Source organism: Zingiber officinale, chromosome 1B (assembly GCF_018446385.1).
Source record: "Zingiber officinale cultivar Zhangliang chromosome 1B, Zo_v1.1, whole genome shotgun sequence".
Classification (NCBI taxonomy): Eukaryota; Viridiplantae; Streptophyta; class Magnoliopsida; order Zingiberales; family Zingiberaceae; genus Zingiber; species Zingiber officinale.
Genome location: NC_055986.1, coordinates 1,036,542 through 1,108,630, shown reverse-complemented (window position 1 = coordinate 1,108,630; position 72,089 = coordinate 1,036,542). Strand labels below are relative to the sequence as shown.

Sequence of the window (72,089 nt, the reverse complement as noted above, 5' to 3'; positions counted from 1 at the left end):
GCAATCAGTATGTATTTGGGGACAAATGTAGTTGGCAGTTGACCGCAAATTAAATAATTAAGATTGCCCTGTTCGAAAATTGAAAAGATGAAAAATTAGGAATGTAGTGTAAATATTGACCTCTTGTAGATTTTACATGGATCTGTAATATAAATTATGTCACTATCGAGTTAAGGAAGGATTTTCGACGTTGATCCTCTGACGTTTAAATTAATTATCGATGATGAAAAATGAAGCAGAGCAATAAGAACTACAGTACAAATAGTAAATATCATATACCTCTGTCGATGTTTGGACCCCCCTTTATATATAGCTCCGGTAGCATACATACATACTTCTCAAGACGAGCATGCTTCTCAAAACTTTCCCTGAAAAGACTTGTCAGTAAAGTGTCCATGACACAGTACCTTAACAAGCCGAGCATATCTATGAAGTGATAGTGGAAGCTTCCGCCGTACAATCTTCTGGCAGCCGATGTCTTGTGTCGACGACACCAACTCCCAAAAGGATATCATTAGATATCGTCAGGAGTGCACTGCTAGGCCGAGCGGGTTGGCCGCTCGATCGGAATTCCACCACCCTAGTACCCCGTCCAGTCAGCCAGGAACTCGTTATTCCGCAGTGTGTGCCTGCTTGACTGAAGGTTCGCTTTGTTATTGTCGAAGCTTGACGATAGGTCGAGCGGGGTCGCCACTCAGTCGAAGTCTATTGCCAAGTCGAGCAGGATAGCCGTTTGGCCGAAGTTGAACTTCTGCATATCGATCTCTATTGTCTGGCCGAGAGAGGTGGCCGCTCGGCTTCTGCACATTGTCTTCCTTGAGTGTCGGTTGTTTGGTTGCTCCATGCATCGAAAGCGACGACAAGTCAAAGCCTTTTCCCCAGTCGAGGCATGGTTCGCTTGACCGACTGATTCCATCTACTCGTTGACCACCTTAACTTTGACCTCCACCGTGGCAGCGGGGTGGTGCCTTTCATCATCACCACATCACAATTCTTCCCCTCAAGTCTGTTGATTGCTACTCGGAAAGCCTAACGGTTCCACTGTACAAAAATTTTGTACAAAGGTCTGAACCTTTTCCTAGCTACCATGTGTTCTTTTAAATTAAACTTGGATCGCCTGCGGAACTTTACACGTTTGATCCTAAGTTTAACTTATTTGTTCTTTTAGGTTTAGACTTGGATCTCCTGCGGAACTTAACACGTTTTATCCAAATCTACCTATGTTATTAATTCCATTAAATATTAATTTCTAAAATAGGCTTCCAGGACTGCATGGCGAGGCACATGACCTTCTTGGATATGGGAACAACCACCACCGCCTAGACAAAGCCTTTTAAGGAAAGCTAATATTTAATTTCCTTAAATAACTCTAGGTTAACCAAAAGGAACAATCGAATCACAAGGAAAAGAAAAATAAAAGAACACAACATCGAAAACTAATTCGAAAAACTAGAATCGCATGCCTCTTGTATTTGGTATTTTTACAAAGAAATAAAACTAGTATGATGCGGAAATTAAATACTAGTATACCTTTTCTTTTGCAAGCAAAAACCTCTAGGTCTTCTACCGTATTCCTCTTCTAACATCGGACGTTGTGTGGACAACGATCTTCCGAGATGAGAAACCACCAAAGCACCTTCTTCTCCTCCTTGCAAGGTTCGGCCACAACAAGAGCACCTCCAAGGATGAAGAGATTCAACCACCACCAATGCTCCAAGGGATGCTAGAAAAGAGACTTCTTTTCTCTCCTTCTTCTCCTTCTTAGATCTGGCCACCAAAGCTATCTCCACCAAGAGAAGGTTTTGGCCACACAAAAGAGAGGAGAGGAAAAGGAGGGGCCGGCCATACCCAAGGAGAAAAGAGAGGAAAAATAGAATAGAGATGTTTGTTATGAAGCCTCCTTTACCCCCTCTTTTATAATCCTTGATCTTGGCAAATAAGGAAAATTTAATAAAAAACTTCCTTAATTCTTTTGCCATTGAAAAGGAAAATTTATTTAATTAAAAATAATTTTCTTCTCGTCAATTATAATGGCCGACCATATTAAAGCTACAAACAAGGTGAGTTTTAATTAATTAAAACTTCTTAATTTGTCTCCGAAAATTTATAAAAAATTCTCCAATAATTTTCATCCCTTCATAATTGGTTAATAAAAAGGAAATTAAAATCTTTCTTTTAAACATGTGGATAAAAAGAAAGTTATCTCTAAAAATTAAAATCTCTTTTAATCTACAAATAAGGAAAGATATCAAATCTTTTCTTAATCTTTTGTAGAAACTTATAAAAAAGAATATTTAATTTTTTAAATTCTCTTTTAAATCATGAACATGGTTAAAAAGGAAAGTTTTCTTAAAATTTAAAATCCACCTTTTAATCAACAAATAAGGAAAGATTTCAAATTTTAAACTCTCTTTTAAACATGTGGATGATTTACTAATAAGGAAAGTTTTTACCAAAAATTAAAACCATCCTTTTATTTTACAAATAAGGAAAGAGATTAATCTCTTCTATTAATCTTTTGTAGAAAATTATAAAAGGAAATTTTTAATTTTTTAAATTTTCTTTTAAAACCATGATATCCACACAAGAAATAATTTTAATACAAATCCTTTTTAATATTCTAGTGGCCGGCCACCTAAGCTTGGGACCCAAGCTTTGGCCAGCCACCAACTTGGCTCATCTACTTGGTCTTGGTCGGCCCTAGCTTGGGTTCCAAGCTAGCTTGGTCGGCCCCATTGGATGGGTAAGAAGGTGGGTATGTGGTGGGTATAAATCTCTATATACAAGAGGCTACGATAGGGACCGAGAGGAGGAATTGGTTTTGGTCTCTCGATAAAATTAAGCATCTCGTGTTCGCCCCGAACACACAACTTAATTTTATCAATAATAATTCATTCCACTAGAGAACTATTATTGAACTACCGCACTAATCCCAAATTACATTTTGGGCTCCTTCTTATTATGAGTGTGTTAGTCTCCCTGTGTTTAAGATAACAAATGTCCACTAATTAAGTAAGTTACTGACAACTCACTTAATTAATATCTAGTTCCAAGAGTAGTACCACTCAACTTCATTGTCATGTCGGACTAAGTCCACCTGCAGGGTTTAACATGACAATCCTTATGAGCTCCTCTTGGGGACATTCTCAACCTAGATCACTAGGACACAGTTTCCTTCTATAATCAACAACACACACTATAAGTGATATCATTTCCCAACTTATCGGGCTTATTGATTTATCGAACTAAATCTCACCCATTGATAAATTAAAGAAATAAATATCAAATATATGTGCTTGTTATTATATTAGGATTAAGAGCATACACTTCCATAATAACTGAGGCCTTTGTTCCTTTATAAAGTCAGTATAAAAAAAATGACGTCTAATGGTCCTACTCAATACACTCTAAGTGTACTAGTGTAATTATATAGTTAGGATAAACTAATACATAATTATACTACGACCTTCCAATGGTTTGTTCCTTTCCATCATGGTCGTGAGCTGCTGTTTATAATTTATAAGGTACTGATAACATGATCCTCTGTGTGTGACACCACACACCATGTTATCTACAATATAAATTAATTGAACAACTACATTTATCATAAATATAGACATTTGACCAATGTGATTCTTATTTCTAAATAAATATTTATACCAAAAGCTAGGCTTTTAGTATATATTCTAACAAAGTCTAGTCGAAGGAGGTTGTAAGTCCGACTGATTAGACAATTGTTTGAGGAGATTTCCTCTCGATAGTCCTTCGACACTATGTGGTTTTTGATCGGGAGGTGATCATTCCCTATTGATCGGCTTGTTGAAGCTTGTTGTTCGACCATATGTATGCTCCCTCAATCCGATCGGTACGACGAAGGTTTTTACTTGTAAAATCTCTTCTTTGGCTGTCTTGGGCGAGTGCAAGCAGGACTTACGTCACCCAGATTTCTAGGAAATTGTGTAAATCTCTGCACATTATGGCTAAGCACGCTCTCACGTCTTCATTAAATGCCGACCCATGGCGATGCGCCACGTGTCACGCCCACTGTCGCCACACGCCTGACGTGATAGGGTATTGATGTAATGTTTGGCGGTTTGAATTCAACGGTCCAATCTTTACTTGGGTTTCTGCGACTTAGATCGGACGGCTCCGATCGGCCAGCCCCCAGGCATATAAGCTCATGAGTGTCGCCGCCTTTGCGCATTTCACCTTCGTGCTCTTTGGTGCTACCTGCTTCGTGCTCCGACAACATTCCCCTACTACTCCTCTAGTGACCTCTCCCTGGCAGTCTTTCTCTATCGATCTTTTGCTTGTAAGCTTCCTCCCTATCGCACTGACCTCCGAGTTTTTTCATGTTCCAGTATCTGTTCTTCCCTTTCTTCCAAGTTTTTTGACGTCTTAAGTGTTTCGATGATAATCCCGCCAGTAGGTTTTCTGTCCTTCGAATCTCCCCCTTGTTTTGCAATGGCAAATTCATCGCAGCCTTCTACCGGCATCTCGGGGCTATGGTGCACTTCTACCAAGTCCCGGTTTGACGCCGGCGATGTTGAGAGTCTGAAGGCCGCTTTTGAGCTTCCTCCCAAGTATGAAGTCATCCTTCCCTCTCCTTCCGATCAGTCGAATTCTCCGCCACCCGGCTGTATCACCTTCTTTCGAGACCATTTCACAGCCCGTCTGCGGTTTCTCATCCACCCCTTCTTTTCTTCCGTGTGTAAATACTTTCGAGTCTCCCTCCATCAGCTAGTGTTGAACTCCTTTCGACTGTTGTGCGGGGTGGTTGTCCTTTTTCGCCTGCACAGCATTCCACTCACTCCCTGACTCTTCCATTACTTTTATTATCCCAAGTCGTCCGAGTTGGGAACCTTTCTTTTCCAAGCCTGAGTGGACTTGGTTTTCTTTGATAAAATGCCAACTTCCAACAAATACTGGAAGGAGTACTTCTTTTTCGTGCGCTTTCCCAAGCGGTCGGATTTCCCAACGCACTAGCAGCTCGACGTGGTGGCCTAACCTCCATTGAAGAAGTATAAGAGCCGATTGGACTACCTCAACACAGTTTCGATGTTGGCCGGTCTAAAATATGACATCTACAAGCTGCTGCTAGAGGGTGTCTTGTATATCTTCTGCTTGAGTCCGATCCGCACCCGACTTTCATTCAGCCTAGGTATGCGATCACTTTACTCCTTTCTTTGATTCTAGCTAATTTTTCTTTCTTGCAGCCAAAGTTATGCTGCATGCGCGTTTGGCTGGCAAGGCGAAGCTCGGAGATGTCGCGATCAATGTGGCCGCTATTGAAGAATTGGGGAGCCAAGGCCTCCAGCCGATCGGCTCGCAAGAGGACCCGCAGGACAAGAGCGAGGTGACTCCTGTTCTGGCAAGTGGTGGAGCGGCCGGTGGCTCCCAACCTTCTGAATGACAACCGGTTATTGAAGTTGAGGGGGCTTCGGGCTCAACCTCCTCAGATGAGCCACTGATCAGGTGCAAGAGGCATCGGGCGGAGCCTTCCTCGCGCTCTGCTACTTCAGGGGTGCGCTCCGCCGAACGGGTGGAGACGTCGACCCCCGCTTCTGTCCAAGAGCCAACTGCCCCCTGAGTCATCAAATCAGACGCCCTCCCTGTCCAGTCTGCCTATGGGGGACGATCTGCGCCAGTGGCCTTCCTGCCACCAAGATCAAAGACCAAGAAGTTGGGCATCCAACCGGCTTCTTCATCACGGCCGCCCGGGCGGGCCACTTCTGCGTAGTCAACCCTGAGCGGCCAACACCACATTACGGTGATTTTGCATCTCCCGACCAAGGAGTAGCACGAGTCCAGCGCCGAGTCCTAAACTCCGGAGCACCAGATCATCATACAAGGGCTACTTGCTAAAATATGGGAAGACGCCCAAGCCCGTGCAGCGGTGATGCCTCCGGGGGCACTCGCAGACAACCACAACCAGATGTCCACTGGGGTAAGTTTTACCTTCATTTGCATAGTTCACTTTCAATCGGTGTTTATATTTGCTTTGCTTGTAGTACTAGGTGGAGAGCTTGGTCATGTGCCAAAGGCTCACTTTTTTGGAGAAGGAAGTGAAGCAATTGAAGGCGTCGAGCGGCCAATCCTCTACCGCTCAAGAACAAACAAACGTCGAGGTGGCCAAACTTTGAGTCGCTCTAAAGAAGAGCAACAAACTGCTCCAGGTCGAACGTGCCAAGAGCGCCAGGCATACCATGATGCTAGAGCAGCTCAATAAACAGGTCACCACTTTTGATAATAAAATCGAGTCGGCCAATGCGCGAAAGAACCAGGCCATCACAGACCTTGAGGAGAAGAATAAGGAGGCTCAGGTCCTCACCTATAAACTTAAGGAAGCTGAGGACTTCCTAATTGCCAAGAGGCACAGTCGGTTGGCCGAAGAAATGACCCTTCGCGGCCAACTCGCCTCCAAGGATACTATGCTGGCCACCGCCAAGGATGAGCTGGAGGCCTCCCGAGCGACCCTGATAACCTACCAAGATGCCGAGCAGAGCCGTTTTGAGACAATGAAGAAAAATTACCTCCGCTCGGATGTTTGCAATGAGAAGGTCGCTGATCGAGCTCTGCGCCTCTTCGATCTGGCCATAGATGGGACGATCAACCAGCTCATGGAGGGTGGTTATCTGTCGATGGCTCTTGTTATAGTGTATACTAAAAGTCTAGCTTTTTGTATAAACAATCATTTTGAAATAAAAATCTCATTGGTCAAATGTCTACATTTATGCTAAGTGTAGTTGTCCATGTAATTTATATTGTAGATAACATGGTGTAAGGAGACACATAGAAGATCATGTTATCAGTTCCTTATAAATTATAAATAGTTGCTCACAACCAAGATGGAATGGGACAAACCATTGGAATGGTTGTAGTGTAATTTGGTATGAGTTTATCTTGACTATAAAATTACACTAGTACACTCTGAGTGAATTGAGCATGACCATTTGAGGTTGTTCTTTTTATACTGACTGTTAAAAAGAACAAGACCTCTGTTATTATGGAAATATGTACTCTTAATCATGATATAATAACAAGCACGTATACTTAATATTTATTTCTTTAATTTATCAAAGGGTGTGATTTAGTTCGTTAAATCAATAGGCCCGATAAGTTGAGAAATGATATTATTTATATGGTGTGTTGTTGATTATAGAATGAAATTGTGTCCTAGTAATCTAGGTTGATAATGTCCCCTTGAGGAGCTCATAAGGATTGTCATGTAAACCCTGCAGGTGGACTTAGTCTGACATGATAATAAGATTGAGTGGTACTACTTTTGGAGCTAGATATTAATTAAGTGAGTTGTCAGTAACTCATTTAATTAGTGGGCATTCGATATCTTAAACACAGGGAGACTAACACACTCATGATAAGAAGGAACCCATATTTTAATATGAGATTGGTGCGGTAGTGCAATAATAACTCTTTAGTAGAATAAGATATTATTGATGAACTTGAGTTGGGTATTCGGGACGAACATAGGAAGCTCAAGCTCATCGGAAGACCAAAACCAATTCCTCCTCTCAGTCCCTATTGTAGTCTCTTATTTATAAAGCCTTATATCCACTTAGAGTCAAGTCTCTTACCCATCTTATGGTGGCCGGCCAAGCCAAGCTTGGAGCCCAAGCTAGGGCTGGTCATGCCAAGAATTGGAGCCATGTTATATGGTCGGCCAAGCTTGGAGCCCAAGCTAGGTGGCCGGCCACATCACATTAAAAGGGTATTTTAATTTTTTAAAATCTTTCCTTTTGAGGAAGTCATGGTTTTAAAAGAGAGTTTTAAATTTTAAATCTTTCCTTCTATAGTTTTCTACAAAGGATTAAGAGAAAGGTTTGATATTTTTCCTTATTTGTAGTTAAAAGAAAGATTTTAATTTTTGATAAAACTTTCCTTTTTGATAACCATTCACATGTTTTAAAAAAGAGATTTTAATTTATAAAATTTTCCTTTTATAACTAACAAGGGATTTAAAAAAGAGAAATTTTTTAATTAAAATTTCTTACCGGGAATAAATAAGGAAGTTTTAATTTTATGTTTAAAATTTTTCTTATTTGGAACACAAGGAGGTGGCCGGCCATGACAAGAAGAAAAGGAAGTTTTAATTTTTTGTTTTAAAACTTTCCTTTTTAGTCATTGGCAAGGAATATAAGGAAGTTTGAATTATGTTTAAAACTTTTTTTTTTTTTGCCAAGACCAAGGATTATAAAAGAGAAGAAGGGGGTGCCTCACCTCATAAGACATCTTCTATTCCTCTCTTCCAAACATTGATGGTCGGCCCTTGTCCTTCTCTCTTCTCCTTTTATTTTCCCTCTTGGTGGCCGACGACATCTTGTGTGAAGATCTCATGGTGGTCGGTTGCTTGAAGGAGAAGAAGAAGAGAAGGAAGCTCTAGTGTCTAGCATCCCTTAGAGGTTAGTTGGTGGCCGGATCTTGGAAGCCTTGGAAGAAGCTTGAGTGGATTTCATCTTGGAAGATAGTCGCCCACACGACATCCAAGAGAAGGAGAGGAATAAAATAGAAGATCAAGAGATCTTGGAAGATCGTCGTCCACACGCATCATGACTAGTTCATCTTTTGTATAGATCTTGAAAAACCAAACACAAGAGGTTAACGGTTTTAAGTTATCGTTTTTGTTATCGATTTTATTGTTTCGATTTCATGTTTTGATATTGTGTTTCTATTGAGGTCTCTATAGTTAAACCTAGTTTACTGTAAGAAGTTAAATATCTGATTTCTTTGTGAGGCTTTGTCTAGGAAGTGGTGGATGATCCCATACCCAAGAAGGCCTAGTGTCTCGCCATGTTTAACTTGGAAGCCGATCTTTGAAATAGATATTTGAAAACTTCTGTAATATAATTTAACTTAGGAAGATCAGATCAGTTAAACTTGGAGTAAAAATGTTAAGTATCGTTTCCAATCAAAGTTTAACTTCTGAAGGACAATTTGGATTAATAATGTTAAGCATCGTTTGTAATCCAAATTTAACTTCAGTAGAGCACATGAGTAGCTAGGATAGTTCTATGCTTGTATAAATTTTTGTACGGGGAACTAGGATTGTATTCCGAGTAGCAACCAGTAGCTCTGACTATCAACGTCATCAGCCAGGACAAATTTATTGTCGCACTGCCTGATGATGTCTTGGACTATTTTGAGTGAGGCTGAGAGTCCCCTACAAAATTTATAAAATTTTCAAGTCTTAATGAATGCTAGCCCATTCAGACGAGTTTTATCCCCTTGCATGTCTTTTCAACTTTCCTTTGAGTATCACATGATCTCGTGGCCTTGTGAATCCGAACGTCTGTAATTAGTCCACCAGCCGACCGATCTCTTTTGAATTCAGTGACATATTGATTCTATGAACTTCTGATTGGTCCTGGGGACGTCTTGAAGAATAGTGTCAAACGATCACTATATTTTGAAGACTTAGGCTTTTGAGTAACCGATGCTTGTCTTCTCACTGTGTCAAGGGTTTAAGGTTGCCGCTCGACCGTTGATGCCGACTCGAGTTTAAGATCGCTGCTCGACCACTGATGGAGACACGCGTTTAAGGTCGCCGCTCGATCGTTGATGACAACTCACATTTAAGGTCGTCTCTCAACTATTGATGGAGACACGCGTTTAAGGTCGCCGCTCAACCGTCAATGGAGACAAGTATTTAAGGTCGCCGCTCGACCATCAATGGAGGAAGCGTTTAAGGTCATCGCTTGACAGTTGGTGGAGACAAGAGTTTAAGGTCGTCGCTCGACCGTTGATGGAGACAAGAGTTTAAGGTCGTCGCTCGACCGTTGGTGGAGACACGCGTTTAAGGTCGTTGTTCAATCGTTGGCGGAGACAAGAGTTTAAGGTCGCTGCTCGACCATTGGTGGAGACAAAAGTTTAAGGTTGCCGCTCGACCATTGGTGGAGACGCGCATTTAAGGTCGTCTCTCGACCGTTGACATTTATCCAGGTTTAAGGTCGCCGCTTGACCGTTGACATGAACTCGGGTTTAAGGTTGCCACCCCGACCGTTGATATGAACTCGGGTTTAAGGTTGCCGCTCGACTGTTGAGGGAGATACACTGCCAAGAGGCCTTCACTTTTTATTCAAATTTTGCCTTGCCTTGTATAGTATTCACTTGCGCACCTCTTATCCAGCCCTATAGGGTTGAAGATGATTCGCGCTCCATGACATCTCGAGCTGCCTCCCCTCTTCATCCTCCAGATTGTAGGCGCTCGAACAGAGTTTCTGCACGACCTTGAAAGGTCCTGCCCATGGGGCCTCGAGCTTGGTGACATCACTAACCGACTTCACTTTCTTCCAGATGAGTTCGTTGACCTGGAAGGACCTCGGGATCACTCGCTGGTTGTAGTTCTGTTTCATTCGTTGCTGATACGCTGTTAGCCGAACTGCTGCTTTCGCCCGCGTTTCGTCCACCAAGTTGAGCTTCATAAGTCTCCGTTTGACATTTCCTTCGTCGTAGTATTGCACTTGATCAGATTCTACTCCGACCTCCACGGGGATAACTGCATCGCCGCCGTACACCAAATGAAAGAGGGTTACGTCGGTCGCCTCCTTTGGGGTCGTGTGAAGATCCCACGACACACTGGGGAGCTTGTCGACCTAGTTGCCTCCAACATGGTCGATCCGAGCATGCAAAACCCGGAGGATCTCTCGATTGGTGACTTTGGCTTACTCGTTGCCCTGAGGGTAGGACACAAAGGTGAAGGTTTGTTGGATGTCATAGCCCTCACACTATTCCCTGAGCCTCTGACCGGCGAACTGTCTTCTATTGTCAGACACGAGTCGGTGTGGGATGTCGAACCGAAAAATAATGTTTTGCCAAACAAATATGATGACCATCCGCTCGGAGATTCTTGCAAGCGGCTCGGCTTCCACCCACTTCGAGAAGTAGTCCACCGTAATGAGCAGAAACTTCCATTAACCGGTCGTTATGGGGAAAGGTCCAACGATATATATGCGCCATTGGTCGAACGAGCATGATACCATGGACGCTTTCATTTCCTCGGTCGGCCGATGTGGTATGTTGTGATACTTCTGGTAGGACAAGCAGGTGGCCACCGTCTGAGCGGCATCCTCTTGGAGAGCCGGCCAAAAATATCCGGCCAGGAGTATCTTTCGGACTAATGCACGGCCGTCCGGATGACCTCCGCAAGAGCTTTGGTGCAGCTTTCGCAGAATGTACTCGACGTCTTCCGATCCAACTCACTTAAGGAGGGGCCTAGAGAATGCTCTTTTGTAAAGCTGGTCTTCGATCAAGGTGAACCGTCCGACCCTCTTCTTCAATAAGCGGGCTTCCTCTGGATCAGCAGGTGTAGCTCCCTACCGCAAGAACTCTGTTAAGACCGTCCTCCAGTCGTTCAAGAAGGTTATTCCCTCCATCTGGTCTATGTGCGCCACTAGTGAGACTTGTTCGATCGGCTAACCTATAACGATCGACGTCAACAAACTGGCTAGTTTCGCTAATTCATCCGCTGCCTGGTTCTCCGATCGGGGGATCTTCTGTATAATGACCTCCTAGAAGTTTGCCTTCAGCTTCTCGAAAGCCTCTACATAGAGCCTTAGCCGAGCGTTGCTTATTTTGAATGTCTCAGATAGCTACTGGGCAGCAAGCTGCGAGTCTGAGTGGATGAGGACTTTACCTGCTCCTACATGTCGAGCTGCCTGCAGATCAACTATCAGCGCCTCATACTCGGCTTCATTATTGGTGGCTCAGTAATTCAGCTGAATGGAGAGTTGTATCCGGTCTTCCCTTGGCGAGATAAGTAGTATGCCAATTCTGTTGCCTTGCCAAGTGGACGAGTTGTCCACATATATCTTCCATGTTGCCGCTGGCTCGTCACTCTGGACTTCTATGATGAAATTCACCAAGGCTTGAGCCTCGATGGCCGCTCGGGTTGATACTAAATATCGAATTCGCTTAGCTCAGTCACCCATTTGATAAGCCTACCTGATTCTTCGGGGTTGAGAAGGACTTATCCCAGGGCGCTGTTAGTTAGCACGATGATTGTGTGCACTAGGAAGTATGGACGAAGCCTCCGAGCGGCAAGAATCAGAGCATACGCTAGTTTTTCGAGACCAGTGTAGCGAGACTCGGCATCCTTCAATATATGGCTCAAAAAATATAAAGGTTGTTACTCTTGGTCGTTCTGCCTAACTAGAGTCGATCAAACCGGAAGCTCGTTGAATGACAAATAGATCCATAGTGGCTCATCAACAATTGACTTGGCTAGTATAGGTAAGGAATTTAGATATTCCTTCTGCTTTTCCAACGTCCGGTCGCAATCAGTGTCCTATTGGAATTTCGTGGCTCGGCGAAGCACCCTGAAGAACGGTAGGCTCCGATTGGACGATTTGGATATGAATCTGGACAACACCGTGATCTGACCGGTCAGCCGTTGAGCTTCCTTCAAGTTCCGAGGCGACGACATGTTTTGCAAAGCTTTGACCTTGCTTGGATTGACTTCAATGCCTCACTCGGTGACGATGTAGTCCAGGAAGCGGCCAATCTTCGCGCCGAATATACACTTGTCGGGTTTAGTTTTATCTCATACGTCCTCAGTGTCTGGCAAGTCTTGTCGATATCTGCGCATTGGTCAGCGGCTCAGAGAGATTTAATTAATATGTCATTGACGTATACCTCCATATTACGATCGATTTACCGTCGAAACACCTTGTTCATCAGCCTCTGATAAGTGGCTCCGGTGTTCTTGAGTCTGAATGACATGACGTTGTAGTAATATGTCCCGTCGGTAGTAATAAAGCTGAGCTTCTCCTGGTCTTCGCAAGTGAGCGACACTTAATGGTAACTTTGATACGTGTCAAGCATGCAGATCAGCTCGTAGTCCGTCATCAAGTCTACCATCTGATCTATCCTGGGCAGCGGATAGAAGTCCTTCGGACAAGCCTTGTTCATATCACGAAAGTCGATACAGACCCACTATTTATTGCCTGGCTTGGAGACTAATACGACGTTGGCCAACCAACTCGGGAATTGAACTTCCTTAATATAGCCGACCTCCAGCAACTTCTCTATCTCCGCTCAGATGATCACATTTTGCTCCGTGTTGAAGTCCCTTTTTTTCTGCTTCATCGGCCGAGTGTCCAATCGGGCATAAAGCTCGTGCTGAGCCACGCTAAGGGAGATACCGAGAAGCTCGTGGGTCGACCGGGCGAACACATCGTGATTTTGTCGAAGGTAGGCGACCAACTCTGCCTTCTTCTCCTCCCCCAGGTCGGTGGTAATAAAGGTTGTTACTTCTGCTCGGTTGGGGTGGATCTGAACCTCATCCTTTTCTTTGTATACCAAGGTAGGGGGTTTCTCAATGATTGCATTTACCTCCAGTTGTGGAGTCTTCCGTGCGCTTCTCACCTTGGACTTGACCATCTCGACGTAGCATCGCCGAGCGGCCAGCTGATCACCCTTGACTTCGCCAATACGGTCATCTACCGGGAACTTGATTTTTTGGCAATAAGTAGATACTACTGCCCGGAACTCGTTGAGGGTCGGTCGGCCCAATATGACATTGTAGGCCGACGGCGCGTCCACCACGCCACCACAATGAAGTTGGTGGTCCTGATTCTCCTCAGCGGCTCTTCTCCGAGCGAGATGGCTAGACGGGCTTGTCCGAGCAGCAGTACTTTATTTCCTGTGAAGTCGTACAATGGGGTCGTCATGGGTAGCAACTCACTTCGATCAATTTGTAACTGATCGAACGCCTTCTTGAAATAATATTCTCCGAACTCCCTGTATCAACAAAAGTACGGTAAATAGTATAATTCACGATTACCGCTTGGATGATCAACGCGCCATCATGGGGGATCTCCACCCCCTCTAAGTTGCTAGGGCTGAAGCTGATCTGGGGGCCTTCGGCCCTCTCCTTGTTGCATCCCATGGTGTGGATCTTCAACCACCGAGCGTATGACTTCTGGCTCAGTTGGAGTCGTCGTCGATCGATCCTCCGGTGATCATACCTATCTCTCCTCGGTAAGCGTTATTCCTGTTTTCTTCTTCCCGAGCGGATAGTCTATCTCGCTCGGCCAGGACTCGGGAGGGATTAGTGTCATCCCTCCGCTGATGTTGGTTGTGTCGCTCGGGCGCCCTTCTGTCGCTCTCTTGCCACTCAACAGATCGGTGCCTTTGTCGGCTGACGATTGGTGTCAGACTGCGACAATCACGAGTGTTGTGGGTCGCTGACTGGTGGAAAGAGCAAAACATCGGTGTCCACAACTTGCCTTTTGCTGTCTTCGGTCGACTGGAGGTCACATGCTGCACGGTATGTGTCTTGATCTCCTAGTGCGGTCGTACTCCTTCGGCCCTTGGCCCCTTGGGCGACTGATGGCTGCTTGATGGGCGGCTGATGGCTGCTTGATTGTCGGCGCTCGGTTGGTGTCGAGGGTTCGATCATCGCTTCTTTTCTTCTGGGCGCTTGGGCTTCTTCCACATTTATATACTCGTTGGCCTTCTTGAGCATGTGATCGAAGTCCCTGGGCAGCTTCCTGATGAGCAATCGAAAAAAATCTTCCTCGGCAAGCCCCAGAGTGAAGGTGTTCATCATTATCTCGGACGAGACAAAGGAGATGTCCATGGCCACTTGGTTGAAGCGCTAGATGTACGCTCGGAGTGCTTCCTTGGGCCCTTGTTTTAGGGCAAAGAGGCTGACGCTCGTCTTCTGATAGCGTTGGCTGTTGGTAAAATTGTGCTGGAACGTAACTCAGAAGTCTTTGAAGTTCCGTATTGAGCCGTTCGACAGTCTTCAGAATCAGCGATATGCCGATCCGGAGAGTGTGGTGAGAAAGACTCTGCACTTCACTCTGTTTGTATACTGGTGCAACGTGACTTCATTGTCAAACCGATCTAGATGATCGTTTGGATTGGTCGATCCGTTGTACGTCCCGATCGCCAACAGAGTATAGTGTCTGGGCAGAGGGTCTTGTAAGATCTCCTCTGAGAACTGCCGATTGATTTGTTCGGACGACACGTTGCTTCGGGGTGCCTTGCCCTTTCATGCGTCCCGAACGGGAGCATCATCCGAAGACGATCCCCGTTCTTAATGTGCCTGGGCTATTTCTGAGGGAGTTTGGAACAAGGCGCGATGGAAGAGGATCGGCGCGGGTGGCGTTTCCCCCTGTATGCCGGTCGGCCTTCTGTTCTACCCCCATATGGAGAGTTGCTCCGCTCGGTCTTCTTGCCCCACTCGCCTGTCGGTCGTCGATGTTGCAAGCTACAGCGCTCACCGATCGGCTAACCCTTGTTGTTATTGTTGCTCGATTATTTTTACTGCTCGGGCTTGAATGAGCATCTCAAGCTCCTCCTGAGTGAGTGCTACGGTGGTAAGTTGTCCAGCGTTCTCCATCTTCTCGGCTCGGATGCAGGCTACATTCCCACAGATGATGCCAAATATGATCCTGTTCAAAAGTCGAAGAGATGGAAAGCAGGGGATGTGGCGCTCACGCTGACCTCCTGTGGACTCCGCGCGGACCTGCAACACAGACTACGTCAGTGCCGAGCCAAGGAATGGGTCTTCGGCGTTGGCCCTCTGACGCTCAAGTCAGTCACCGACGGTGAGGAATAAAGCAGAGCAACAAGAACTGTAGCACAAACAGTGAATATCGCATACCTCCATCAATGCTTGGACCCCCCCTTTATATAGAACTTCGGTAGCGCGCGCACGCTTCTCAAATCTTTCCTTGAAAAGACTTATCTTGTCAGTAAAGTGTCCCTGACACAGTACCTTAACAGGCTGAGCACATCTCGGAAGTGATAGTGGAAGCTTCCGTCGTATAATCTTCTAGCAGCCCATGCTTGGTGTCGGCGACACCAACTCCCAAAAGGATATCACTGGATATCGTCAGGAGTGTACTGCTAGGCCGAGAGGGTTGGCCGCTCGACCGGAATTCCACCACCCTAGTACCCCGTCTAGCCGGCCAGGAACTCGTTATTCCGCAGTGTGTGACTGCTCGGCCGAAGGTTCGCTTTGTTATTGTCGAAGCCTGACGATAGGTTGAGCGGGGTCGCCACTTAGCCGAAGCCTGTTGCCAAGCCGAGCGGGATAGCCGTTCGCCCGAAGTTGAACTTCTGCACATCGATCTCTGTTGTCTAACCGAGCGGGGTGGCCGCTCGGCTTCTGCACATTGTCTCCCTTGAGCGTCAATTGTTTGGTTGCTTCATGCATCGAATGCGACGGTGGGTCGAAGCCTTTTCCCCGGTTGGCGCATGCTTCGCCTGACCGGCCGATTCCATTTATTTATTGACCGCCTTAACTTTGACCTTCTTTAATCTCTATCGTGATAACAAAATAGGATCTTTCATCATCATCACATCAAAGATCTTATCAACTTAAGCATTGATATCTCTATAAAAAAAATTAATTGATTTGCACTTATTCTTTTTAATTTAACGGTTCTGAAATGTTTCTTTTTTCACAAGGTTCCTGGTAAAAAATTCTCTTCTACTCGCAGTCCTCCCAACGCATCGTTTAACCTCCTGACCACATCGCCTATTTGTCTTACCTTTTACAAAATTCATTTTCTTTATTTTTTTTCCTTTCAACAAAGACGAGCAAATGCCTAAATTGGACACATTTCCATTTTAAATTCTTCAACATGGTTCAATTAATATTTTAAGAGTAATAATCGTAATTATTTACAAAAGATATGTTTTACTATTGAAAAATAATTAAAATTGTTAAATTCAAGTTATAGGTATCAATAATAAGGTTTGGCATTAACTTGGGCTTGGGTTTGGGTTAAAAAAACATTTGGGCTGAGTGGGACCACGTTAGGGTTACCCGCCTGCCTTTAAGTTTGGGATAATAATTATAATTAACTTATCCACTAGGACATCTGCAGTGAGAGTTTTATAGCATGTAATTTATACTATAAATTTTTCAATATAAATTCTTCTCCCACTGTATAGGTGGGGTTTATAGTTTTTTTTATAAATCTGTATCAAAATCTTAGGACTAGGTTTATAAAAAAGATAGTAGAGAGAGAATAGAGAAAGAATTTTAAAAGAAATAGAGTTTTTAAAAGAAAGAGGTTTTTTGATAATAGAGAATGATTTTTAAATGAAGTAAGATTTTTAACTTTTAATATGATAATGATGTGACAGAGCATAAATCTCTTTAAGAAGTTTACAACTACAGATCTCCTTATATCTCCCACAAAATTTTCTTATATAGAACATTTTGTCTGTCAACACTATATTTCTTTTGATCAAAAGTTTCATTATTTATGTCCAAGTGTCATAAACTACTTGAAATTGATCCAGACTGATGTTGTCGTTTATGCCCACAAATTTACGTTCTTGCTACAATTTAAACACCACACTTAATCATTTTCTTTTTGTTAATTATTCTTCCGTCTCGTAAACTGAGTTGTAATCATTGTACATTGTTTGTGGGAATCACCACACACAATTTTCTTATTCACAAAAGTTTGGACTTCATACTTAATCCATAGGTCCAATTTAGACGTAGATCGTGATTTGAAATTGGAAATCTCAATTGGATTGACATAAAAACATCTCTCTTTAACTTTGCAGTACTGCAATGACATGAGAGTGACTGATATGGAGGGATCCTATGAGAATATACAAGCACTAAACCTAGACAATCATCCTATGATATCTTGCTGACGCAAGCTGCCTGTGAAGGTGACAAGCCTAAGATTGAGGAACTGATGAGAGCAGATGCCAGGTACGATGTCAGGGATGTAGACGGAAGGAACTTTGGATAGGGCAGCCACCAACGACGAGATCAAAGAGCTAATCCTAGCTTTTGCTGTTTACAATGTTTGAGCAAGGATTTGACTCACTAATCATGTTGTTCTTTGACTAGATTATGCTGTTATTTTTCTCTTTTCCTGTATTTGTATTGTTGAATGTCATAAATCTCTAGTTTTGAAAACACTAACTGTTACATATTTTGGCTTGCATGACAAATAAAGAGAAAGCTGAGGTTGTTCTTTTGCTATATTGAAGCTTCATCCTTCACAAAGGGTCACTACAAAAAACAGACATTTAAGGATGACAAATATTCGAATTTGTAATGAATTTCAGAATGAAAATAGAATTTGTCGCTAATTAGCAAAGAAACAAAATTGTCACAAAATAAAAAAAATAAACTTTTATTGGAGAATTTATTATCAATCAACGTCGAAATATAAAAATAATTGCAATATTTACAAACAGACAAAAAAAAAAGGTTGATCACATAAGTTTGTTTCAATCCAACAAATTTTGCGACCAATTGGAGACAAGTCTAGGATTCGTTGTAAATTTATTTTTTAAAAAAATAAAAAGAAAATCTTCCTAAATGTGGCAAATGGAAGCTATGTTCCAACAGGTCTTGGGATCACTTGTATATCTAGTCAATTTATTTAGATAATGCATATGAAAGTAAGCTTCCATTTTTGAGATATGACCGGAAAGTGAACGTCTCAGATGTTGATTTATTTAGATTCAATTTCTAGGAGAATATCTCAGTTGTCTATTTTGACTCAATTTGGGTAGAGTAGAATAACACATTTCAGATAGATCTGTTATTTTTTATTCTACACATGGAAAAGAATTTCATTTCATTAAATCAAACTCGAAAATGATTTAAGCTATGTTTAATTTTGGAAGGAAAAAAAAGGTTTAAAGATGTCTTTGTTTAAAGATGTCTTTAGGGACCTTTTTAGCCATCAAAAGATAGAAATGAGAAGCATTCGATGAGTCATCTAAAATCATATATATTGTAACAATACACAATCAAATACTTTGAAATGTTATATAAATGTGTCGGAACATCACCATAAAAATTACATTTATTTGAGTTTACAAACAAATTAACGTAGGAATTCAGCATCCACCTTTCTTTTGGTTGGCCTTATCTCAATGCCAGCAAAAACAAGGCCTTTCTTCCAATGGAGTTCTTCCACGTCCAAAAAATTTATCTGAATCTCTCCTTCATTGCCTTGATCGTTATAAATCTGGCCTAACTCCATTTTCAACCATCCATCCTCTCTCAACTGCACTTGCTTTTCTTCTTCCTCATCATCCTCTTCATCATCTTCATCATCTGGTTCCAAAGTGACACGATTTACTTGTGAATGAACTCCAAATTTGATGGAGGCCTTTTGGGAATTGGAATCGAGACCATATGAATCAGGATTTAACTTGTAGATCATGTATGCTGTATACATTGTCTTTTGGGAGAGCAATCGACTGTCTATTGAGCAATTGATCTCAAGCCAACAAACAGCTAAAAGCTCTGCCTGCTTAATAAACCTGAATAAAATTGCAGCAAATCAAACATCATGTTAAACAATCAACTATGTATATGAAATAGTAGGATGGATAGGGCAAACATATATGTGAAATAGTAATTAAGGTGGATAGGCCAATATATATATAGTAGGTATCTAATTTTTGCGATCCAATTAATCTTGAAGACGACAAGCTTGGCCCCGTGTAAGTTTTTCACTGGCTACCAAGATAAATCGAGAAAAGTAGATGAGTTCTCATAGACGACCCACCGTCACAAGTTTTTTTAAACTCCCCATATGTAATGTATCATGAGTTGAACCCTCATTGCCTAGAGAGTTCGTCTCATCTCTTATCATCGCACCATTGCTTCAAGGGCAACATATCTTCACCGACTCTTCACTCGGCATCGGCTTTCCCAACTCGACATCGGATTCCCACTTGGCTTGTTCAGCCATCAGCGACGTCCCGAAAGATCTCAGACGATGTTAGTGATCGGCTTACTCAGCTAGACTGACATCTTGAGATAATCAACTCAAGCATCTTAATTGGCCCTCCAACAAATTGTGGATAGAGATCCAATAACTCTAACCATATGATAGAAGATAAATAAAAACAATCGAGTATGTTAGAGTATAAAAGAAGTAAGTTGTTGTCGTGAAAAATAACTCAAAGTTACCCATAACTCATGTTGGCAAGACAATGGTGATCCCCGATTCAATTCGAAGCAAGTAATTAAATGAAGTTGGAGAATATGTTTGGATAAAAAAAATAAAATCAGATATCAGTGTTATAACTAACATCCATAGGAAATTATGTTATATATGTTCGGGCCACAGGGTGTGAAAGTTTATCAAAGTTTAGAGCCGGCAGTGCACCACTTATAGGGACCGAAAGACTGAGTACCCCTACATAATGTCAGCTCAAACACCTTATGTGGACAAAACTAAAAGAATTGAGACAGCTGATTTATGGCATGCATACCTAGGGCATGTAAGCTATCATAAGTTAAAAGTAATGATGAAGAAATCAATGGTCAATGGTCTTCCTTAATTGTTCAAGAAAAAAAAACACGCGAATACGTTCGTCCCCTGCGTCTCCGTCAATCCGTCTCAAGGCTAACACGGAGGAGATAAATCACGGATGACTACTAGCCTTTGGAATAGTGACTAGCACATAAGGGAGACATTTACCTCGGCTTTGCCAAGATTCGAACCCCAGATCTCATGATGATAACACTTCATGCGCTAGCCACTAGACTCATCCGAAGGAATTTCCTTAATTGTTCAAGAGGATGTAGAATGTGTTGAATGACAGTACGGGAAAGCACATCAGTTTCCATTTGAAGATTCCAAGTACAGAGCAAAGAAATCTATCGAGTTGGCTCAATCAAATGTGTTTGAACCTGTGAAGCAACCATCCATTAGTGGTTTTTAGTATATGATAACTTTCCATCTAATCAAAGGATTCTTGTGTGAACGTACTATATACAACGGACCGCAGTAGGAATACAAGGTGTTGGGCTCAATCAAAATTTATCACGAATCTCTTGTATGTGTCCTGTCCGCGTGGCTCAGCAGGAGGATGTCACTTCACTTGGCATGCCATTTGTTTTTTCATGCAAAGAATACTTTGCATGCATGCTACAATGCAAGATAAAGCTCGTGTCAATGCATGAATGTGACTTATTGTTGCATTGCAGGTTGGCTTTGCGGCACAGTCGAAGGCCATCCGGAAATAGTTGGCTGTGGCCGAGCGGCCGGACTGTTGGGTGCCGAGCTAGGAGTAACCTCCAGCCGTTTGTCCCGATTCAAATTACTATAAATAAAAATATGAATCCAAAGGATCTGCTCTCCTTATAAGGAGGGATATCTTGAGTAAAGGAGAACCAACAGAAGTAATTCTGATTCTGTGCACAAAAGATAGCTCTTCTTCGTACGGCAGAAAGTAAGAGAGAAGTATCCAAAATTGAGATCCCTTATTCTTTCTCTTTTGCTGATCGTGCAGTAGATATCCGTAATAATATTTAGATATAATTTTAGTTTGTCATGATAATTTGTGCTAAATTATGTTCATGGTCTAGTCATTTTATCCGGAGAAATAGATGTTCAAGCGTAATCTCATAGTACCATCGAAGGGTATAAATCCTTTTTAAGGAGACTACCTTACTATAGGACTCTACATCTTTGTTCATCGGGCGACGCTCCTCACGCAACTTGGACTCTCTAGGTCTGTTCAGCGTCCATCTCGAGTCTATGATGTCAACTCCATTGACTCGACACTCGGAGTACTGGCCGACTCAGTAACTTGGAGAATCAACAACTTGGCAACTCGATAAATTCCTACTCCCACTCAGATTGGGACAACTCCAGACGAAGTTGGTGATTGACCAGCACAATCAGGCTAATAGCTTGACATAATCAGCTCAAGTTATCTTGACAGATAAAAAATCCCTATCCCTCAGACAGATTGTGAATAATTAAAACATTCAACAATCTTAAAATAGATTCGTTCTATTAAGATGATGGAAGAAGATGTTGAAATGTAACAGGCCTAATATATGTCGGTCTCCTTCGCCCCGATTGAATACGTTCCAATGAATATTCATGGGAAAAAGAAAGAGAAGTTCATTAGATTAAACTTTAAACAATGTCTTCTTCTATCTGACCATGCCGAACCTAGCATAGATCTTTACTAAGAAACCTCCTAAGTTTGCTGAGAGTGTAAATGATATGAAAATCATCACGACAACAGACACATAGAGTCAGATCTTATGTTGAAATAATATCCCAATTGTATTATTGCCTCACTATGTTATGCATCTTGAGAAGAAAATAACAATAAATCAATCCGGGACAGGTTGGCGGGGGACGCTGGGGGCGAGCGTATTCGCCTTTTGCCACCTTGAGAAGAAAATAACAAAGGAGCAGTCCCATGTTCAGATACCAATATATACTGGTAAGAGAAAATATTTACAAATACTTCTTAAATGCTACACATTCATTCAATTGAGGACTTGAGGCATGATCCAAGGAAGGGTCCTGCATAGGAAGAGATTAACTAATCTATAGAGATTAATTTATATAGAGAGAGATTACTTGATATTTTTTAACCTTCTAAATTCCATTTTAAAAGAATTAAAAACATATAAAAGGAGATGAAACAACTTAGTCAAGAAATCATCTCAAAACTGAAAATAATTAGATAGGTTAGAATTGATAATAGGGATAATTAGAAGGAAGAATAAAAAAAGATAATGATAATCAAAATTAAAATTGCATTTCTTTGTTTTTATTTTCTGGATCGATCATTTTCTTTTTATAAAAGCACATTCTTTGTTGTTGATATTTACTTTCCTTTCATGTCTATGAAATGTCCTTTTCCCTTAAAAGTCTCACCTATTGGCGTCGCAGAGCTTGGTAAATGATTGCAAAAGCAAGTTGCAAGAAGAGTTTGCTGCATAATATAGGTTTATATAATGTTGTTGTGCAAAGAGAGGGCAATACCTCTCAACCTTTCTGAACCGCGGAAGAAGAGGAAGAGAGAAGAGAGATCGCGCGGAACAACAAGACAAAGACGCACAAAAGAGAGCAAACACCAGGAAGGAGAAGAAGAAGAGAAAGAAAAAGAGTTACCGTGGTTCGGCGACTTGCCTACTCCACAAAACGGCCGAAGCTTTATTAGAGTTCTCTTCTACACAAGAGAATCACATCTAATGATTCTTGTGTTTTTCTGATCTACAATGGGTTTACAATGATCCCTATAAATACTGCTAAACCCCCAGACCCGGTAAAAACGTAACAGAATTTGTTATGAAAAACATAACAAAATTCTGTTATATAAAATCTTAACAGATTTTTCTTCCATGACATCCCTTCATCCAAATATGAGCCACTCGTCAACAATCTCCACCTTGGCGAATATTCACCTCTTCGAAGAATACGAATATCTGGACAAAACTCCATCTGGATCTCTGGGTCTGGGCTTCCTTCCTCTAGCATCTAGAGATATGGATCAAGTTCAAGCAATGCTTAAACTTCTTTGTGGTCACTGGCTTTGTCAGCATATCTGCAGCATTGTCTGCAGTGTGAACCTTCTCAAGTTGAATTTCCCCGGAAGCAATCAACTCTCTGATCTTGTGAAACCTCACATCAATGTGTTTGGGATATTTAGTCTTTTCACCATTAGTTTTGAGTATAGATAACACTACTCATCCGACAGACACACAAGATTCCTCTGCTTCCTTCCATCGCCGCCACAAGTAGGAAGCGCGCACGCTGCGCCGTCGTTGGAGGCTCTCACCGAAGATCCTGTAATACATCTCTTGTTATCTAAATCTCCTGCATAGTCTGCATTCACATACCTAGCAACTAAAGGATCTTCCAGTTTTTTACTGAACATGATGCCATAATTAGTTGTATTTCTCAAGTATCCGAAAATCCACATCACTGCATCACAATGCAGTCGACCAAGATTTAAGAGAAACTTGCTCACTGTACTAACTACTTACACTAAATCCGGTCTTGTACAAACCATGGTATACATTAGACAACCAATTGCACTGGCATAAGAACCTTTGACATCTCTTGCATCTCCTCATCCGTCTTTGGGCATAGTATACTGGATAACTTGAAGTGATGCGATAGGGGTGTGCTCACCGACTTTGTATTCTTCAAGTTGAACCTATCTAGCACCTTCTCCACATAGCTACGTTGAAACAACCATAATCTCCTTGCAGCTCTATCTCTGTGAATCTCCATCCTAAGAATTTTTTAATCTCTCCCAAATCTTTCATGTCAAATTCCTTGCTCAGTAGCCTCTTCAATTTATCAACCTCTCTCATCTTCTTCGCAACAATGAGCATGTCATCTACGTATAGTAGTAAGAAAATCAATGATTCATCTTCAAGGCCCTTCACATATACGCAGCAGTCATACTCGCATCTCCTATATCCGTTTTGAATCATGTATGAATCAAAACGTTTGTACCATTGCCTAGGAGATTGTTTTAGTCCATAGAGCGATTTCTTCAACTTACAAACCAACTGCTCTTGTCCGGACTGACTAAATCCCTCAGGTTGTGACATAAAAATCTGCTCCTCCAAATTTCCATGAAGAAATGCCGTCTTCACATCCATTTGCTCCAAATACAAATCGTGACGTGCCACCAAAGCCAATACCGCTCTAATTGACGTTGTCTTACCACCGAGAGAAAATTTCTTCATAGTCAATCCCTTTTCTTTGTGAATACCCTTTGCTACCAACCGAGCCTTAAACTTCACTTCTTCTCCCCGACATTGCTTCTTTCTTCTTGAATATCCACTGCACCCTATAGCTTTCTCTCCTTCGGGAAGTTCCACTAGATCCCACGTTTGGTTCTTATGCAACGACTCCATCTCCTCCGCCATAGCACCCGTCCACTTGTGCTATGTATTGCCTCCTGAAAAGATGTAGGGTCTCCGCTACTAGTGGTAAGTGCATAAGATACCAAGTCTTCGAATCCGTATCTAGTGGGTGGTTTTACGACTCGTCTCGTTCTACCACTAGCTATAGTGCGATGCTCCATGTGCTCTGAGCTAGAATCATCGAAGTCATGAGTCTCTAGCTCCACCTGCACAATATCTTTCTCTTTGTTGCTTTGTGGTGTTTCCTTTCCTTCTTCCTGAGTACGTTGTAACATAGCTTTCTCGTCAAACACCACATCTCTGCTGATCACCACCTTGTTTGCCTTAGGATCCCAAAGCTTGAAGCCTTTAACTCCTTTCTGATAGCCCAGAAAAATGCATTGCTTTGATCTTTCCTCACTAGATATGTGCATATAGGCTCGACATCCAAAAACTCGAAGATGAGAGTAATCTACTTGATTCCCTGTCCATACTTCCTCTGATACTTTGCCTTCTAGTGTTGCCCTTGGTGATCTATTAATGAGATAACATGCCATGTTAACTGCTTCCGCCCAGAAATTCTTTGCAAGCCCTGCATTCAGCCTGAGACATCTTGCCTTCTCAATGATTGTCCTGTTCAACCTTTCCGCTACCCCATTCTGCTGAGGTGTCCTGCGAACCGAGAAGTGCCTCATTATCCCATGTTGCTCACAGAATTCCTGAAACTTTGAATCTGTGTACTCAGTCCCATTATCTGACCTAAGGCATTTGATCTTCCTCCCGGTCTGGTTCTCTACTTCAGTTTTCCCCAATTTAAACTTTGCAAAAGTTTCTGACTTGTGGCGCATAAAGTATACCCATACCTTTCGTGAGAAATCATCAGTAAAACTCACAAAATACAAGTGCCCTCCACGTGATGCTACACTGGCCGGTCCCCAGAGATCCGTATGTACGTAGTCCAGAATCCCCTTCGTCTTGTTTGTTGCCGTCTTAAATTGCACTTTGCTCTGTTTCCCAAGAACACGTTCAAGTTTGCACGTCTTGACACCCTTCAACAAATCTCTCAAGTTCTAGCATCCCACGTTCACCCATACGCCTAGCCGCATATGCCACAAGACAATATTATCTGATTCAGACTCCACCTACAACTGTAGTCCCTATCAACTTGTAGATGTTTTCATTACCGTCAGAGCTCCCTTGCTGACTTTCATCACCCCACTCATCGATTTGTAATTACAACAAATACCATCCAGTGTACCTAGTGAGATCAAGTTCTTCCTTAGCTCTAGTATATATCCGACATCACATAAAGTTCTGATCACACCATCAAACATCTTGATTCTGATATTCCCTATGCCGATAACCTTGCATGACGCATCGTTTCCCATCAACACCGAACCGGAATCCACCGTCCTATAGGTGTCAAACCAATACTTGTTTGGAGTCATATGATATAAACATGCAGAGTTTAAAATCTATGCATCTGTTAATTGCTCCGAACTTGACATAACTGATAGCATATCTCCATCACCGCTCTATGAATTTTCTTCTTCAACTATGTTTGCAAACTTTGCCGAACTACCTTTGTTCTCTGCAACATATTTCTTTATCTCTGGACAATTTCTCTTGATATGACCTTTACCTCCACATTTGTAGCACGTGATCACCTTCTTCCTTCTCGACTTAGAACGAGTCTTGTTGTTGTTGTCATATCCATGTCGAGATTTGCTCCTACCACGCTCTTGGTTGCTATTTACCACAAGTCCTTCTCCTTGAGAAATTTCATCGCTTGTTTTCTTCCTTTGGTGAAAACCTAGCAACGCACTTGTGATCTCCTCCAATTTGAGAGTTTCCTTACCCCACATCAAAGTAGTAACCAAATTCTCGTACGTAGGAGATGAAGGTAGAGAATTCAACAACATCAGCGCCTTGTCTTCGTCTTCGATCTTCACATCAATCCGCTTCAGATCACTTACAATCTGGTTGAATACGTTGATGTGCTGGCTCAGATCGGTTCCTTCTGTCATCTTCAGCCCGAATAATTTCTGCTTGAGATACAGCTTGTTTGTCAATGATTTTGACATGTACCGGCTTTCCAGCTTTTGCCAAACTGTCACCGGTGACTCCTCGTCCATGACATGGTACATCACGTCATCCGTAAGACAAAGCCTGATTGTTGCCACTACCTTCTCCTGATTTCTCCATGCTTTCCGGTTTTCTTTCTCCTAGCGCCTTCACCATGCCTTGTTGCACCAACAAGTCCTTGACCCTTCTCTGCCATAATCCAAAGTTTCCGGTTCCGTCAAACTTCACCATATCAAACTTCGCAGAAGTCGTCCCCGACATGTTGAAGAAATCTGCCAAAAACCTGGAGCTCTGATATCAATTGTTGTGCAAAGAGAGGGCAATACCTCTCAACCTTTCTGAACCGCAGAAGAAGAGGAAGAGAGAAGAGAGATCGCGCGGAACAATAAGACAAAGACGCACAAAAGAGAGCAAACACCAGGAAGGAGAAGAAGAAGAGAAAGAAAAAGAGTTACCGTAGTTCGGCGACTTGCCTACTCCACAAAACGGCCGAAGCTTTATTAGAATTCTCTTCTACACAAGAGAATCACATCTAATGATTCTTGTGTTGTTCTGATCTACAATGGGTTTACAATGATCCCTATAAATACTGCTAAACCCCCAGACCCGGTAAAAACGTAACAGAATTTGTTATGAAAAACATAACAAAATTCTGTTATATAAAATCTTAACAGATTTTTCTTCCATGACATCCCTTCATCCAAATATGAGCCACTCGTCAACAACCTATTATATTATAATATATATTTTTTTGTGTAAAGAGAATTCTAATAAAATTTCAATCATTTTATAGAGTAGGCACGACACCGAACTACTATAACTCTCCTCCTCCTTCTCCTTCTTGTATTTGTTCTTTCTTACGTGTCTTTGTCTGGTTGTTCACGCGATCTCTTTCTCTCTTCCTCTTCTTCTTCGTTAGAGGTTGAGAGATAGAGCAACAATTGGTATTATTGTGATGTGTTGATGGATTTCTTCAATATATCAGGGATGTCTTCTGCGAAGATTGATATTGTGAAGTTTGACGGAATCAGGAACTTCAAGTTATGACAGAAGAGGGTCAAGGATATGTAGGTACAATAAGACATGATGAAGGCGCTAGGAGAAAAGAAACCGGAAAGCATGGAGATCGTATTGGGAAGAAATTTAGACGAAGATAGTAGTGGTAACAATCAAACTTTGTCTTACAAATGAGGTAATGTACCATGTCATGGGCGAGGAGTCATCGGTAATAGTTTGGAAAAAGCTGGAAAGTCAATATATGTCAAAGTCATTAATAAATAAACTGTATCTCAAGCTAAAGTTATACTAACTGAAGATGACAGAGGAAACCGATTTGAGCCAACATATCAACTTATTCAACCAGAACGTGAGCGATTTGAAGTGAGTTGATGTGAAGATCAAGGACGAAGACAAGACACTGATGTTGCTAAATTCTCTACTTTCATCTCCTACATACGAGAATTTGATTACTACTTTAATGTGAAATAAGAAAACTCTTAAATTAAAGGAGATCATAGGTGCGTTGCTAGGTTTTTATCAAAAGAAGAAAACAAGCGATGAAGTTTTTTAGGGAAAAGAACTTGTGATAAATAGCAACCAAGAGTGTGGTGGGAGCAAATCTCGACATGGATCGAATAACAATAACAAGGCTCATTCTAAGTCAAGAAGAAAGAAGATGATCACTGCTACAAGTGTGGAGGAAAAGGTTATATAAAGAGAGATAGTCTAGAGATAAATAAATATGTTGTAGAGAACAAAGGTAGTTCGACGAAGTTTGCAAACATAGTCGAAGAGGAAAATTCAAAGAGTGGTGATGGAGATATAATATCAGTTAAGTCAAGTTCAGAGCAACTGACGGATGCATAGATTTTAGACCCTACATGTTCATATCACATGACTCCAAACAAGGAGTGATTTGACACCTATAGGATAGAGAATCCTGGTTTAGTATTACTGGAAAATGATGCGTCATGCAAAATTATCGATATAGGGAATGTAAAATCAAGATGTTTGATGGTGTGATCAGAATCCTATGGATGTCAGACATATACCAGAGCTAAGAAAGAACTTGATCTTACTAGGCACACTAGATGATATTAGTTGTAGTTACAAATCAATGAGCAGGGTGATAAAGGTTAGCAAGGGAGCTCTAATGATAATAAAAGAATAAAAATTAGTAAGAAACATCTAAAAGTTGATAAGGACTACAGTTTTAGGTGGAGTCACCTTAGTGGAGTCTGAATTAGACAATACTATCTTGTGGCATATGTTGTTTGGGCATATGAGCAAACATGAATTGCTGGAACTTTACAAGAGAGATTTGTTGAAGGACATCAAGATGTACAAGCTTGAATTCTACAAATTTTGTGTTCTTGGAAAATAGAGCAAAGTGCAATTCAAGACGGTAACACACAAGACGAAGAAAATTCTGGGCTATGTACATATAAACCTCTGGGGACCAGCAAGTGTAGTATCACAAGGAGGACACTTATATTTTATGAGTTTTATTGATTATTCACGAAAGGTCTGAGTATACTTTATGCGTCATAATTTAAAAACTTTTACAAAGTTTAAACTGTGAAAAAATGAAGTGAAGAACGACACTAGAAGGAAGATCAAATATCTTAAATCAGATAATGAGACTAAGTTCACGGATTAAAAGTTTCAAGAATATTGTGAGCAATATGAAATAATGAGACATTTCTAAGTTCGCGGGACACCTTAGTAGAACGGGATGACAGAAAGGTTGAACATGATAATCATTGAGAAGGTAAGATGCTTCATGCTGAATGCAGAGCTAGTAAAGAGAAAAGCGATTGATATGGTATGCTATCTCTTTAATAGATTACCAAGGGTAGCACTAGAAGGCAAAGTATCAGAAGAAGTATGAATAAAAAATCTAGTAGATTACTCTCATATTTGAGTTTTTAGATGTTTAGTCTATATGCACATATCTAGTGAGGAAATATCAAAGCTGAATATGAAGTAAAGCAATGAATTTTCTGGGGGATCATAAATGAGTTAAAGGCTTTAATCTTTGGGATTTTAAGGCTAATAAGGTAATGATTAGCAGAGATATAGTGTTTGATGAGAATGTCAGGCTACTCAAGAAGATGAAAAGGAAACATCAAAGAGCAACAAGCACAAGGACATTGTGTAGGTGGAGCTAGAGACTTATGACTCTGATCATGATAGCTCAGGGCACACGAAATATCATACTATAGTTGAAGACATAACGAGACAGTCATAAAGTCACCCACCAGATATGATTTTGAAGACTTTGTTTCTTATGTACTTATCACCAGTAGTTAAGACCCTACATCTTTTTAGGAGGCGGTACATAGCTCTAAGAAGGACAATAGATGAGTGTTATGGTGGAGGAGATGAAGTCATTACATAAGAACTAAACATGAGATATGGTGGAAGTTCCTGAAAGAAAATGAGCTATAGGGTGCAAGTGGACATTTAAGAAAAAGGAAGCAATGTTAGAGAAAGAAGAAGTAAAGTTCAAAGTTTGGTTTATAGCAAAGGGGTATTAACAAAGAAAGAGGATTGACTATGAAAAAATTTTCTCTCTAGTAGTAAGACATACATCAATTAGAGCGGTGTCGGCTTTGGTGACATATCACAATTTATAGTTGGAGCAAATGAATGTAAATTTATGATAATTTGGAGGAGCAGATTTTTTATGTCATAATATGAGGAATTTAGTCAACCCAGACAAGAGAGATTGGTTTGTAAGTTAATAAAATTGCTCTATGCATTGAAACAATCTCCTAGGCAATGGTACAAGTATTTTGATTCATACATAATTCAAAATGCATAAAGGAAAGGTGAGTATGATTACTACATATATGTGAAGAGACTTGAAGATGAATCACTAGTTTTCTTACTACTATACATGGACGACATGCTCATTATTGCAAAGAAGATGAAAGAGGTCGACAAATTGAAGAGGCTACTAAGCAAGGAATTTGACATGAAAGATTTGGGAGAGACCAAGAAGATTCTTGAGATGGAGATTTACAGGAATAGAGCTGCAAGAAGATTATGGTTGTCTCAGTGCAGCTATGTGAAAAAGGTGTTGGATAGGTTTAACATGAATAATGCAAAGTTGATGAGCACACCCCTAGTACATCACTTCAAGTTATCTAGTACACAATGTCCAAAGATAGATAAGGATATCCAAGAGATGTCAAAGGTTCCTTATGTTAGTTCATTTGGTTATCTAATGTATACCATAATTTATATGAGACTAGATTTAAGGGGGGGCGCTAAGGTAGCAGATCTACCTTTTTTTGTATGAGACTAGATTTAGCGCAAGCAGTTAGTACGGTGAGCAAGTTTCTCTCAAATCTTGGTCGACCGCATTGGGATGTAGTGAAGTAAATTTTTAGATACTTGAGAAATACAACTCATTAAGGCATCATGTTCAGTAGACAATCGGAATATCCTTCAGTTGCTAGATACGTAGATACAAACTATGCAAGAGATTTAGATAACAGGAGGTCTACTACCAGATACATGTCTACTATGGTAGGAGGACCTATTTGTTGGAACTCTGTTATAATCTATTGTTGTATTGTCCATTACGGAGTCGGAGTACATGACAGTAGCTGAAGCAACGAAGGAAGTTGTCTTACAGGGTTGGTCAGAGAATTGGGTGTTCAGGAAGGTGGGGTCAAGTTGTTATGCGATAGTTGCTATCTATTTGGTGAAAAATCAAGTGTATCATATGAGAACCAAGCACATTGATGTGAGCTTTCACAATATTAGAGAGCTGATTGCTTGTGAGAAAATTCAACTTGAGAAGGTTCACACTACAAGCAATGTTGTAGACATGTGATAGAGAAAGTGACTGTAGAGAAGTTTAAACATTACTTGAATTGATCCATATTTCTAAATGTTAGAGGAAGGAAGCCTAGACCTAGAGATCAGGTGGAGTTTTTATTTAGATACTCGTGTTCTTCAAAGAGGTGAATAATTGTTAAGGTGATATTATTAACGAGTGACTCATATATGAGTGAAGATCAATGTGAGGAATGTCATGAATGAAAAGAAAGAAATGGCGGAAAAATTCTATTATGAATTTTCGTAATAGAATTCTATTATGAATTTTCTTAATAGAATTCTATTAAGGTTTTTTTGTAACAGAATTCTATTATGATTTTGTACGTCTATTTTGGCATGTTGGGGTTTGGACACTATTTATAGGGATCATTGTAAACCTATTATATTATAATATGGATTCTCTTGTGTAGAGAGAATTATAATAAAGCTTTAGTCATTTTGCGGAGTAGGCACATCGCCGAATTACAGTAACTCTTCTTCTTCTTCCTCCTCCTCCTCCTAGTGTTTTCTTTGTCTTGCGCGTCTTTGTCTCGTTGCTCATGATCTCTTTCTCTTTTCCTCTTCTTTCACATTAGAGGTTGAGAAGTTATACCTAGGGGTGTAAACGAACCGAATCGAGCCGAATATGCAGAAAAATTCAAGGCTCGAATTCGGCTCGAAATAAGTATATTCGAGTTCGAGTTCGATTCGAAGCTCGAAAAATTCAAAATGTTTGGTTCGAGTTTGGTTCGAATTAGGGTTCGGGTTCGAGTTCGGCTCGAAATATTCGAACATGTTCGCGAACTATTCGAATTATTGCTCGAAAATAGGTTCGAAATGCTCCAAATGTATTTATTTAATATATATTTAACTTATATTAATAAATATTAAGGCTCGTGAGCAGCTCGAATAATATAATTTGGGCTCGAGTTCGGCTAAAAAAAAGTTCGAACATGTTCGAGTTCGGCTCGAATTCGATAAATTCGAATACGAATCGAATATTTTTCGAGCCAGCTCGAAAAGCTCGCGAGCCGGCTCGATTAGTTTGCAACCCTAGTTATATCCCCCCCCCCCCCCCCCTCTCTTTGTGCAACAATGCATGAACGCGATTTGTTATTGCATTGCATGTTGTCTTTGCATGCTTCAAACCACATAGCTTTCCAGATGTTATTGCTCATGTTAATGAACCCCTCCTTATAAGGAGGGATATCTTGCAAAGGAGAACAAGCAGAAGCAATTTTGATTATGTGTGCAAAAGACAGCTCCTCTTTATACGGAAGAAAGCAAGATAGAAGGTGTCCAAAAAAGAGATCCTCTCATTTTTTTTCCTTCTTTTCGTTCTACATACAATTCTTCACTCATTAGATATCTATGATAGCATTCAGGTATACATTTAATTCACTATGACAACTTGTTCTAAGCTATATTCTTAGTCTAGCCATTTTATCCTGAAAAATAGATGTCCAAGCATGATCTCATAGCATCGTTGGAGGGGATAAATCTGTTTTAAGGAGGTTTCCTCGCTACAGGACTTAGTGTCTTTGGTCCTCGGGTGACTCTCCTTATGCAACTCGAATTCAAACTCTAGGTTTATTTGGCGTCCATCTCGAGCCTTCACATCAGCTTTATCGATTGGACACTCGGAGCACTCGTTGACATGGCGACTTTTCAAATTCTTGCTCAACTCGGACTGGGAAAGCTCCGGACAAAGTTGATGATCAACCTATATAGTCATGCCGACAGCTTTATTGGTGTAGGGAGTACCATAATCGAATCTATGATTTGATATTGTCAAATGTTCAAGTTAAGTCTTTATTGTGATCTAATGAACTAACTAAGTGTACAGAATGTTTACTCAACCGGGAAAGCCCTAGTCATGACTAGGTAGGGAAATCTTAACAGATCGTGGAAGTTAGGTAGGAAGTCCAGGTGGGTCGAGGACCTGACACCTAGCAATTGGACTCGATAGGTTTGGAGGGTCTGATATCGAGGGGAAGCCTTAGCGAGCTGAGTCGATCTAATATTGAGCCAAAGTCCAAACAAGTCTGGAGGATTCGATGTTTGGCAGGGAGATTGAGGTAAGCAACTGGAGTAGAGCAATAGGAAGGACGTGTCCTTGGAAGTGACAAACCCTAGGTTGTTGGTCTAACTAAGAAATTAGGAGGTTTCCAAGTTGAAATCAAGATATGTCTTACTGTCTTTTCTTACTCATGCATCATTATACTACTATACTAATTTTGTATTGTAGGGATACTTTTTATATTGTGGAACTAACTTTATTTTGAAGAATCCAAAGGGCTCGGTCGACCAAACAGTATGTTCAGTCGTCTAAACCTAGCTAATGTGGCAAGGTTTAGATTGCGTACAATAAACTTGGAAGTCAGGCGGATCAGTCGACCAAACACAAGAACTGGTCAATCAAACCAAATTTGGTAAACACAATGGAAGATTCGATCTCGACAAAGTTGAAAAACATGGGGATCGATCGACCAATCAAAGTGATCAGTCGATCGAACATTAAATGACATTAATAACGTAGAAGATCAGATCTCAAAAAAGAAGGAAGTTTTAGTGATCAGTTGACCAATAGCTGTGATCAATCAACCAATAAACATGATCAATCGATTGAACACCGGAAATCATGGGATCGAATGGATCAGATTGAAGAAAAATAAGGAAGGGCACGGAGTTCAGTCAACTGATAGGAGGATCAGTCGACTAATAGATTCAGTCGACTGAGAGTTTTTCAGTTGACCGAACAAAGCCTATAAAAGAAGATCTCAAGGCTCAAGCTCAACAAAACTTTGGATTCTAACTCATTCTGTCTGTGTTGTGCAACTTTCTAATCTTCTTCCTCTTAGTTTATATTGCTCTACGCTTCAACTCAGTGTGCAAGCTATGCCTACAAGGAGCTCCGACGATCTTCATTTTATATCTTAATTGTCAGTACATTTACTTTTATCTTGCATAATTCCTTGTAAGCATTATTGTACTAATTACCTTTTTTTGAAGATTTTAGAAAGAGAAATTTTAGTGGATTACCCAACGGTGTGATCAAGGATTGCAGGTCTTGGAGAAGGAGTCGACATAGATTTCGAACCAAGTAACCAACTATATCTTTTGTGTATTTCTTTTGTTATCTTATTTTTCACTGCTACTTACTCTGATTCAATTTTATGATAGAGAAAAAATTTTTAGCGAACAAGATTCACCTCCCCTCTCTAGTTTATCATGATCCAACAGTTGATATCAGAGCAAGGTTGCCCTAAAAATACTTAACAGTCTTTCTAGCTATTTTTTCTTTTCTTTAGAATAACTTTTCCTTTATTAATTATTTTTTTCCCATACTACTAATCTCAAGACAGTCTTAGAAATCTTTGTTATTCTTTTCATATACTAGAATGACAAATCCTCACCAACATAGTTCATCCACCCCTCTTCAATGGAGAAGATTTTAGCTACTGGAAGAGGAGGATGGAGTGCTTTCTGAAGTCTGATATCAACATGTGGTTCGAAATTAAAAAGGGATACGAGCCACCTAGCAAAAATGGAGAACTATTAGAACTAGAAGAATGGGATCATGATATGAAGAAGAAGGTTCAGATCGACTTCAAGCCAAGACTACCCTCCAATGTGGCTTGACAAAGGAAAAAACTAAATTGAGTTGGGCCCTTTGAAAATGCAAAATAATTATGAGATTGACTAGTCAAACTACATGAAGGAACCGACGACTCCAAGGTAACAAAAAGGGATTTTCTTCTGAATCAATTATTTAATATTAAAATGATACAAGGAGAAACTGCAACTCAACTACACGTACGAATTAAAGACATAATCAACAGACTTCACCTCATTAGCCACCATCTAGAAAATCATGACGTAATAAGGTATGAGCTAAACTCTTTCCCTTAAAATGCACTATGACCATCAATGGTAGATGTCTATAAAGTTTCGAAGGATCTTTCAATTATAAAATTAGATAAACTTTTTTACAAATTAGATTACATGAGCAAACTAACACTAGTCAAGCCGAGAAAGATATAGCTTTATATGCATGTCAAAACAAGAACAAGGAGGCGAAGTATAAGACAAAGCCAAAACAAGAACCTAAGAGCGAGTCAGATTCGGATTCAAACCATGAAGAAATAGTAAACATGGTAAGGAAAATGTTTACTAAAAAGAAGTTCAATAAAAAAAATTCTAAAGAAAGTACAAGGCACTTCAACCATATCAAAATCGGAGATAACTTGCTATGAGTGCAACAAGAAGGGTCACTACAAGCATGAGTACCCCAACTTAAAGGAGGAGAAGACTAAGTTTGCAAGAAGAAGGAAAGCACTTAAGACAACATGGGATGAATCTTCATCGGAAGAATCAGATATGGAAGAACCGAAGCAATCAAGTTATCTTGCACTTATGGCCATGAACGAAGGATCCGAGTTCGAGTCTTAATCTGAATCCGAGTATGAATCCAACACTAGTTCGAGAGAAGCCACAGATTCGTATCCATTTCTGAAGGGCCAAAAGGTAACCTTATTTTCAGAATTTAAAATGCATAAAATTATTAAATGCTTATTTAAGAAATTAACTAAATTTGAGGCTTAGAATGATTTGCTACTTAAGGAAGTCAATCACATTAAGAAGCAAGTCAACTTGAATCCCTCAACTGACCATGATCAAGAGGAAACTTCAACTCAAGTTGCAAGAGAAAGAAAATTCTAACTTAAAAGGTCAAGTAGAAGGATTCAAGAAAACGTTGGAAAAGTTTAACTTGGGCTCCAAGTATTTGAATATGATGCTTGGATCTCGACGAGTTGTGTACAACAAATCTAGACTTGGATATGAAACTAACTCAAACAACAAACCTTATATGCCCTTGTAAGTCAAAATGTTAGAAACCTATTCCAAGCATGGATTCTGAAAGCTTCTCTAACAAAGCAAGTAGGACCAAACCAATACTATATATCAAAAAATAATATTTATTACTTAAAACATAAAATCAATATTTTAAGGGGAGGCGGTAAATTAGTTGTCACCTCAATAACTAAATTTACTCTTCTGGGTAATTAGGACCAATAAAATTAGGGAAAATTTTAATTTAGTTCTAGAAGAGACTAGGATGATAGTAGGTCAGAGAAGCTAAGTCGAAAGTATGTTAGGAGAATCATATGTGTTCAACCTAGTGTAATCGACTTAATGAAATTAACTAAAGTTATCCCTATCTAGTTTAAACTAGTTGGAGCAAGACTTAGTATTAAGTTCTTTGGATAAGAATACTTTGAGAAGTATTCAGCAAGTGGTCCACTGCTGATACTCAAGAAGGTTATATGTCTGACCACTAACTTAAAATTACTTTTAAGAAACTTTCTTGATTAACCCAAAGCTGAGTCTGAAGCTAATATCAGTTAAAATTATCCCTTAAAAATTAAAATTAAAACTAATTTAAATTAAAACTAATTAAAATTAAAATTAAATTAGAATTAACTTAAAACTAATTAAATTAAAACTAATTTAAATTAAATTAAATTAAATTTAAAACTAATTAAATTAAAACTAATTAAAATTAAAATTAAAACTAATTAAAATAAAAATTAAATTAAACTTAACTTAAATTAAGATTTAAACAAAACTTAATAAATCAAATCAAACCTATACTTAAACTAAAACTTAAACATAAATCAAAATTTAGCTTAATGTTAACTTGACAAACTTATCATCATCTCACGTAACTATATGTTCTTCTTGCTTAATAATCTATACATAGTGAGATGAAATAGGAAAATTAAATCCATCAAATCAAAACTTTGGTTTAACTCCTGCTTTGTATATAGGAACTAAAAAATTCGGATCAATGGATACTTACTAGTGGATATTTCAGACATATGACTGAAGATCAACAAAAATTCACTACCATAAAGTTCAAGAATTTAGGATCAGTTGCTTTCGGTAACAATGGTAAACTTAAGATAATTAGAACATGCAATATTCAATTAGAATCAAACTTCTTAATTAAGAAAGTCTTACTTGTTGAAAAGTTTAACTTTAACCTGCTTAGTATAAGTTAATTATATAATGCTGGATTTGTAGTTAAATTTTTATCATTAGTATGTCTTTTAAAACACATTGAACGTTCAAACATAATTCTAAAAGGGCAAAACAACATATATTCAATAAATTTACCTAAAATCTCATTTAGATGTCATTTAACACAACAAGAAGAAATATGGTTATGACATAGAAGATTAGCTCACATTCATATAAGGAACTTACTAAAAATAAACAAACTTGGTTTAATAAAAGGGATACCCAAACAAGGAATATTAGATAACAAATTTTACAATGCATGCCAACAAGAAAAATAAACCAAGTCAACACACAAATCAACTAATCAAAAATGAACTAATACAATACTTGAATTACTTTGCCTAGATCTTTTTGATTCTCATGTAATAAAATCAATAAATGGAAGTATATATTGTCATGTTATAATTGATGATTATTCTAGATATACCTAGGTAAAATTCTTAAAAAAATAAAAGTAAAACTTTTGAAATATTTAATAACTTTTGCAAGCAAATAGAAAATAAAAAGGATATGAAAATTAAGAAAATTAGAAGTGACAATATTGGAGAATTCAAAAATTATAACTTTACAAATTTTTGTCTAGAATTTGGATATCATCATGAATTCTCATATTCAAAGACGCCCCAACAAAATAAAATAGTAGAAAGAAAAAATAGAACTTTATAAGAAGTAGCTAGATCAATGTTAAATGAATACAACTTAAATATTTTTGAGCTGAAGCCATTAATACGACATGTTATGTTCAAAATAGGGTTTTAATAAACAAACTACAAATTAAAACACCTTATGATTTTTTTAATAAAAAAACCAAATATAAAATACTTAAGGGTATTTGGGTATAATGTACACATTTTAAACACCAATGACTATCTAGGAAATTTTCTTCAAAAACTCAAAAAGGAATATTTTTAGGTTATTCAACAAATAGTAGGGCTTATCTGGTTTATAATAAAACAACACAAAAGATTGAAGAATCTACAAATATCACATTTGATGAAAATTATTACTCATCAAGATAAACCTAATTTAGAGAAAATAATTGAATTACCTAAGAATAATACAACTCAATAAGATGAAGAAATACTAAGTCAAAAACTACAACAGAGTGAACATAATCAAGAAATAGAACCTAACCTTGGAACAATAAATAACAAAATAAATAATCCAATAGAATAAATCATAGGTAACCTTGAATCAAGAGTTCAAACTAGATCAACATTTAAAAATCTTAGTCAAATGACCTTAATCTCTAAAATTAAACCCAAATCTATAGATGAAGTATTGTCTGAGTCTGACTGGGTGATTGCAATGCAAGAAGAGTTAGCTGAATTTAAAAGAAATGAAGTTTGGAATTTAATACCTCCACCTAAAAATAAATCAATAATAGACATCAAATGGGTGTTTAGAAACAAAATAGATGATAAGGGTAAAATCATTAGAAATAAAGCATGTCTAGTTGCTAAGAGATTTAGTCAAGCCGAAGGACTAGATTACAAAGAGACTTATGTCCCAGTCGCAAGACTCAAATTCATCAGAATGTTGCTTGCCCATGCAACATATAAAGGATTCAAATTATATCAAATGGGTGTAAAATCTATATTTTTAAATGGATTAATTAAAGAGGAGGTCTATGTGAGTCAACCACTGGCTTCAAAGACTCTGAATATCTTTACAAACTAAAAAAGGTATTATATGGGTTAAAAAAGCTCCTAAAACTTGGTATGAAAGATTATTTAGCTTTCTGAATTCTAAAGATTTTAAAGAAAGAAAAATAGATCAAGCACTTTTTATAAAAAAATCTTATCAGACATATTCATTGCCCAAATTTATATAGATGATATAATATTTGGATCAACTAACACAAAATTTTTAAAAGAATTTACAACTCTAATGGAAAATGAGTTTAAGATGAGTTTAATAGGTGAATTAAATTTCTTCTTAGGATTACAAATTAAACAAATACGAGAAGAAAACTACTTACATCAAACTAAGTACACAAAAGAATTATTTCAGAAATTTAGAATGGAAAATGCTAAAGAATTAAAAACTCCTATGATAACAAATATAATATTAGATAGTGACCAAACTGTTAAATTAGTAGATCTAAAATATTATAGAAGTGCAATAGGTAGTTTATTATACTTGACTTCAAGCAGATCATATATATTATTTACAGTAAGTAAGTATGTTAGATACTAGACTTATACTAAAGAATTTCACCAACCAAATGTTAAATGAATCTTTAGGTATTTAAAAGGAACAATCAATGTAGGAATATGGTATCCTAGAACTATAATTTTTGAACTTGTTAGTTATTCAGACTCAGATTATACCGTGTAAGTAATTAGATAGAAAAAGTACAAATGAAGGTTGCCCATTATTAGGATTCTCATTAGTAAATTGGTTTAGTCGAAAGTAACACTGTGTTGCATTATCAACTACTGAAGCTGGATACATAGTTTTAGGTGAATGTGCATCACAATTGTTATGGATCTCTCACACCTTAAAAGATTTCATATTAGAGTATAGAAATGTTAAAACATTCATTGACAACATAAGTTCAATAAATCTAACCAAAAATCCAATTCAACATTCTAGAATAAAACACATAGAAGATAAACATCATTTCATCAGAGATCATGTTATAAAAGGAAACATTAAACTTAACTACATTGAACCTAAGTCAAATTTAGTTGACATTTTTACTAAGCCTTTATCTGAATCAGAATTTAGTAATTTAAGACGACAATTAGACATGCGCCTTGTAGAATAGGAATTTATTTTTGTGCTATTTTTAACTAATAGTTTTCGAAATCTTCTTCTTTCTTTTACACCCATAATTTATAAAACTTAGGTTTTCAATAATATGGAATTAACTAAGGTAATACAGTAGAAAGCATAATCCAATAGCCTTAGGAAGCCAGCATCTCACAAGCACACTAGGATCCCTTTTTTGTGTATTGTGAAACATTGAATGAGGTGAGATGCTTAGGCCTTATCCTAGATTTTAAATGCTTTTATCAGTGTTTTATCAGTGCATCGAAATAAATCCGGACTTTAAATACATACATTGATCAAGTTGGGTGATCTTGCTTAGTCAAAACTAACTGGAATCCAAAACACTCAACTTGACTAGCTTTAGTGACAAAGGCTGACATCTTATGGTAAACAACAAAAGCTAAAGTTAGACATTTCAAAATAAGAATTTTTTCTAGATGTTTCCCCTATTTATACTTGGACTTTAGCATATTTTTGAAGGGGAGCACTAATATCGTTTTTGGAAGAAACTTATTTTCAGATTTTTCAAATTTCTCAAATTCCAAAATCTATTTAGAAATTTCAAAACATATAAATTTCAAAATCTATTTCAAATCTATTTAAAAAAACTTTAAAAAAATTCTTAAAAATTTCAGTTCAAAACTTATTTTTGAAAATTTTTAGCAAAAATTATTTTCCCTTAGAATTTAAAATTTTCAAGCCTTATTTCAAAACTTACTTTCAAAAATTATTCCAAAATCTATTTAGAATTTTTAAAACTCATAGATTCTGATTTTTCAAACTTACTTTCAAAAACTATTTTTCCTTTTCAGATGTTTTCAAATCTAATTTTCAATATTTTAACACTTTAACTATGGTTTTTCAAATACCTATATTTTAGATATTTAGTAGCAAATTCAACGCTTTCAACTTTGTCTTCAAAACCTCTTTCAAAATTTTTAGAGAATTTTAAATTTTCTTTGATTTTTTTTCAAAATTCATTTTTTTAATTAGATATTTTTCAAAGCTATTAAAATTTAAAATAAATTTTAAAATTCTATTCTTAGTTATTGTTTTGAAGAACTTCTTCATGAAATTGATGTTTATGCTTAACCCTATTTTTTAATGTGTCAAAGGGAAGAGAGTTTAATTCTCTTGGAGTTTTTTAACAAGTTAATTCATTATCATATGTTGTTTAAATTTAACTTTGAACCATATTGTCAAACATCAAAAGGGAGGAGATTGTTGATACAAGGAGCATCATAATTGAACCTATGTTTTGATGTTGTCAAAGGTTCAAGTTAAGTCTTGTTGTGATTTGATAAACTGACTAAGTGTGCAGGATGTATACTCAATTGAGAAAACCCTAGTCGTGATTGGATAGAGAAGTCTTAACAGATCGTGGAAGCTTGGCAAAAAGTCCAGGTGGGTCGAGGACCTGACACCTGACAGTTGGACTCAATAGGTTTGGAGGATCTGATATCGAGGGGAAGCCCTGGCGAGCTAATCCGATATTGAGACGAAGTCCAAACAGGTCTGGAGCACCCGATGTTTGGTAGGTAGGTTGAGATAAATAACTAGAGTGGAGCGACGGGGAGGTCGTGTCCTTGAAAGGGACAAACCCTAGGTCAATGGCCCAACTGAAAAAATTAGGAGGTTTTTAAGTTGAGATCAAGATAAGTCTTACTGTATTTTCTTACTCATGTAGCATTATACTACTGTGCTAACTTTGTGTTGCAGGGATACTTTTTATACTGTGGAACTAACTCTGTTTTGAAGAATCCAAAGGGATCGGTCAACCAAATGAGATGTTCAATCAATCGAACCTAGCTATTGTGGCAAGGTTCAGATTGCATAGAGTAAACTTGGAAGTCAAGAAGATCAGTCGACCGAACACAAGGATCGATTAACTCAACCGAATTTGGTAAACACAGTGGAAGATTCGATCTCGACAAAGTTGAAAACACATGGACCGATCAACCAATCAAGGTGATCAGTCGACTGAATATTAAATAACATTAATGGCGTAGAAGATCGGATCTCAACGAAGAAGGAAGTTGTCGACCAATAGTCGTGATCAGTCGACCGAACACCGAAAATCACGGGATCGAACAGATCGGATCGAGGAAAAACAAGGAAGGGCATGGAGTTTAGTCGACCGATAGAAGGATCAGTTAACTGATAGGTTTAGTCGGCCAAAGGATTTTTCATTTGACCAAATGAAGCCTATAAAAGAAGGTCTCGAGGCTCAAGCTAAATGAAACTTTGGATTCCAAGTCATTTTGTCTTTGCTGTGTAACTTTTTGATCTCTTCTTCCTCTCAATTTGTACTATTCTACGCTTTAACTCAATGTGCAAGCTACGACGCCGAAGAGCTCCGACGATCTTCATCTTATATCTTAATTATAGGTACATTTACTTGTAGCTTGTATAATTCCTTGTAAACATCGTTGTACGAATTACCTCTTTTCAAAGATTTCGGAAAGAGGAATTTTAGTAAATTATCCAACGGTGCAATCAAGGATCGCGGATCTTGGAGTAAGAGTCGACATAGACAGTAACCAACTATGTCTTTTGTGTATTTCTTTTACTATCTTATTTTCACTGCTACTTACTCTAATTTGATTCTATCACGATCCAACAAGCTTAAGTTAATTAGCTCAAGTCATCTTGACATATAAGAAATCTCTATCCCTCCAACGGATTGTGGATAAAAGATCCAACAGTTTTATCTCTGGAAACGTGATATTGGATGAGGCTTTATCATGGTAGTCTCCTCAAACAACAACCTTACTAGACTCAAAGGAAATAAAGGAGAAATTACAGGAGCTTTAGACTTAGACAAGACAAAACAATTGAAGAAGCGAAATCAAACAAAGAAACAATTAGTGACACATCGCTTGAGAAGACTAAATCTCCACTACAAACAAGATTATATCAACAAATTGAAGAGAAAGTAAGGCCAAGCCAACTAGCCTCAACCACATCAAAAATGATAAAAAAAAATTAGAGAAAGTCAAACCCTACGTATGCAAGAACATAATGTAGAAAGACCTAGTGCATTTGAGAAGACTAAATTTTCCATCAAGTAAACTAAAGCTATTAATGGCCAGTGGGTGAAATAAGATTTTAAAACTCTGAGAGCATTTCGAAACGAGGGTAAAAGAGTGACACTGCTTTTATTTAAAAATAGTTGAAAAAGAGGGTAAAAGTTTTTTTTTTTTTTAAACTAGGATTTACCTGGATTGCGGAAGTGAAATCCATCTCCAATACTGAGGAGTTTCGACCCAGACTATACGCATGATTTCCGGAGATATCATGTAAGTCTTCCTCCCTGTTGATTTTTCCAATTGGAAGCTCTGTACATTGAACAACAAGTCAACTGCAGCGTTACTTGCCCAATCAAATTCAGAATTCAGTGTCGTGATGCATTGTGCACTTGACATGAATCTACCTACCCGTTTGCCGTCGTCGACGAGGAGGGGTTGGCAGAGGTGGAAGTACAGCTCCTTCTTAGAGGAGTAGGCCACCGGATTAGCGGCACGCGATAGTATCTCAGCGACGTCCGGAGGCAGGAAGGACTCCCACAAGAGATCAGTTTGTGCCGCAGCGAGGAAAAATTTGGAGACCAGCGACAACCTGCAGACTTCACAAGGCGAAGTGAAGGAAAGCAGGTAGCTGACGCAATCCTCCGGTAGTATGGAGAAGCCGCAAGTGGATAGCTCTGTTTTCTCTGTTGCCATTGCCTGGTTCAACGGAACAAGAGATCGAGGATGGCACTTGTTTCCTTTGATCGCAAGAAATAGGGGAAAATATTAGTTCCACCAGAGACTAAGCAGAGTTGTTTCTTGGAAACTTCCGTAGACAAACTAGACATGTTGACCTAATCAAGTCTTCGCGCTTATATGTGTCAATAAGGTTTGGGCCCTTTGGGCTTGGGTTTGGGTTAAAAAACATTTGGGCTTAGTGGGACCACGTTAGGGTCAGAGTGGGCCTGACTTAAGTTTGGGATAATTATTAAATTACCAGATAATTAATTAATAGATCATTAACTTATCCATTACATCTCCCACATAATTTTCTTATATAGAACATTCCTGCTAGTCAGCATTACAATTCTTTTGATCAAAAGTTTCATTATTTATGCCACAAGTGTCCTAAACTATTTGAAATTGATCCACATTAATGTTATTGTTTAAACCAACCAATTTAGTTCCTGCTACAATTTAAACACCATCCTTTATCACTTGTTTTTGTTAATTATTATTCCGTCTCATAAACTAACTTGTAATCATTGTTCATTAGGTTTTGGGTTTAGGACATCTCCTATGTTTGTTTTATGTGCAAATCATTACCAAAAAAAATCTTACTCTTCTCTCTATTATAAAAAAAATCCTTCTCATAACTTTTTTTTGAACCCCACACTCAACAATTCACATTTCTTTTAAAAAAATCTCAATTATTTATTAATGTATCACTCTTATATCATAGAATTTGTTAAAAAATAATTTTAAAATTTTAAAAAGAAGTACAGCATTAAATAATAAATTATTATAAAAAATTTATAAAAAAATTAATCTTTTATTGATCGCACTTTGTCCAAAAAAATTATAATTTTAAACATTTTATTTAAAATGTTCAAGCAAGGATTTGACCGACTGATCATGGTGTTTGTTCGTTAGATTATGCTGTTGTCTTTTCTTTCCGTGTGTATCATTGAATGTAATAAATCTCTAGTTTTGAAAAATGGTAACTGTTTCATATATTTGCTTGCATGACGAATAAAGAGAACGCTGAGGTTGCTCTTTTGCTACAGTTGAAGCTTCATCCTTCACAAAGGGATATGAAATATCTAGTCAATTTTGAAGCTAAGCTTCGAGAGGTCTTGGGATCACTTGTATATCTAGTCAATTTATTTAGATAATGCATATGATAGTGAGCTTCCATTTTTGATATATGACTGAAAAGTGAACATCTCAGATGTTGATTTATTTAGATTCAATTTGCTTAGAGAATATCTCAGTTGTTGATTCGCTTAGACTCAATTTGGCTAGAGAAGAATAACACATGATAGATATGTTGTTTTTCATTCTACACATGCGAAAGAATTTGATTTCATTCAATCAGACTCGAAAATGATTTAAGCTATGTGATACGGTGATAAAAAGGAACCTACCTAACACAAGTTAATTTGTCATCGTATAAATCAAAGTCAAGGTGGTCAACATCAGGGCTTAAGCAAGGCTCGGTTGCGCCTGAAAGGGAAGCGGTTGCATCGGACGATCGGAGGAATCGTTGTCCGGTTGGCCATCTGGTCAACCTAGTAGGCCAGGAGCCCGAGCTAAATGGGCCCGGAGCCTGAGCCGAACGGGTCGTCCTTCCGGCTCGGGGTGTGGCATTGTACTCATAACGAACCGATAGAGGAAAAGACAGTTAATAAAGGAAAGAGAAAGCAAAGGAGAACATTTCATCTGTCATTAAAGCCATAGAAGTTAAGACAAAGATGTCTTCTGTAGATAATCAATATCATTAAATAGGGGAAGATGAAAGGTAACTAAGAAAGATATAAAAGGGTCTGCTAGGTATAAGGAACGGGAAGAGAAAAAACAAGTCTTGGTCTCGATAATAATTTTCCATTTTCCTTCATCTGTTTCTAATTTGAGTGTCGAAAGTCAACGCTAGGGACACCTTCCTTGGTTTTGGTTTTGTTTTGCAGAGAGGAGCGAGCTCTTCATCCAGTCAGTGGCACTGCCACCTCCCCAGCTTTCCAGCTTCACGCTTTCGGACAGAATCATTTTAGCATCGTCTGTGGAAATCATTCCTGCATCCGAATGGGAAATGGAAGACGTTGGGCGATTCACAACGATAACGTTGACACAAGAGGAGCTCGACACACTGATATTGTTGGGTGCTACTTGGAATACCGTTCTGTTTTCCCTGTATAAAAATTTGTACAAGCATAGAACTTTTTCTAGTAATCCATGTGTTCTTAAACTTGGATTGGAAACGAAACTTAACATTTTTACTCCAAGTTCAAACCATATGTTCTTCAAAAGTTAAACTTGGATTGGAAACAAAACTTAACATTTTTACTCCAAGTTTAACTCATGTGTTCTTCAGAAGTTAAACCATATTAAATATCTATTTCAAGGATTGACTTCCAGGTCGTTGGCGAGGCACTCGACCTTCTTGGTTATGGGATCATCCACCACTTTCTAGGTAAAGTCTTTCAAAGAAATTGAATATTTAAACTCCTCATAGTAAACCCTAGGTTTAACTAAAGAGACATCAATCGAAGCACAAGATTGAAACACAAAATCGATACACAAAATAGAAACACAAAATCGCTAGCCTCTTATGTTGGTATTTCAGGATCCATACAAAGAAAAATTAAACTAGTATGCAGCGGAATAAATAACTAGTTATACATTTCTTTGTAACCTAAAGACCTCTTGATCTTCTACTGTATTTCTCTCCTCTTCTTGGACGTCGTGTGGGTGATGATCTACCAAGACGAAGACACCAGACCTTCTCCTTCTTTTTCAAACTTTCGGTCACCAAAGAATACAAAGTGAAGAGGCCTTCTTCTTCTTCTTCTTCTTCTTCTTCTCTTCCAAGCAACCGGCCACAAGGTGTCAAGGTCCTTCTCCAAGTGTCACCGGCCCTTATGAAGAGGAAAGGGAAAAACAGGAGAGCCGACCACAAGAAATTAGAAGAGAAGCCTTAGGTTATGTTTAGAGAGCATCCCCTCCTCTTTTATAATCTTTGCTAGTGGCTAATAAGGAAAGTTTTTTATAAAATTTCCTTTTATTTGCTATTGTAGATGGTTACAAAAAAGGAAAGATTTTAACAAAATTAAAATCTCTCTTTTAAACCATTGTAAATAGCTATAAAAGGAAAGATTATAACAAAATTTTGTTTTAAATAAAATCTTCCTTTTATTCCTATAATGGTTGGTTGCAAAAAAAGGAAAGATTTTAACAAAATTAAAATCTTTCTTTTAATCCATTGTAGAAAGTTATAAAAGGAAAGATTTTAACAAAATTTTATTTTCAACAAAACTTTCTTTTCTCTTCTTCTATGGCTCCCCATGCTTGGGCACTAAGCATGGCTTGGCCGGCCCACATCTTGGGCACCAAGAGGGCTTGGCCGGCCCCTTTCTTGGGCACCAAGCAAGGATGTGGCCGACCTCTCATTTGGGTAAGAAGAAAAATCAAAACGAGTGAACGCGAGGCTTTATAGAGACTACAGCAAGGACTGAGAGGAGGAATTGGTTTTAGCCTCCTGATGAACTTGAGCTTCCTGTGTTCGACCCGAACACCCAACTCAAGCTCATCAATAATAACTCATATCACTAAGGAGTTATTATTGAACTACCGCAACAATCCCATATTACATTATGGACTCTTTATCATGAGTGCATTAATCTCCCTATGTTTAAGATATCGAATGACCATTAATTAAATGAGTTACTAACAACTCACTTAATTAATATCTAGCTCCAAGAGTAGTACCACTCAACTTCATTGTCATGTCGAACTAAATCCACCTGCAGGGTTTACATCACAATCCTTATGAGCTCCTCAAAGGGACATCATCAACCTAGATAACTAGGACACAGTTTCCTTCTATAATCAACAACACACCATATAAATAATATTATTTCCCAATTTATCGGGCCTATTGATTTAACAAATAAATCTCACTCATTGATAAATTAAAGAAATAAATACTAAGTATATGTGCTTGTTATTATATCGAGATTAAGAGTACGCACATCCATAATAACAGAGGTTATGTTCTTTTATGCAGTCAATATAAAAAGAAACAACCTCAAATGGTCATGCTCAATACACACATAGTGTACTAGTGTAATTTTATAGTTAAGATAAACTAATATCAAATTACACTACAACCATTCCAATGGTTTGTCCCAATCCATCTTGGTTGTGAGCCACTATTTATAATTTATAAGGAACTGATAACATGATCTTCTATGTGACACAACACACTGTGTTATCTTCAATATAAATTAAATGGACAACTACATTTAACTAAATACAAACATTTGACTAATGCGATTCTCATTTCAAAATAAATGCTCATACAAAAAGCTAGGCTTTTAGTATACATCCTAACAATCTCCCACTTATACTAAAAGACTATGTTGTCATATATGTTGTCATACATCTTATTCTCATCCCCTCAACATGCCCATCAAAAGCTCTCGCCGGAAGGACCTTAGTGAAAGGATCTGCCAAGTTATCTTCTGATGTAATCTTGGTGACAATAATTTCTCCTCGTTTTATGATGTCTCGTATTAGGTGGTACTTGCGCTCAATGGGTTTACTTGCCTTATGGGCTCGTGGTTCCTTCGAGTTTGCTACTACACCACTATTATCACAATAAATTATGATAATTTTGGGCAAACCAGGAATCACATCTAAGTCCATCAAGAAGTTTCTGAGCCATACAGCTTCTTTGGCTGCCTCAGAGGTGTCGCATACTCAGCTTTCATGGTAGAGTCCGAAACACATTTCTGCTTAACACTCCTCCATGCTATGCCTCCACCTCCCAAAGTAAACACATACCCCGAGGTCGATTTACTATTGTCCATATCTCATTGGAAGTCAGAATACATATAACCCACAGGGAGTAAATCATCTGCCTGGTAAACAAACATATAATCTCTAGTCCTTCTCAGATACTTCAATATATGCTTTACGACAGTCCAATGTCTCTGTCCTAGATTACTTTGATATCTGCTAACCATGCCCACGGTAAAACAGATATCCGATCTCGTATATAGCATCGCATACATTAGGCTTCCTACAGCCGAAGCATAAGGAATTACCTTCATGTCCTCTATCTCCTTTGATATTTTAGGACACATCTCTTTAGATAAAGGTACTCCATGCCGAAAATGTAGAAAACTTTTCTTGTAGTTTTGCATGCTAAAACGAGCTAGAATAATATTGATGTATGAAGTTTGGGATAAGCACAACATTTTTTTCTTGCGATCCCTTATTACTTTGATCCCAAGAATATGTCCACATTCTTCCAAATCCTTCATATCAAACTGCTTAGACAACCATATCCTTACGTCTGACAACACTTTGACATTGTTGCCAATGAGCAAAATATCATCTATGTATAGTACAAGAAATACCACCACATTTTCGTCATTTTGCTTATATACACAAGACTCATCCGGACACTGAATAAATCCATAAGATTAAACTGGATGTTCCAAGATCTCGAAGTTTACTTCAGTCCATAGATAGACCGATGCTGCATCTTTATCTTGGAGTGTTTCATCATATGTCCAAGGATCAGGTTCATGTTCACCAGGGATCAAGTCTGAAGATTCTCCCAAAAACATGAATCTATCAGGTTGCCTAACAACCCTCCCACTTCGACGAGACATTACTTGTAATTGTGCATCATTTATGATACGTGTTGCAATTTCTTGTGATATCTCATCTTGTACCGTTGGTACTAAGGTAGACGTGTCTTCTCTTATTTCTTTGAGAACAATTTTACTCATGGACTTGTGGTTCATTACATAGTCCTCTTCTAAAAATCGAGCATTGATGTTAACAATGACCTTCTGATCTTTAGGACTATAAAATAAACCACCTTTCGTTCCTTTAGGATAACCCACAAACAAGCGAACTTCTATACGTGATTCCAACTTATCAGTGTCTCCTTTCAGCGCATGTGTTGGATTACCCCAAATCCGAATATGCTTCAGACTAGGCTTACGCTCATTCCACAATTCTGTGGGAGTAGAGGGTACTGACTTAGAAGGTACCAAGTTCAAAATGTACACTGCCGTTTCTAGAGCATATCCCCAAAATGAATTTGGTAATTCTGAATAACTCATCATTGATCTAACCATTTCCATAAGTGTCATATTCCTTCGTTCTGCCACACCATTCTATTGGGGTGTACCAGGTGCAGAAAGTTAGGATTGAATCCCGGTCTCTAATAAGTAACTCCTAAACTCTCCTAAGAGGTACTCGCCACCACGATCAGACCATAGTGTCTTTAATACTTTTACCATAATGTTTCTCCACATCAGCTTTGTATTCTTTGAACTTATCAAAGCACTCAGACTTGCGGCGCATCAAGTAAATGTACCTGTATCTCGAATAGTCATCTATAAAAGAGACAAAATATTCGAAACCACCTCTTGCCTGGATAGTCATAGGCCCACACAAATCAGAATGAATCAATTCCAACACATCTTTGGCTCTATACCCCTTAGCCTTAAAAGGTTTTTTGGTCATTTTTCCTTCCAAGCAAGACTCTCAGGTTGGAAAGTTTTCCACCACCAATGAACCCAAAAGTCGATCGGCTATTAACTTTTGAATCCTACTCAAGTTAATATGACTTAGCCTCAGATGCTAAAGATATGTTTGGTTCATTTCCGAAGGCTGCTTTCTCTTATTTGAATTAGAAGATGTGTTATTAATTTCCATTTGTTGCATCGTGGAAGTTATTGGATTTAGAGTATACAAATTATCAACCAATGTACCAGAACAGATAGCTACCCTATTTTTCTTGACAACTACTTTGTCATCAAAAGAAACAGAATATCTATCCATAAATAGTTTGGAAACTGAAATTAAGTTCTTTCTAAAACTTGGTACATAAAGATAATTTCTCAAAATCAATGTTTTATTCCTATATAAATAACCATCTCCCACTGTAACAGCCATCACTTTTGTAGCATTGCCCATGTAGACGGTGATTTCCCCTTCATATAGTTGTCGGGTTTCCTGAAACCCCTGCAATGAATTATAGATATGATCAGTGGCTTCCGTATCTACACACCAGGTACCGGTAGATAACATCGCTAAACATGTTTCAACAACGAATTAATAAGATACACCTTTATTGTTCTCACTTTTGCGAGGACAGTCCAAGTTTTGTTTCCAATCAATGTAATTAGGACCAGTAAGTTTGTTCTCTTTCAATATATCAGCAAGAGGATTGAAAGCCATTTGAAATCCTAAAAATCATAAAATATTTGATCAAAACTTTAGAATTTAAAATAATATTGATTCCTCAAATAATATCATTTAAATTCACAAACACCTCAAAATACTGTGAATTTTGTATGCCACGATAGTGTGGACGTATACAAATTCAAACATTTATAAGAGGGGGTTTTACCCATTAATTTTATTATCTTGTCAACCTAACTTTATGACAAATAAAATTAATAGTTGATTTTTCTTCGATCACACAAATAATAACAATGACTCCGATGGGGAGGATACTATTAAATGTGCTTAAGTGTATACCATTACTTGATACTTAGTCCATTAAATAGGATTGTGTCCCTTCAGATGGAGAAGATCACACAAACCTAAATAATTTCCTATAATCATCCATTAAGGAAGTTTGATCTAGTGATCCGCAAACAAACTCATCCGATGTGGAGGAAGACACTCAAAGCCAACGCGCAAGTTTGAATGCATCACTTACAAACCAGCAATGAAGACCGTGGAATTTAAATAATTCCTCTTCCACTTAGTTATTTAAAATGAGGAATTTTAATATGCACACACACACACAGCATATATAAACAACATAAAAGGCAATAAATGAAACTCCCGAAGTTGTTTAGGAAAGGTTCGACACTTGTACAAAATTTTTGTATAGTGGAGCCGGTACGATCTTCTTAGGACTAACCAACACTCCCGAGGTTGATTAAGATATTAAACAGGTTATAATATCTATGGTATAGGAAAAGAAACAACATTTATAGTCATAACGGCAAAGTAAATGAAACTCGAGTTTGGGTCTAGTCAGTCGGACTTGAGCCTCCTTTGACTAGACTTGGAGGTGAGACTTGTAATATGGTACATAAAGGTGGGGTCTGATAAAGAAAGGCAGTCAGAAGTCAGGGGGACATGGCAGTCAAAGGCAGTTAGAAGTCAAGGGGACGTGACAGTCAAAGGTGGTCAGAAGTCAAGGGGACGTGATAGTCAACAGTCATGAGAAAGAGGGAGTTAGACCGCCTCACCTCATTAGTCATAAAATTCCCGATCGATCACAGGCAGGGCAAGTTCCCAGACCAGGCACATATGACAAAGCCTGAACTAGTTCTCGACCTACTCCAGACTAATCAAACCCCCTAGCTCGGGCTTTACAAATGGTTTCGGTACTTTTACTTATGCAACTCCCAACCGGTCCTTCAAACGGGCTTTACAAATTAAAGATGAGTCTTTTGTCATAGTCTTAGATAGAACTCGACCAACCCACTACAGCTCATCCTCATTATCAAAGCCCAAGTCTGGAACATAAGGTGCAGCCTGGAGTAGCGCTAGGCCTGTCCCGATGGATCGAGTTTTCTTATATCAGGCCACATAGCCAGACCTGGCACTTTCTATGAGACAACTCCTGGCCGGCCTTGCAGCGATCAAGGTATAATGGATGGATCTCCAACCAGTCCAGATACAGATAACAGATAAAGCCAAGGGGGTCACTATAGTTCAACCTCTTTATCAACACTCAAGTCGGGTGGCGCCCCTAAACAAGCAACCCGACCTATCCTTAGCTAAACTCGGGTGGGATAGAAAGCACTAGACGACAACAGTGTCAGAGAATCATAATCGTCTGTCAAATAATAACTGTCATCAGTCAGAGAATATTTCAATAGTCGGTCATTCCCTGTGAATGGAACCTTCTTTCAACCAATGATAGGGCACCATGTGTCCTCCATCACCCCACAAGTCCCGGCGCTTGATATTCTCTGACAACGGTCAGACTCCAAAGGTACGTACTGTCATATAAAAAGGGATATCCTCTCCCTTGAGCAAGTACGCGCACATACGCACTCATCTTCTACAATTCATTTTCCTTCGTACAGTGTTCTTCTGGAGAAAAAGTATCTGACTTAAACGTCGGAGGACCTGCGCCGGGGACTTTTTCCATGATTTCTGGTCTCTAAGACTCTAACGCTATGTGGGCTTGTCTGAGTGTGCGCAGAGCCTAAGAACTGCCGGTTTCGTCACCACTGTCCCTGAGCTCCACGTGGAGGGTCCATTTTCCGGTGCACATGCGCTGTGTCCAAGTCGTCTCTCCGTCAATACCGACGTCATCTCAGTCGGCATTCATCTGACTCAAATTCCAGACAAGATCATATGATAAATCCAATATTCGTAAATTCTTTAGATTTTTCAAGATTCCTTCTAGTGATTCATAAAATTTTCTAGAACCATTTTCACCCAATGAGAAAAGATCTTCAGGATGATAATCACGATAGAATACAAGTGTTCGCACTTTATGAAACTTTGATAATTCTGCTAATGTGTCAAGTTTAGCTGTCCTTATCACTGTCAAGTGACGAGCAGTTGGTGGAATTTTGGAAGGTTCATTATCAATCACAAAACACACGTCCCTTGAAATATACACTACCAACTCTCTTATCAGATCATGAATCACGTATCTTTCATTTATAGTATGTAGAAAGAAATATCTGCAAATTAGCTCATCAAAAATCTTTGCTTTGGTTGGCCTGGTACACCTTAACCCTTCATCAAATTGAACATGTCTAACGCAACCTTTGATAAAAACTCAGCTCAAATTGATTGGTCCTGATCTAAGTAGTTTTACCTTCAGCAAACAACCCCTAACTTTACTAAGGCCATCCTCCTTCATGCTATGAATTTTGCTCCCTATTTGAATCCATCCTGTACTGTAAATTAAACATATTATTGAGAGTTTTGCAAATTAATGATTCACTGTAATTATTATGAGAATGCCGTCGGAGAAAATGAATTTTTATAATGATCTACATATGTTCATGCATGATCTTAGCATTTTCTTTGGACCATCTTAACTGTTTGTTAATATATGACAATCAAGCTTTAGTTTCTGCACACACAGTATCTAAGCAATCTGAGATCGCTTCTAATTATAAAAAGGAGCAAGCAAACCAGAAGGATCTCATTGTAGCAAACTCCTCTTGCAACTTGCTTTGACAATCATTTACCAAGCTCTTGGAAGCCAATAAGTGAGAGTTTCAAGGGAAAAGGACATTTAATAGACATGAAAGAAAAGTAAATAACAACAACAAAGGAAAGTTCTTTTATAAAATGGAAAATGATAGGTCCAGAAAAAACAAAAACAAAGAAATGCAATTCTAGCTTTAATTATTATTATCCTTTTATTATTTTTTAATTATATCTTCTGATTATTCCTATTATCAATTCTTACATAATCTAATTATTATCTATAATGAGATGATTTCTCAATTAAGTTGTTTCATTTCCTTTTATGTGTCTTTAATTCTTTTAAAAAGGAATTTAGAAAGTTAAAAAATATCAAGTGATCTCTATTATATTAAACCCTACCCCTTACAACTTCTCTAAAGTCATCCTCTCTCAATCTCACCATTTTCTATCTATTCTCCCAATTCCTCTTCCTATGCAGTACCCTTCCGTACCCTTCCTTGGACCATGCCTTGAGTCCTCAATTAAATGTATTGCATTTAAGAAGCATTTGTAAATATTTCTTTTACCAGTATACATACTCGTAACCGAACACTCGATCTATTATGGTAATTCTACACAAGTGAAAGTGGAAGAAAATATATATGGAGCATCCTTATCTTTTATGTTATAAGAATGTGAGTTATTGTAGGCCAAATGATTTGATATATAAATACATGAGGTTTCTACATTATTAGCTGCAAGTGTCTTTCAATTGTTTATCTACAATGTAACTATTTGTTTGTGATTAAATATTTACATCATCTAATTGTTCTATTGTTTTTAAAATATCAATCATTGATGATAGTTATGCATGAAGGTAAATTTGCAATTGCAATTATGCTATTTCCATTTTTCATATAATTTATCTAATGTAATTTGCTTAAAGGTGCAGTCATATTACAGTATTATGTTTTATGATAAATCCTTCAACCATCTATTATTTCATCAGTCAAAAACTTAATTACAATAAGTTATTTATTTATTTTATGTGATTAACTTTAAACTAACTTTATTAATTCTATTGTTACAGTAGCAAATGGGTATACTAAACTATTTAATAAAATTTAAAAAAATACCTGAGAACTTCAAAGAAATGCATAATAGCAAAACATACTTAAACAATCTCCAGTCTCTTTGGTATTGCTGTTATTTCATTTGTATTAATTCACCATCAATATCTATGTTGGGGATATTTGAAATCAGTGGCCAATCTGACCCATCATCCTTCCTACACCGGTCTCTCAATTTAGTGCATCCGTGCATTTCCAATTTTCGAAGCAGGAATGGAAGGCCATTATCTGGCAGTGACTCAATATTTGGGCAATGGTGAATGCATAAAATCTTGATGGAGGCAGTTCCTAAGGAAGAAGGAAGCTTTCGAAGTTTTGAACAGTAGTGGAACTCAAGGAAATGTAGGGAAGTCAGTTGCTGAAACCACTCCTCATGCTCAGGGTTGAAGTGAGAAAGATCATTACAATGATGGATTCTGAGTACCTGAATACATGGGGTCCTTCCTAGTATTACCCAAACATGTTTGAGAACATCATCATCAATCCAAACGGTGCACAGAGATCTCAATTCCTGTTCAACATAAGGTTGTTCTGGCATCTGTACAGGTTCAAATAACTTTGGGCATGCATGAATAATTAGGTCTTTCAGATTTGCAAGAGACTGTAATCCACCAATTAAGTTCAACTCCGGGCATTGAACCAGTCTTAAGTACTCAAGGAATTGAAGGTTGTATAGAGACACAGATGCTCTTTGTGCACAATTATGTAACTCCAAATATGTTAGAGAGGTTAAAGTTAGCAAATAGTCAGGTAAGGCATTGCCAATATCACCAGAATTCCAGATATCAAGTTGTTTCATTGATATCAAAGGGAGAACAGGGATTCTTCTTAGCTTGAGGCAATTTTCTATTCTCATTTTCATAAGGCAAGGAAAAATTGGCCTACTGTCTGATTCGGACAACTCCTCCCATTCATTCAAGGTATGAAATGTTAGTTCTTGAAGTGAAGGGAAGACCTGATCAGCATCCCCATAAAATTTGGCACCAATTCTTCTTACTGGAAGCTTGCAAATAGATATGTCCATGAGAAATGGGAGATGGCCCAATGGTGGAAGATCTTCCCACCTGGCACACCAATTAAGATGAATTGATTCCAAATTTGTAAGATAATTCTTCTCCAACCAACATGGGGAATTCAAACCTCCATAGTGTTGAATCATAAGTCTCTTTAGATTACAATGAGGTTCAAGGCCTTCTATTATATCCTTCTCGATATCTCCTTGGCTCCTTTTACCTTCTTTGAAGTTGAGCACAAGATAATCGAGGTATTCTTTGTCCTTTAGTTTTGCCTCCATGGCCTCCTCCTGAGATTCAACATACTCAAGATTCTGTATGTCTAATCGCCTTCGAATATTTCGTAATTCCTTGAGCTCCCCTATTTGGTGCCCTCTCTTCCTGGTGATACGGAATTCATCTAGTTCTTGAAGGTCAGTCAATCTCCCAATCCCATCTACCAGTGAAATTGTGTCTGCATCAGCATGTAAATGTCGCATTCTGATAAGCCTATTCATTCCTTCTGGTAGTTTTTTAATCCAACACCGCTTTAAATTCAGCACTTGCAAATGACAAATCTTAGAGAATGATCCAGGAAGCTGCCGAATCTTAGTGCCGGAAATGTCCAAATATCGGAGATGTGAAAGATCACAGGTAGCATGTGGTAGCTTCTTTAGTTCTACACGCATGTACGATAAATCCAATATTCTTAAATTCTTTAGACTTTTCAAGATTCCTTCCAGTGATTCATAAAATTTTCTAGAACCATTTTCTCCCAAGGAGAAAAGATCTTCAGGATGATAATCACGATAGAATACAAGTGTTCGCACTTTATGAAGCTTTGATAATTCTGCCAGTGTGTCAAGTTTAGCTGTCCTTACTACTGTCAAGTGACGGGCAGTTGGTGGAATTTTGGAAGGTTCATCATCAATCACAAAACACTCATCCCTTGAAATATACACTGCCAACTCTCTTATCAGATCATGGATCATATATCTTTCATTTATAGTATGTAGGAAGAAGTATCTGCAAGTTAGCTCATCAAAAATCTGATTCCCAATATCCTCCATTGTCATCCTTCCACGCTGAGTACCTGGTCTGACAAAACCTTGAGCTATCCACATCTGAACTAGCTGTTCTTTATCAAATATGTGGCCCTTTGGGAACATGGCAGTATCAGCAAAACACTGTTTCACATTCGAGCTGAGGTGTTGGTAACTCAGCCCTAGAGATGGAAGGATATTTTCCAAGAGAAAATCATTTTCCCACCATTCACTTTCTCGAATCATTTTCCAATACTGTTCTTCCAACCTGGCATGTAACAAGCTTCCTACCACCTTCCCTGATAATGGTAAACCATGTAGCTTTTTAGCTATTTGTCGACCAATTGATTGCAACTTTCTTCCTAGATATGGATCAATCACTCCTGAACCAAATGAACAATGCTCAAAGAGCCTCCAATAATCACTTTCCTCTAAAAGCTTTAACTCTATTTGGTCCATCGTTCCCATAACTTCAGCAACTAATGGACTTTGAGTTGTTATCAGAACAGTGCTTCCTCTGTTCCCGTGGGACATGGCATTTCTAAGCTCCATCCACTTTCTTCCGTCTTCATCCCATACGTCATCAAGTACAAACAAAAATCTTTTACTTGCAATAGCACGACTGAGATTAGTTAGCTGTGCATCTAAACTAATATGTTCAGGGCGAGAATCGGAAGCCACTTTACCTTCCAACTCTCTTGCAATCCTTTTCACATTGAAATCATTAGATACATAAACCCACTTTCTGAGCTCAAAATGGTCAGCAACCCTTGGATCATTGTAAATAATCTGTGCTAGGGTTGTCTTCCCAACTCCCCCAATGCCAACAATTGGAAGCACACCAAGACTCGCATGGCTGCTGCTGCCAGCTCCTTTGTTGAGGAAATCAGCATCATTTCCTGAACTCAACAACATCTCAAGTATCCTTTCCCTCTCTTTATCTCTACCAAACACCACTTCCTGCGTGAAGGAGCTCGTCTCCCCTATTGATTTGGTGTGCTTTGCATTGTCCTCATCCAGCTCAACTTTTTTGCGGTCGATTTCAGAGTAAACTTTATCCACATCCCCCAGCAGATTCTTCAACCTCTTGAGTTCATCATCCGAGACAAATAGGTTCTTGACAAATCTAAGAGCCAATGTGGCTAAAGCACTGACCTTCCCCCTGTCTTGTACCTGATCATCCAGTTGTCTGTACTCTATCTCGTCCAGTAGGTCGTCCGCTTCGTAGGCCGCCTCTTTGAGTTGCCGCAGCCAGTTGACCAAGGCTGGGTCCCTGATCGGCCTGCCTTCTGCTGCATGGATCACGGCTTGGATGCGAGGAAGTCGATCTTGTATCTGTTTGACCTTCTCCTCCACGTCAGAGAGTAGATCCCAGTGGCCGGAAACATGGGACGTGACGAAGTCGACCAGCTTATCGATGATGGAGCTCGCAAAATTTTCTCCGACCATGATTGCGACGCCGGTCGTATCCATTTTTGCGATTTCAGCTGGAGAGCAGGAGAGGAATAAGGGGGTTTCAGACTCCGAGAAATCGAGGACTTTTGAAGTTCCATACCTATTTTTTTTAAAAAAAATTAAATGTATTTATTTTGTGTGTGGTGCTCAACTTCGATGAAGACTCAAACGAATTTATGACAGATTGTGTGGTGCTCTAGATCAAATCTTCTGTTTCTAAATTTTCTATTCTCATATTTTCTATTGATCAGATCAGATTATATTTTAAGATATCATGATATTTTTAAGATGTGTATAATATCTTCATGATGTATAAAATATTTTTGAAATATAATTTGATCTATCTAATCGATAAGAAGATACGGAAACAGCAAAATTTGGGAATAGAAGATTTATCTCATGGTGCTCAGTTTCGTTTATCTTTTGACAAACGAAGCTCATTGGATGTTTAATAAATGCACCAGTGGACATTTAACAGTTGGCAGTTGACCCCCAAAAGGTTATTTGCATGTCAATTTATTTTTATATTAATAATCAGTCTATTAATCGTCAGTATAAATGATCAAAATATAATAGAAGATATATTAACATATAATTTTGATCTTAAAATTTCATATGATATTATTTTATATTTTAATCATCGTACCGCCCACCTTAGACGCATCCCATTGGATGCAAATACACCAGATCTGATCAATTTAAACATTGATTTCTCTGTAAAAATCTTTATTTCTTTTTTTTTTCATAAGGTTTCTTATAAAAATTCCCTTTTAATTCCCCTCCTCCCAACATCGTTAACCTATTGAGCGCATCGTCTATTTTTTCTGACCTTTTAAAAACTTCATTTTCTTTATTTTTTTTCATGGTCTGTTTTTTTTTCCTTTCAACAAGACGAGCAAATGTCCAAATTGGACACATTTGCCCGTTCTATATTAAATTGCTCAGCATGGTCGAATTAAACTTTTAATGAGTAATAACGGTAATTATTTGCAAAAGATACTTTCAGAGGTGTCTCAGCCATTCTTAAGTCCCTGGGCGGGAAAAAATTTAATATTTTTTAAATAAATATTATTAGAAATATTTAATTTATTTTAATTATAGCAAAAGATGGAATTTGTCATCCTAACAACCCAACACGGGCAACCCTACGACTATCTATAAGGAGATAAATCGGGAAGCTGTAGTTGGTCATTACAAGAAAAGCATTTTTCTTGACTTTGTCGAGATTTGACACTTTACCTATTATAACAATATCTATCTCGTATTAGTCAACTCAACTATGTTCATGGAGTGACATTTAAATTTTATTAGTAAAATTTAAAAGAGCAATTTCATATATTGTCAATGATTATTTATACAATTAGAAGCAGTGGCTAACTAGGTCATGTAGAATTTTATCTTATGTCAAACCTAAAAAATAAAAAATATTTTATATTAACTAATTTAGAAACAAATAATAAATTATTGTAATACTATTAATATACATTTTAATTACAATTTTTTTTAAAAAAATATCAATCTTTTTTAACTTCGAGGAAGGAAAGTCTCGATATAACGGTAAAATTATTGTATAACCTAGAGGAAATAGGTTTGAGTACTAGATATAGTCACTACTTATAATATACTCTTCCTCGAAATCTTGATGGAAGCTTCATGAACTAAAATGCCTTATTATCAATTTTAATTCTGATAAATTATTAATAAAATTTATTTAGTCAAAAATATTTGGCTAGAAAATATCGATGGTGTATTATTAAAAAAATGAAAGAAAAATAAAATTTAAAAAAGAAATAATACTACAATATTAAATATGCTTTTAACTCTGAAAAATATTTTTATAAAAAAAATATTAACTAAGTATAATCGATAAATATTTTTAATTTATTAACAAAATTAAATTTTGATTAATAAATTAAATTTTCAACACTAAAAAATTTAAAATTACTAACTAAATTTTAATAAAAATAAATAAAAAATGACCAACTAAATCTAATTTTAATAGTAAAAAATTAAAATTATCAATTAAATCTAACACGAGTAAAAAATAAAAATAATCCAGATTTAATCTATAAAAAATTTAAAATTTTTGACCAAATATAGTTTAGCTAGTAAAAAATTAAAATTACCGATGAAAATAAATCTCAACTAAAATTTATTTTAACTATAATTTTAAATATTTAATATCCAAACTCATATGTTTTTAAATTAATATTCATATTTGATTTATATAGGTATATATATGTAAAATTTGTGGGCTCTAATATAATAAGAGCCCTAGGCATAGGCCTTAATGGCCTATGCCTTGAGCCGACTCTGACACAGCCGTCTCAAGGTTCTATGAGGCCCTAGGTAAATTTTTTTGTTTAGGCTTTAAGTATTAAAAAAAAATTTAAAATTTTTCCTCCTCCTTTTTCAGACTTACACAATGGCAGGTTTAATTTTTTTTAAATAATATTTTAAAAATAGGTTTTTATATAAAATTTAGCTTTCTAGTTTTCTTGGAGGTAGAATTATTAATTAAATCTTTATATTCAAGTTTTGATAATAATTTTTTTTTAATTGATAAAATTATTAAATTATTTAATATTTCTTTAGATAAATAAGACTTTTGTTGAACTATTATGCTGGATCATATATATATTTTAAATAATAATTTTATCAATATTATTACAAAAGAATCTTCTTGATCTATGAAGTCATCATCTTTGTCTTTTGAATTACTATTATCTTCAATGTTGATATTAATATTTGATGAATTAGATTTATGATCATTAAATTAAAAAGTTCTGGACAGATTTTTTTTCTTAAAGTATTATCTTTTAGTGAAAATTTTAATTAGTTTTTATTTAAATTTTTAATTATATTATTTTCTGAGTTTTGATTTTAAAAATTAGTAATAAATCTTTTAAGTACACACATGGAATAAATTCTCCTATTTTTTTAATTCGTCCTGAATCAAATTTTTTAGCAAACATATTTATATTCAAATAATAATAATAAAAAGAAAATATAAGCCTTACTATTTTATCAAAATAAAATTACTTAAAATTAAATGAACAATAAAACATGATTTATATTGTGTAGTTTAATTTGATGGTATTTCAAAATTTGACTATTACCTACACAAATATAATAAAAAATAAATAAATATTAAATTATATTTAGATTGATTAATTTAAGTAGTATGATAGCATCCATAAACAATTCTTTCATAATAGATAATAAAAAAATAGAAATACAATTGCGCATGTTGACCCCCGGGTAGCTTTTGGAGTATGCAAACTGATCGTCGAGGCTAGTGTTCGACATTATCTCCGTAAACGATATTGCTCCGCTACGGTGCTTAACGGATTGTTGCAATTTGTTCCCAAGATACAACGACGACGAACGTCTCGGAATCGTAGCACTCCGAGCGATCCATCATACCTATTTGATCAACGTTGATCAACGGTAGCCATCCATTCCCTAAGTCAACTGTCCAGTCATCTCCCTTTGCCCACGAGGATGCCGCATAGGTGCTGCCACGTCAGGTACGAGCCTGACACGTCACCCGAGTGCCACGTAGGCACTGCAATGTCACCTGGAGCATAAATTTAAGCTCCTCAATGCTCCTCGCGACGATGCGTACGTGCAAAGTGCGCCTACAAAGCGCTCATTGCGCACGTGGTGGGTGGCGGGCTCACAGGTGCGAGCACCTGCTCGCCCTGGGCTAAGGGGTAATCTGTCCTTTTATTTTTGTGTTAACTCCATTAACACATCTTCATTAATAAGTAGAGAATACACATCGGGAATTTCCGATGTGGGACTATTCTCCCATGCACTTTATTAATGAATAATAAATGTTATTTTGGGCTGACTTTAAACATTAATTTCTCATTCACCCTTAATCGGTTTTGAGCAAATTAATAGTCTAAATCTATCTACGCGAATCGTAGATTTCAATTTTGAAGTCAATTACGACTTTCAACAATTGATGGCTTCCTTCCTCTAAATCGTTTTGGTCCATTTAAGGCCCCAATATCCAACAATCCCCCACATGAATGGAAATTAATGCAATGCGTGTATGCATGCTGACATTTTACAAGAGTCCAATCGATAAGTCACTGCATCGGGAGAGGTAGCTTGTGGCTTTGAACCTTCCGTAGTGAAATGCTATCGAGTATACTAGGCTGCGCAGTGAACGTGATGTCTTGAACTGCTCAGCTGTTGGTGTATACTGAGACAATAACACCCACACAAAGATCTATCTCACCTACTTTAGGTTCTCATGGTTGGTTCCGTTTCGGCCATGGATACCATCTTGGATTCATGAGTGTTTCATTGAAGCGGCCTGTCTTCACACTCACATAGGTGACACTTCTATCAAGAGTATCCTACCATACTCCATCTTATCAGGTATAGAAGTCACTAAAAGCATAAGCTTAACCTCACTGCATGAGGTAGGACAGCACAAATTCATCCTAGGATTGGGATAGAGATAAACTATCTAATGTGCTGGACCACAACTTCTGTAACTTCGTTGTCCCATTGAACCAAGATCTTGGGATCTCCAGTCAACAAGGTTGGGTTACCGCTACAGTCGTTTTTAGTTGTAGATTTTTTAATCACATTCCTCTTGATGAGCAGTATACTTGATCTCGACTCAACCCCTTCGTTAGAGGATCTGCCAAATTATCTTTGGACTTAACATAGTCGATTGCAATCACTCCATTCGAGATCAACTGCCTAATGGTATTATGTCTACGACGTATATGTCGTGACTTCCCATTATACATATTACTTTGTGCCCTTCCAATCGCCGATTGACTATCACAGTGGATTAGTACGACAGGCACAGGTTTCACCCAGCTAGGAATATCTTCCAAGAAATTCCGCAGCCATTCAGCTTCCTCAGTTGCTTTGTCTAGTGATATAAACTCAGATTTCATAGTTGACCGAGCAATGCAAGTCTGCTTAGTGGATTTCCAAGATACTGCTCCCCCACCGATCGTGAGTACATATCCACTAGTGGATTTGGAGTCTTTTGTATCTGATATCCAATTAGCATCACAATATCCTTCCAACACAGCGGGATATTTTCCATAATGTAATCCATAGTTCATAGTATATTTCAAATATCTGATAACTCGCATCAATACTTTCCAATGGGTGTCGTTTGGATTACTCGTAAAATGACTCAGTTTGTTGACCGTACAGGCAATATCTGGACGTGTGCAGTTTGTGAGATACATCAAACTGCCTATTATCCGAGAATATTCCAACTGCGATATGGTCTCACCATGGTTTTTCGCTAAGTGTTGACTTAGATTCATAGGTGTTTTCACTGTAGAGAGATCGTACGCATTGAATTTTTTCAATACAGATTCTACATAATGGGATTGTGTTAAAACTATCCCTTCTGATGTCCTGAGAATTTTAATTCCCAATATAACATCTGCTTGACCCATATCTTTCATATCAAAATTTCTGGTCAACATTTTCTTTGTAGTCATGATTACATCATGATTACTGCCCATTATTAGTATGTCGTCTACGTATAGACAGACAATTACATAGCCTTCAGGTGTGTTTTTGACATAAATGCATTTGTCACATTCATTTATTCTGAATTCGTTTGACAGTATTACTTTGTCAAATTTTTCGTGCCATTGTTTAGGCGCTTGCTTAAGTCCGTACAACGACTTAACAAGTCGACACACCTTTTTCTCATTTCCAGGAGCCATGAACCCTTCGGGTTGCTCCATATAAATTTCTTCTTCCAACTCACCATTTAAGAACGCAGTCTTAATATCCATTTGATGTATTTCAAGGTCATACAGTGCTGCAATGGCTATTAGCACTCGTATGGACGTAATCCTTGTCACCGGTGAGTATGTATCGAAGTAATTAAGGTCTTCCTCTTGCTTGTACCCCTTGGCTACAAGTCTGGCCTTATACTTTTCAATTGATCCATCAGCTTTATACTTACATTTTAGTATCCACTTGCAACCTAATGGTTTATTACCAGAAGGAAGGTCTACTAATTCCCAAGTATGATTATTCATGATAGACTCAATTTCACTATTGACAGCTTCTTTCCACATTGGAGCATCGGGTCTAGAGAGAGCTTCACTTAATGTTCTTGGTTCCATTTCTGACATGAAAGTCATGAAATCTGGCCCGAACGATTTCTCAACTCTAGCCCGTTTGCTACGACATGGCTCTTCACTTTGATCGTCAATAATCCTTTTATAACAGCTAAGTTCGGTAACGTCATTTTTGTTTGAACTTCCGTTGTTATCACTTTCAACGTTTCCCTTTTTATTTGGGAATACGTTTTCAAAGAATATCGCATTCCGAGATTCTATGGTTGTTCCCACATGTATATCAGGAATGTCTGATTTGTGAACTAGGAAACGATATGCACTACTATTATGGGCATATCCGACAAATATCGCATCGAACGTTTTAGGTCCGATCTTTACTTGCTTTGGTTTAGGTACTTCGACCTTTGCCAAGCACCCCCACACTTTCAGGTATTTGTACGATGGCTCGCGGCCTTTCCATAGTTCATATGGAGTTTTATCATTTTTCTTATGAGGAATTCTGTTGAGAATGTGATTTGCTAATAATATTGCTTCCCCCCACAAGTTTTGAGGTAAGCCTGAATTTATCAACAAGACATTCATCATTTCTTTTAGTGTCCGATTTTTACGTTCGGTAACACCGTTTGATTGAGGTGAGTAAGGCGCCGTTGTTTGATGGATAATGCCAGATTCTGTACAAAATTCATCAAACGGTGCACCATATTCTCCACCTCTATCGCTTCGAATTATTTTAATTCGTTTGTCAAGTTGGTTTTCAACTTCTGTTTTATAGGTTCTGAACGCCTCTAGGGCTTCGTCTTTACTTCTTAAAAGAAAGACATAACAGAACTTTGTGCAGTCATCGATAAAAGTAATAAAATATTTTTTACCTCCTCTAGTTTGCACAAATTTCAAGTCACATAGATCACTATGTATTAACTCTAGAGAGTTGTTGTCCTTTCCACCGAATGAAAAGGTAGTTTCGTCATTTTCGCTTCCACGCACACTTCACATTTGTGTGTTCCATCAACATTGACGTTTGGTAATAAATTTAATTTGACGAGACGTTTAAGAGTATTATTATTCACATGTCCGAGTCGATCATGCCATAAATTAAAACACTCAACAACATAGCTGGAAGCATTTATTTTATTACCATCAAAATTTTAGAGTACAGGCATTACAACCATTTTGAATAGACCCTTTTCTAGATACCCCTTTCCTACGAAGACATCATTCTTCGTAAGTACAAAGTTGCCTGACTGGAACACTAGCCTAAATCCGGCCTTGACCAATGCCGCTCCAGAAACTAGGTTCTTACTGATGTCAGGAACATGGAGTACATCAATGAGTGTTAGCTCCTTTCTGGACGTCATCTTCAGAACAACCTTTCCGAGTCCAACAATTGGCGACGTCGTGGAATTACCCATATAGAGCTTCCTGCTATTTATTGGAGTATACTTGGAGAACATCGCTTTATCGGAACAGATATGACGAGTTGCTCCAGTATCAATGAACCACTGCTTCGGGTTGGTATCCACCAAGTTGGCTTCAAATACAACCGCAGTGAGATCCAAGTCCTCAAGAGAGGTTGCGACATGATTCGCAACATCCTTTGGCCCCTTGGTTGGCTTCTTTGGGCGTCTGCAGTCCTTTGATAGGTGTCCTGCCTTTCTACAGTTGTAGCAGGAGCCTTTGAACTTCTTTGCTTGAGCCTTCTTTTTGAACTGCTTCGGCTTTTTGGCGTTCGGCTCGACCAGGTTGGACATTTCGTCTATAGTCCGCTTGGTTCCTCTGGAGTGGGATAACTTTCGATTATCCTCCTATATTCGTAGCCTCAGGATCAGGTCTTGCAGCCCTATTTCCTTTTGCTTGTGCTTTAGGTAATTCTTGAAATCCTTCCATGACGGAGGGAGCTTCTCAATTACCGCAGCAACTGCGAATGTCTCGTTCAGCTTCATGCCTTCGGCGTCCAGATCATGCAGTATTAATTGCATATCTTGGACTTGAGATGAGACGCTTTTTGAGTCCACCATCTTGAAATCCAGAAACCGACCGACGATGAATTTCTTCAATCCAGCATTTTCGGTCTTGTATTTCTTCTCAAGGGATTCCCACAAAGATTTTGCCGTCTCTAGAGAACAATATACGTTATATAACATGTTGTCCAAGGCGTTGAGTATATAATTGCGGCACAGAAAATCTCCATGAGACCACGCATCGCTAGCAGCCTTACTTCCTTCCGTAGCGGCTGGCGTGTCTTCGTGCAAAAACCGTACAAGGTTTAGCGTTGTTAGATAAAACAACATCTTCTGCTGCCATCTTTTGAAGTCGGTTCCGGTGAATTTCTTCGGCTTTTCTTCGTGCGGAATGGTTGTCGGAATGGCGGTCGGAACGACAGTCGGAATGTCGTTGGTATCCATATCAGTTTGCAGGGACTATCGTTTACGACTGTTGACCCCCGGGTAGCTTCTGGAGTATACAAACTGATCGTTGAGGCTAGTGTTCGACACTATCTTCGTAAACGATATTGCTCCGCTACGGTGCTTAACGGATTGTTGCAATTCGTTCCCAAGATACAACGACGACGAACGTCTCGGAATCGTAGCACTCCGACTTCCGAGACCAGCGAACCTTCTAGTAGACTTCTTGGACTCTTGAATGCACAAGATGAGATGAATGCTTGAGGAAGAGAAGAGAGGATTGAGTGAATTGAGTGAATTTTCCATCATTTGGAGGGTTCTATTTATACTGAATGAAGATGTTGATTGTCCTTTGGGTGAGTGGATGTGTTCCTTGGGCTGGATCGATCTAGATCATCCATTCTGAAGGGTTGTAACCCTTCACCAAGCCCACTTCAATCTCATCCATCAGATCTGAGGAGTTGTGACCCTCAGATCCCGCCTATTGTCATCGGCCATCGGATCTGGATCCATTGATTCGATGCTTCAGATCAAGTCTCATCCCAAGCCGTCAGATCGTTACTCTTTGCGATCCAACGCTCTAGATCGCATCACAAGCGATCCATCGTACCTACTTGATCAACGTTGATAAACGGTAGTCATCCATTCCCTAAGTCAACTGTCCAGTCATCTCCCTTTGCCCACGAGGATGCCGAGCATAGGTTTAAGCTCCTCACGTCACCCGAGTGCCACGTAGGCACTGCAATGTCACATGGAGCATAAATTTAAGTTTCTCAATGCTCCTCGCGACGATGCGTACGTGCGAAGTGCGCCTACAAAGCGCCCATTGCGCACGTAGCGGGTGGCGGGCTCACAGGTGCGAGCACCTGCTCGCCCTGGGCTAAGGGGTAATCTGTTTTTTTATTTTTGTGTTAACTCCATTAACACATCTTCATTAATAAGTAGAGAATACACATCGGGAATTTCCGATGTGGGACTATTCTCCCATGCACTTTATTAATGAATAATAAATGTTATTTTGGGCTGACTTTAAACATTAATTTCTCATTCACCCTTAATCGGTTTTGAGCAAATTAATAGTCTAAATCTATCTACGCGAATCGTAGATTCCAATTTTGAAGTCAATTACGACTTTCAACAATTGATGGCTTCCTTCCTCTAAATCGTTTTGGTCCATTTAAAACCCCAATATCCAACAGTGCATGTCAAGTATAAGCTTGGTGATATGGAAACACACTTCAATACTGATGTCTTCTCCATCAACAGTAAAAAAATTGAAAATAATATAAAAAGAAGAGGGAAATAGCAATAGGGTCTATAACATGTTATATATGATTGACTAATAAAAAAACTTTTATGATGGACTTTGAAATAAAAAAGCTAAAGTAGGTAAAAATTCCTAGATCATGTTCTTATTGAGAAAGAGGAAAAGAGCGAAGAATAACTGAACAGAACATAAAATAGCATGTGCAATATCTGTACCTTCCACTACATTGCAGTTACTCCCAGTAAAATAGCATAGATATCCTTCATCCGAGGAATTCTCTCTCACTAGAAGAAGAATAAAACAAAACAATTAAGAGGCCCAAAGCCAAAGCCAAATGCCTTAAGCAGCCGAGCATTGAAGACAAAGAATACAAGCACCTAACATTCATTGGATTAGGTAATCGGTCTTATAAATGAGTGTGGTTAATTACAACATGTAGTGGTAAAATACAAATGTATAATTAAATTGTAGCAAATGTATAATTAAATTGTAGCAATTAAAGAGATAGGTGAAAGGTATAAATGGGTATATGTTCACATGATGCTCATGCAACATTAACTTAAAATTGGACTTACAATTAAAGATTTTATAAAAATTAATAAACAAAGATTTTTAACTTGGGCATAGGCCATTAAGACCTATGTCTTAAGCCAGGCCTGCTAACTTATAAACATTGATTACGTTTTGGATTTAGGGCTTCTCCTATGTTTTTTTATATGTCGCATCATTGCCCCATAAAAAGTAAAAAAAACCTCGCTCTTCTTTCTATTATAAAAAAAATTCCCTATAATTTTTTTATGGGCTTACACTCAATAATTCACTCTTCTCAAAACTATTCTTCGAATTATTGTGTAAAGCCCTTAAATATTTGTGCTGGAGGTCAACTAATTGACTATGATCTCTTTTTATCCTCAATAATTATATTGTGTAAAATAATAAACATATATATATATGATATCTTTTAAGTTATTCATGTACTAAAATAACCTTGGACCTCTGATCAGTACTCAAGGAGATTGGAATACCCTAAATACTCACTCGACATCCATTCTTATAGTTCCTTGTCTTTGCTTGAACATCTTTCTATTACAATTTTAAGGGCATAAAAAAGCACAAAAATAGTTCATTCAAAATAAATTCCATCAGTTAAATAGTATACTTTTAATTTGTATACGTAAAATTAGCCTCCAGTATATTTAGTTGGAGAACGTTGAATCAAGATGATTCAACCAAAAATCGACAAAAAAAAAGGGACTAAATCACATTATTTTTTTTTTTAAAAAAAAGGGTCACACTGTTTGTCAAAAACTAGGTTTGATATTTCAAACCCAACCGAAGGTTTAAAAAACAAAAAACCTGGCCACCAACTCCAAAAACAAACGGCTGGGGAAAAAATCCATTGGAGATGAGATGATATCCTCTGTCCTGAAAATGTTGTGTCCCCGTGTTGAGTATCGATCGGACGGCTATGATATTTTTATGATGTATATTGCATTCTTGAGATGTGATTTAGTTCGTCCGATCAGCGCTGAGACACGGAGACACAACATTTTCGGGACAAAGGATCTCATCTTATTGGAGATGCCCTTATCATAATTTATGGGAATCACCACACAGAATGCCTGACATATATCATAATTTACTTATTCACACAAGTTTTTTTTATTGATAATTCATAAACAAGGTAAACTCCTAACCCTATTTCAGTGGTTTACTTTCCGCTATTTCTGACTTAGCTTGATCCGTATTTCAAATTTGAGATTTTTAGACGTAAATCATGATTTGGAATTGGAAATCTCAATTGAATTGAAAATGCATCTCTCTTTAACTTAATTTGCAGTACTTCAATGACATGAGAATGGCTGATGTGGAGGGATCCTATGAGAAAATACAAGCACTGCTAAACCTAGGGATTCATCCTGTGGATATCTTTCTGATGCTAGCTGCTTCTGAAGGTGATGCCTGAGATTGAGGAGCTGATGAGAGCAGGTGTAGATGGAAGAACGACTTTGGCTAGAGCAGCCACCAAAGACGATATCAAAGAGCTAATCTTAGGTTTTTCTGTTTAAAATGTCTGAGCAAGAGTTTGATTGACCCTTCTGTTTTTTTATTAGATTACGTTGTTGTCTTTTTTTTCCCTGTATTATTGAATGTAATAAATCTCTAGTTTTGGAAACTGTTGCATATTTTGGCCTGCATGACAAATAAAGATAAAGCTGGGGTTGCTCTTTTGCTACAATGAAGTTACATCCTTCACAAAGGGGTTTGAAATATCTAGTCAATTTTGAAGCTAAGTTCCAAGTGGTCTTGTGATCACTAGTATATCGAGTCAATTAATTAGATAATGCATAAGATAGTAAGCTTCCATTTTTGAGATAAGACTGAAAAGTGAACGTCTGAGTTGTTGATTTATTTAGATTCAATTTGCTTAGAGAATATCTCAGTTGTTGATTCATTTAGACTCAATTTGGGTAGAGAAGAATAACACATTTCAGATGATCAGTTTGAGAACATTATCATCGATGCAAACGGTGCACATAGATGTCAAATACTGTTCAACAATATGTTGCTCTAGCATCTGTGCAGGTTCAATTAGCCTTGGCCATTTCTCAATAATTATGTCTTTCAGATTTGTAAGATAACGTAATCCATCATTTAAGCTCAACGCTGGGCATTCAACCAGTCCGAATATATGCCGAGCGAGAATATAACGTCAAGCGAAATAACCCGTCCGAATTAATATATATATATATAGAAGAATGATATGCTGCGACGCGATCCGTGCAATTTGGTGCGGCGCGCATTAAAATTCATGCTGGATCAATCCACTGATCGATCCAGCGAGGCTGAATCGATCGGTGGATCGATTCAGCTCTACTTGACACCGATCGATTCAGCTCTACTTGACTAGTCTTCTCGAGCTCGTCGCACCCTTCAACCGTTGGCGACCTCCGGCCGCCGACCCCGAACTTTACTATAAGTCTATAACCAGAGCGGAAGGTAAACTCAGGGGGTTCCGGCCGCGGTTGGGGCTGCGATTACGACTGGAAATGTCCGCGATCACGAGACGAGCGTGAGAAGACAAGCGCTAAATAGATCCATTGATCAATTTAGACGCACTGGATCGATCAAGCCCCCGCTGCATCGATGCATCACACGCGAGAAGACCAGCAAGCAGGCTAGATCAATCCACTGATCGATTCAGCCACAATGAATCGATTCACCGATCGATTCAGACATGCTTAATCGATCAGTAGATCGATCCACCGCACCGATCCACACGGATGCGTGTCGCAACATAATATTTTCATGTAATATATATATATATATATAGAGAGAGAGAGATAGAGATCTTTTTGGTGCACTTCG

The 72,089-nt window shown here is 38.2% G+C and overlaps 2 protein-coding genes across 2 annotated transcripts; both read right to left on the bottom strand.

Moving 5' to 3' along the window:
* Positions 1–18,723: 18,723 nt before the first annotated feature.
* LOC122046044 (F-box protein At2g02240-like) lies at positions 18,724–44,267 on the bottom strand. Its single transcript, XM_042606536.1, has 3 exons — positions 43,855–44,267; positions 43,637–43,755; positions 18,724–19,281 (listed from the first exon to the last, which is right to left on the bottom strand). Exons 1-3 carry the CDS (start codon positions 44,137–44,139, stop codon positions 18,840–18,842), a joined length of 846 nt encoding a protein of 281 aa, XP_042462470.1. The 5' UTR covers positions 44,140–44,267; the 3' UTR covers positions 18,724–18,839.
* Positions 44,268–55,551: 11,284 nt separating this feature from the next.
* Positions 55,552–58,983, bottom strand: LOC121992752 (putative disease resistance protein RGA3). Its single transcript, XM_042547309.1, has one exon. It carries the CDS (start codon positions 58,981–58,983, stop codon positions 55,552–55,554), a length of 3,432 nt encoding a protein of 1,143 aa, XP_042403243.1.
* Positions 58,984–72,089: the final 13,106 nt, after the last annotated feature.

What these genes read in the sequence shown, in the direction of transcription:
- LOC122046044 (XM_042606536.1), bottom strand. Translation starts at nt 44,139, where the DNA reads ATGGCAACAGAGAAAACAGAGCTATCCACTTGCGGCTTCTCCATACTA. An exon ending in TCGTCGACGACGGCAAACGG is followed by an intron (nt 43,756 to 43,854) that starts GTAGGTAGATTC and finishes TTCAATGTACAG; the next exon opens with AGCTTCCAATTGGAAAAATC. An exon ending in ATTTCACTTCCGCAATCCAG is followed by an intron (nt 19,282 to 43,636) that starts GTAAATCCTAGT and finishes AATTTTATTCAG; the next exon opens with GTTTATTAAGCAGGCAGAGC.
- LOC121992752 (XM_042547309.1), bottom strand. Translation starts at nt 58,983, where the DNA reads ATGGATACGACCGGCGTCGCAATCATGGTCGGAGAAAATTTTGCGAGC.